Genomic DNA, 72,089 nt, shown 5'->3' on the forward strand with positions numbered 1-72,089 from the left:
CAAGCATCACCCAGAGTTTCTAAACCAACTGTCAGAGACAACACCTAGCACTGAAGTCTGTAGAATCCCAGGGACTATAAAAACTCCTCTGCCTCAGAATAAGTAAAACCCGGGAGAACTCAGACCTAGGTACGTTTATAAACAAGGCTGAGGAGGTGCCAGAAAACTCACCGAGCCCTCCTCACTCGCCACACCGCATCCCCTCGCCAGGTGTTGGACGGACTCCGGGCCGTGGATCTTGGCTGGAAAACAAGCTGGAATCTGCAACCCTGTTCCCCCCACCCCCCAGCCATTCCTTGTAAAGCCAAGGTGCCACGTCCACGTAATTGTGCCAAATGTGAGTGCGGGATGCTGGGCCTCACTCCATGAAACATGACCGTGGTTCTCTCCCACTCCGGTCCTTTGCCTTTGCCTCATGAGAGCTGGTAGGTATATTTTGTAAACCTGAGACACGGTACAGTCCACATTCCCTGGTCTTCCGCTTGCCCTAGGCAGGTTGGTGATTCCTGTAAGGATTCCCAAAGGATACTGCACAGCTGGGAGAGGAAAGTCATGGGTACAGTGTGCTCCCCTCGTGGGACGGTCCAACGCCACTCTTGCCACTCACCTGCCTGCACGGGAACTTTGACAGAGAGAATTCTAAACGGTGGCATAAAAGTTAGGTGGTACTTAACTATATAACCAGTAGAAATCTACCAGTTGGAGACGGCTTTCAGCGACACATGAGATGATTGGAGAAAGACCACCGAAAGCAAGACGGTGTCTTCTCTCCACACCATAACCAGTCTGGAGGCAAGAGACTCCAGGGCAAGGGCAGCAGCTTAGAGCAGTGAGAGTCTCAGGTTCTTTCGATCTTCTCCTCAGTCACCCCAGGAGACCATTCTCTTCTCAGTGTTGACCGGCTCCCATCTGCCCTCAGTCCTAAACTCCGACCCCTTATTTCAGGAAGAAAGGGAGGAAGGGAGACAAAAGGCATATCCCAGCCCTTCCTATCTCTTTGAAGGAGCTTTCCCAAAGCCTCAACCAATTGACATCGGCCACATCTCATGGCCAGAATCATCCTGAGGTCGCCTCTCAGCAAGGCCTGTCGGGAAATGTAGTTTTGTCTAGCAGGGCTCATTGCCCCTCACCATAGGATTGGAGTCCTGTTAAGCAAAGAAGAGAGTTCAGGCAACTGGCACAACGAATGCCAAGTCAACACAAACGTTCACACACAAACACACAGGCATCCGGTACCAATGCAGACTTCCAAACAAGGTTCTGAGGAACCCACAACCGTGCACCTGCCCTTCGAATGGATAGGCACCCTGTCCTTCTGTTCATGATGCCAGACTTCTGTGTGCTCGCTTCAGTTGGTCATGTTGCAAATACAACCCCGCAGTCATTTGGAAGATCAGGGGAAATGACCTCGTGGAGGGTCCACATGTTATTCTCCAGAGCTGTGAGAACAACCCTCAGTGGGGTGCCCGGCTGGCTCAGTCGGTTAAGCGTGCGACTTCGGCTCGGGTCATGATCTCACGGCTTGTGAGTTCGAGCCCCGTGTCGGGTGCTCTGCTGTCAGCACAGAGCCTGCTTGGGTCTTCTGCCCAGCCCCCTCTGCCCCTCCCCCACTGGTTCTCCCGCTTCCTCTCTCTCTCTCTTTATATAAATAAACTTAAAAAAGATGTTTAAAAAAAAGAACCCTCAGAGTAAATGTGAAAAATAAAAGTATCCAATAGGAATTATCCTTTTGTGATTAAGGACCCTTTGAAAGTTCCAAATACTATAAAGCGGAGACATACGATGAGCACGAAGAACGAAGAGCAGTTCCCTGCCGTGGTCTCTGAACTTGTTGCTACCTAGTGAAGGGCAATATGGCGGAGTAACCCGCAGGCTCCAGTCTGGGCAAGGTCGGCCTCAAATCCCACCTCTGCTAATTCCTAACTTGGTAGACATGTCTAAACCTCCGTTTCTGCCTGTAAACCGTGGATAACACATAGAGACAGGGGCTTTGCATATAAAGTAAAGGCCCAGCTAACTTAAATAGTATTTTTTAATGTAATTGAAAAATCGGGTTTCTACACTTAATCAGATTGGGTTAACTAGTTTAACCCACTGACTCTACTGAAAAAATTAAAGCCATAGCACTGTGCCCTGCAGCGGGGGACAAGAGGCATAAAAAGAAGGTTTGGATACAGACTATTTGACCCCGATTCTCACAGTACAGTTGTGGGGGTTGTGTTTTATGTTTAGGAAGTGGAGATGATTATCTCTCAAGGTGAGAATGGTCAGTGTTTCATTTTCCCAGGGACAGCTTTGGAGAAACCATTGGGAAACGAACTCCATTCTGGTTTTCCTCCCCAAGCACAGACAGGCCGACCGGCCTTGGATTCACACCGCTGAGCCTCCGCGCAGGTCTGGCCGCACGGTAAGGCCAAGCTGAACTCCCAGGGCTGCTGTCTGGGACCACGAGCCTGAGGAGCCATCGGAGCTATTTCCTGGCCTGGACGCCGAGCCAAGGAGCAGGAGACGGGGAGGTGAAAACAAAACCTGAATCCAGAGTCTTTGTCACTTTTCAAAGCTGCCTGAAATCTCATTAGTTCTTTCTTGCTTGCTGGCTGTGCTAACGGCGTGCGGTGATTGGGAATTTGACTTATAACCACTGGAACACAGAATCTTCATCTTAAAGAGTCCTCTTCCTTGGCAACATAAATCAATTAGTGAAAAATAAGAATATGTACTCTTCACTTTCAAAAGAGCTAAAAAAAAAAAAAAATAAGGGTGGGTGGTTTTGGACACAATTCCCAGCTTCTAGGAACACGGAGTATCTTACACGGACCAAGTTTCCCTTCCTCACAGGGGACACTGGGACTGAAACTATGTCCTTTCCCATTTCACTAATGCTCTCCTTGCTTCTCAGGGAGTCGTTTCACAGAGCATGCCAAACCCTGCAGTGGGGCTGCGGGCAGCGAGCCTCCTTTCACTGCAATAACACACAGGGACAAAGGACGCCGGACGGAGAAAGGCATTTATTTTTATAGTATCACTTCCTTACTCCCCCAAATGATAACTGTTTGGATTACTTATTATTAAATCAGAAGGGGCAGGAACCTCAAATCTAATTTGGTTTTCACCATTTGCACCACTATTTGTTTATCTTTCATTCATTACTTAGCTCGGGAAATTATAAAAAGGAACTTGGCCATTCATTCCACTTTGTGTCTGAAAGTTTTAATCTGCTGCTTCTCAGCTGCAGTCCTTCTGTCTCAGCTACTTGCACTATGGAAATATAAAGGGGCCAGAAGGCTTATGTTTCTCTACAAACACTCTAAAATGCAGAGGGAAAAGAGCCTCAAGCAAGACACACAAGAAACCATTGCACGCGTATGGCCGCGCCATCTAGCCCGCAGAGCAGGTGGTCTCCAGGGCAATCGGGGCAGGAGCTCCTGCTTAGGGAGGCAACAGTGAGCAGCGACACTGACATGGTCCAAACAGCCATTCACTGTAACATGCTAAGGAGCCTCAAGAGCATCGGCAAGAGGTAGAGTCTGACCCAGCCCAGGCTGGAGAAGGCAGACGGTGTGATCCTCAGACAAGAGGAGAAATTACCAATATCAATCGGTATGGCTTCCGGTAGGACAGCTGAGTTTGGGAGCTAGGAAGTGGAGTACCAGGCCTTTGGGACATACAGAAGGGCAGGCAGGCTCTGTGTGAGCAGCTGGGGACAAGCCCCAGTTCCTGTCCACGCGCGGCAATCTCGTGCCATCCTGTGTGACGTCTCCCACATCTACACGTCCTGCCCTGAGTTGTGGTGGACATACAATCCTGTTCCAACAAGAAAACATGTATATTTGATCTCCACACCCACATGGTCTAAGCATCGCTCAGCACCTTTCTCTAACAACACCAGCCAATGACCCTTCCTAAAAAATATCCTGGCGACATCACTGTGTCACGTCTTTCCTTCACTTTTTATTTCCGGTCCACCCTTTCAGCCCAACCCAAGGCATGGTTTCTTCCTATGAGGTCTGAAATTAGCCAGTCCTCTCCATCTTCACAGCTGATCCACTGGACCAGGGCCTCATCTCCTCATGCTTCGAAGGCAGCAGGAAGACCGTGGGCTCTGGGGTGGCGTGAACCATTGTCCATCACCTGATGGCCGGAGGGACCTTCATCTAGAGGCTTAGCTCTTTGAGCTTGCTTACTCGGCTGAGAAACCCAGCGACAAGTCCTACCTTGCAGCGTTGTAGAGAGTGACACATTTGCAAAAATACCTCGTAGGGCAACGTTAGCAGTCTTCCTAAAGCTGTTGTGTCGAACCAGTTCCAGATTCAACAGCCTTCAGTGGATTCCTTGTCATCAAGCACAGTCTGTTCCTCCTGCTGGAATGCCTCCTCGGTCCTTTCATGGCATCTGTGTGGTCCGTAACCCCCAGAATCTGCGTAGGTGGGGCCAGCAACCCCACTGTGTGCAGACCTCAGGCTCCAGGAGGACTCAACTCCGGCTTCTCTCTATACCACTCCTCCTCCTCATCCAAATCTACTTATTGTTTAATGCTCATCTCAGGTGTAAGCTTCCCTAAGGACACTTTCTTGTCTCCTCTGGATTATACTGATCTCTCCTGTCTCTGTGAATTAAAAAAAAAAAAAAAAAACATACACTTACGTAGCCATTACTATGTGCCAGGTTCTATTCTGCTTTAAAAAAAAAAAAATGTATTGTCATTATCTCCATTTTACAGGCGGAAGCAGAAAGGCACAGAATGTAACTTTCCCAAGGTCCCCCAAGGATCAAGTGGCAGAACCAGGATTTGGCCCCACACAGGCTGGCCACAGGCCCCAGCCCGAACTGCTACACTCCATGCATAGCCCAAATGTTCTTGGAACTTGCCATTTAATTCTTGAGCAATAACTTTAGAGATGAACTCTTTGAAGGAGGAAGTTACTTCTAATAAGATTCTCAGGGGTCAACCCAGATAACAACATACGAGGCTCCCGAACTCCCTTCCCACAAACCTACTAAATTCTCAGCTACACAAGGAACAATTTCCTGCGGAAAAAAAAATTCAGAAACTACCTGAGCAAAAGGCTGGAACACACTTTCTCCATCAATCTCACCCCTAGCACAGTACCATGAAGTCAGAAAAGAACTCCCAACTCCCAGCTTCTCTCTGAGGAGTGAAGGGTTTGGGCCTCACATTTAGCACCCCAACTTTTAAGACTCATCCGAGGGGTGGGCCCCCCAAAACGCTTTGCTGTGAAATCAATGGTGTTGCATTATCAAGACTTTGGCAAACAAAGAAGGGGTTATGAATGGGTGTGGGAGCACTTGTCACAGCTATACCACCAGGACTTAGTGCACGGGGTGCAGACAGAAATATCCACATGTCGGTATTTCCCTTTAAGGAGTACATCTGCATATTTTAAAAGCTGCTGACTGAGTCAAGCTTCTAGTTGTGTGTACATGGGGGGCTGGCTACCACTATCCTCCCCAGAGACCAGGGAAGCTGGGAGACACCTCCCTGCCTTCTCCACCCAGCCTGCTCCAAGATGCTAATGTCTCCCTGGAAGGAGCTTGTATCCATGTCTGACACCCCAGAGTTTGCAGCGACTGCCCCAAAGATGAGTCTGTGGTATCCTGGTTCTGACAGTCAATGGGGCTTTCATTCACGAGTTCCACAAACAGTAACAAGCAAAGAAGCAGTTGTTAATGGGTGCAGGGTGAGCACCCTCCCCTTCCCGCAGCTATGCATCCAGGCCCAATGCCGACAGAGCAGCCCAGAACACCCACCTCCCAGTCACTCCCTACTTCCCTAGCTGCTGCCGGAGAGTCTAATTTCCAAGCAGCTTGCATCTAGGCGCTGAACAGGATGCTCACTTTGGGGACACTTATAGGTTTGCACACTCTCAAATACAGGGAGCCACTTAGAACAAAGAAGACAGCTTGGGCAATCACAAAGGTTTGACTGGAGACACAACCAAGACCTTGGGCTGGGCTGATGGATGAATCATTTCAAGCATCTTTTCTGACCACAGTGATATGAAACTAGAAATCAATTGGAACAACAACAACAAACTGGAACACACACACACACACACGTGTATGGGCTAAACAACATGCTAAGTAATCAATGGGTCAACAAAGAAATCAAAAAGGAAATTTAAAAATACTTTGAGACAAATGAAAATAGAAATAGAGCATCCCAAATCTATGGGACACAGAAAAAGCAGTTCTAAGAGGAAAGTTTATAAGGATACATGCTTACCTGGAGAAGCAAGAAAAATTTCAAATAAACAATCTAACCTTGCATCTCCAAGGGCTAGAAAAAAGAAGAACAAAGAAATCCCAAAGTTAGTAGAAAGAAGGAAATAAAAAAAAAATTAGGGTGGAAATAAATTAAATGGAAGCTAAAAATCATAGGAGAAAATATCGATGAAGCTAAGAACTGATTCTTTGAAAAGATAAACAAAATTGATAAATCTGTAGCCAGACTCATCAAGAAAAATAGAGAGAGCCCAAGTAAATAAAATCAGAACTAAAAGAGAAGTTACGATCAATACCACAGAAATACAAAGGATTATAAGAGACTACTATAAACAATTATACATTAATGCATGAGATAACCTAGAAGAAATGGATAAACTCCCCAAAACATACAACCTCCACAAAATAAACATTCACCAAAAGAAAACTATTAGAACTTATAAATGATTTCAGTGAAGTTTCAGGATAAAAATTAATATACGGAAATCTGTTATATTTCTATACACTAACAACAAACTATCAGGAAGAAAAATTAGGAAAACCATCTCATTTATAATGGCATCAAAAAGAACAAATAATAATCCCATTTATAATTTCAAAAAGAGTATATTTAAAAAGACATATTTTATATATATTTATACCATATATACCATATCCATATATCTGGAAAGATATTGTGCTCATGAATTAAAAGAATTGATATGGTTAAAATGTTCATAATACTTAATCTACACTTCTTAATCGATAATGTGTATGGAATCACAAAAGACCCCAAAGAGCCAAAGCGATCTTGATAAAGAAGACCAGAGTTGGAGGTATCGTGCTCCATGTTTCAAACCATACTACAAAGCTATAATAATCAAAACCATATGGTACTGGCACAAAAGCAGACACACAGATCCATATAGATGGAACAGAATAGAGATCCCAGAAATGAATCCACATTTACCTGGTCAAGTAATCTATTACCAAAAAAGGCCATAACATACAACGTAGAAAAGATAATTTCTTCAGTTAATGGTGTTGGGAAAACTGGACTGTTACAAAAAACAAAAACAAAAACAAAAAACCAAAAAAAAAACCATAAAACAAACAACAAACGACACTCAAAATGGATTAAAGACCTAAATGTAAGACCTAAAATGATAAAACTCAGAAGAAAATGTATGCAGTAAACTTGTGGACATTCATCTCAGCAATATTTTTTTTGATTTCTCTCCTCAGGCAAGGGCAAAAGCAAAAACATATATATAAATGGGACTATACCAAACTAAAAAGCTTTTGCACAACAAAGGAAATCATCAACAAAATGAAAAAGCAATCAACTGAATGGGAGAAGATATTTACAAATCTGAACAGGGGTTAATATCCAAAATATATAAAGAACTCATACAGTATAACACCAAAAAAACAAACAATCCAATTAAAACATGAGCAGAGAATCTGAATAGACACTTTCAGTAAAAGATATACAGGCAACCAACAGGCACATTAAAAGATGCTCAACATCACTAATCATCAGGGAAATGAAAATCAAAATCACAATGAGATATTACACTCACACTTGTCAAAATGTCTATTGTCAAAAAGACAAGAAATAATAAGTGTTGGCAAGGATGTGGAGAAAGGGAATATTTATACACTGTTGATGAAAATGTAAGTTGGTGAAGCCACCATGGAAAATAGTATGAAAATTCCTCAAGAAATTAAAAATAGAACTATCATACAATAGAGGGTATTTATCCAAAGAAAACAAAAAAATGAATTCAAAAAGATATATGCCCTTGAAGAGGGCATTTGTTGGATGAGCACTGGGTGTTGTATGTAAGCCAATTTGACGATAAATTATATTTAAAAAAAACAAACAAACAGGGGCTCCTGGGTGGCTCAGTCGGTTTGGCGTCTGACTTCAGCTCAGGTCATGATCTCACAGTCTGTGAGTTTGAGCCCTGCATCAGGTTCTGTGTTGACAGCTCAGAGCCTGGAGCCTGCTTCAGATTCTGTGTCTCCCTCTCTCTCTGCCCCTTCCCTGCTCATGCTGTCTCTCTCTGTCTCAAAAATAAAAAAAAAACATTTAAAAAATTTTTTAAAAAGATATATGCATTCCTATGTTCATTAAAGCATTATTTACAATAGCCAAGATATAGAAGCAATGTCTTTCCATGGATACATGAATGGATAAGAAGATGTGATATACATATATGTACAAAAGAATATTAGTCACCAAAAAAGAATAAAATCGTTCCATTTGCTGAAATATAATAATCTAGGGTGGACCTAGAGGATATTATGCTGAAATAAGTCAAACAGAGACAAAAAAATAACATATGATTTTACTTATATGTGGAATCTAAAAAATAAAACAAATGAACAAACAGACTCTTAAATACAGAAAACAAACTTGTGATTTCCCATAGGAGATGGGCAAAACAGGTGAAGGGGATTCAGAAACACAAACTTCCAGTTATAAAATAAATAAGCCATGATGATGAAAAGTACAACACAGGGAATATAGTCAATAATATTGTAATAGCTTTGTGTGGTGACTGCACTTATCATGGTAGTCAGTTTCTAATGTGCATCAATATCAAATCACTATGTTTTACACCTAAGACAAATATAATATTGTATGTCAACTTTACTTCAATGATAGATGATAGATAGATAGATAGATAGATAGGTGATAGATATAGATAGATGATAGATAGATAGATAGACACATAGGTACATAGATACATAGATAGATGGATAATAGATAACAAAAACTTCCCACAAGCAAATACCCAGTACCAGATGGCTTCACTGGTGAGTTCTACCAAACACTTAAAGAATTAATTCCAATCTTCTTCAAATCTTTCCAAAAATAGAAGAGGGAAAAGAACTTTCAAACTCACTTTATAAGCCCACCATTACCCTGACACTAAAACCAGATGAGGACACTACAGAAAAGAAAATTACAGGTCATTATTCCTGGTAAACATCAATGCAAAAATCCCCAACAAAATATTAGTAAACCAACCTTAACACATTAAAAGGACCATATTCATGATCAAGTGGGATTTATTTTAGGAATGCAAGGATGGTTCAACATGCATGAATCAATCAGTGTGATAAATCACATTAACATAATACAAGGTAAAACTCATATGATCTCAATCTATGCATAAAAAGCGTTTAACAAAAGTCAACATTCTTTCATAATAAAAACCCTCAACAAACTGGGTATAGAGATAATGTACCTCAGCATAATAGGTACATTATGAGAAGCCCATAGCTAACATCATACTTGAAGGTGATGTGTATAGAAAACTATAAAGAGGCTACCAAAAAAAGCTATTCCTAATAAATTAATCCATTAAAGTTGCATGATACAAGATCAATATACAAGATCAATATACAAGAAGTCAGTTGTATTTTTATACACTAACAATAAATTATCATAAAGAGAAAATAAGAAAATAATCCCATTTACAATAGCATTAAAAAGAATAAACTACTTAAGAATAAATTTAACCAAGGAGGGGAAAGACCTGTACACTGAAAACTATAAGTGATGAAAGAAATTGAAGAAGACACAAATAAATGGAAAGACATTCCATACTCATAGATTGGAAGAATTAATATTGTCAATACATCTATACTACTGAAAAAAAAATCTACAGAATCAGTGAAATCCTTATCAAAATCCCAATGGCATTTTTCACAAACTAGAACAATCCTAAAATTTTTATGGAGCCACAAAAGGTTCTGAGTAGCCAAAACAATCTTAAGAAAAGCTGGAGTTATCGTGTTCCCTGGTTTCAAACTATATTACAAAGCTATAATAGTCCAAACAGCATGATATTGGCATAAAAACAGACATGTAGTTCAGTGAAATAGACACTACAGAAATAAACCCATGTTTACATGATCAACTAACTTGTAACAAAGGAGGCAAGAATATACAACAGGCAAAGGACAATCTCTTCAATAAATGATGTTGGAAAAACTGGATAGCTACATGCAAAACAACGAAACAGGACCCCTATCTGACACCATACACAAAAATCAATTCGAAATTCATTAAAGACTTGAACATAAGACTCGAAGCCATAAAACTCCTAGAAGAAAACAGAGGTGGTAAGCTCCTTAACGTTGGTGGTGGCCGTAATTTTGAATTTGACACCAAAAGCAAGATCAACAAAAGCGAAAACAAAAAACTGGGTATACCTCAGACTAAAAAGCTTCTGCTTAGAAAAAAGAAACCATTAACAAAATGAAAAAACAACCTACAGAATGAGGAAAAATATTGCAAACCACATATCTGATCAGGGGTTGATACTCAAAACATGCAAGAAATGCATACAACTTAATAGCATATAAATAAATAAACAGACAAATAAATAAATAAAACAAATAACCCGAGTGAAAAAAAAAAAAAACGGGCAAATGCCCCAAATAGACATTTTTCCCAAAAAGGCATATAAATGGCCAACAGGTACATGAAAAGGTGTTAAATATCATTAATCATTAGAGAAATATAAATCAAAACTAGAATGAGCTATCACCTCATATGTCAAAATGGCTAATTTCAAAAAGACAAGAGACAACAAGTGTTGGCAAGGATGTGGAGAAAGGGGGGCCCTCTTGCCCTGTTGGTGGGAATGCAAACTGGTGCGGCCGCTCTGGAAAAGAGTATAGATTTTCCTCAAGAAACTAAAAATAGGATGATCCGGCAATCTGACCTCTCTCTGTATATCCAAAGGAAACACACTATTATATTGGAAAGGTATCTGCATTCCCATGATCTTTAAAGCCATAGCCAAGGTATGGAGACAACATCAATGTCCACGGGTGGATGAATGGATGAAGAAATGTGTTATATATATCCAACTGAATATTATTCAGCCATAAACAGGAAGGAAATCTTGCCATTTGAGACAACATGGATGGACCTTAAAGGCATCATGGGAAGTAAAATACTCCAGGCAGAAACATTCAAATACTGCACGACATCACTTCTAAGTGTAGTCTTAAGAAAAAGAAAAAAGAAAAAAAATCAAACTCACAGAAACAGAGACTAGAAAAGTGACGGGAGGTGGGGGTGGAAAATAGGGAGAGGTTGGCAGAAGGATACAAAGCGCCCGTTGCAAGATGAGTGAACTCTGAGGACCTAACGTGTAGCATGGTGACCACAGTTGCCAACATTTTATTGTACAATTGACCGCGGAGAATAGAACTTAAATGTTCTCACCAAGAAGGGGGGGAGGGGAGTGAATAAGTGAAGCGATTGACGTTTTCATTAACTTCCTGTGGGATATTGCCTCACAATACATACGTATAACAGATCACCATGTTGTAGGCTTTACCTGACAGTTTTGTCAATTATATCTCGACAAAGCTAAAATAAAAACACCCTTCTACATTTCTTAGGTAAAGCCTAGAGTTCTAGTGATCATGGCAAATAAAAAGAGGTAAAACATTTATGTCTCACGGGGCAGCAGAGATGGGTCTAAATGTTTCGCATGTGTGAATCAATTGACTTCATCCTCATAAGCCTGAGGATGTCTGGATCATCAATCTATTTATAGAGCAGGACTCAAGGACTTCCTGTCCTTCTCCAGGCGGTGAGATATCGCAACGAAGCAAGTGAGTCTGAGTGCAGACTTCACAAAGGAAGCCCGAGTCCGCTGGAGAGAAGTGGAACATGTTTCCTTCTAAGTCATACTGGACCCTCATTCCAGATGCCCATAATGGGAAACTTGGCATTTCTCCAGTCAATCTTGGAAAACCAGCTTGGGCGCCGTTTTTTGAAAGCAAAATAGAAACAGTGTAATACTCTTTCAGTTGTGGACTGCCGGTGGAATCCAACAACCCAACTTGTGGCTTATACATTACTCTAATTGCAAGAGAGTAGGGATATTTGAGAGGGGGAGGGGGTGGGGAGAGAGACGGTTTTTTCCTGGCAAAGCTTCTTTTTTGTATATGAGGAAGTTACTCATGCTTCAAATACTTAGCATTTAATATTTAATTAAAAGCTACTATTTGGGCAATTCTAGGGATAGAAAATCAAATGCATGCAGAAAGTCTCCAATAATTATATGCGTGATCTTATTTTAAGAACAAAGTGTTGATGCTATTCTTGTCACTTTTCCTGAACGTTCCTTGCGTCTGGCCAACGTGCGGAGCCGAAAGAACTCTGGGCAAAGAACGGGGCTGACTCAGGCATGTCCTGGCCTTCCCCTGGCTGCGCTTTGGGAGGAATCATCTGAACTTCTCGGGACTGTTGCCCTTTGGTCAAGTGGTAGGGTCGGTGAGCCAAAGTAACGTTCTTCTACCTATAGAGCTCTTACCACAGACAAGTGAGAGGTTGGACATCGGAACACTTTATGTCCTGGCTTTATTCTTCCACTTTCAGCTTGCCCTCGTTAAGGGCAAACCGTCTTCCCCCTGGGAAGTACAAGGTTAACAATGGTGCAAGAGAAGAAAGGGAAACCTCGGTGGCCCAGAGACCTCCACCCTCACATCCGCCAAAGTGCTGCAATGTCCCCAAGCCCGGAAGAAGGCCCCCCGAAGATCCAAATAGGATTGCTACCTCTCCAGACGCACATGGCACACCCCTGTCCTATATGGGTCACAGGCATTGGAGGCAGGCCAGGGGCACGTCTACATCTTTCAGGAGAGTGAGAAGGGAGTCTGAAGGCAGAGCCAGGAGCCTCCCTCCACCCTCGGGGCAGAGTGCGAGGCATTCACTGCACGGAAAAGCAGGGAGACAAGTTGGTCTTACCGCAAGCCCCATGTCATCTCCACCCAAAACATGGGACGGTAAAATTGACGTAGACAATGACAACGTGGGGTGGATGGAAACTGATGAATTCTGTCCTGGAAACTTTACCTGACATAGTGTATTTCAAAAAGATTGTCACCCAGAAAGTATTCAAATTTAAATTTAAATGGAAAGCGTTAAAATCTCCACCATCTGACAGAAATCACTTTTCCAGAAGAATTTATTTATGATTCTGGACAACCGGAGTTTTGGGTTATCCAGAACCGGTCATCCAAAACCAGAGTTTTGGGTTATCCAACAACAACTTTGTTGTTTTGTACAATGAGAAATAATTCTGATAAATTCTAACTGCGATTTTTCTGTATACCTCAAAATTTGCTTGGCATTCCTCACATTTTTCAAAGTGGATTTAGGTGCCATTCCCCAAAATAGCCTAGAGTCGGCATTTATTGAATGCCTGCTGCATGCCTGGACTGTGCCAAAAACATATGCAAAAACTATCTTAGCCCTTGGAACTACATCATGGTGGGAGGCTGGGGGGATTGGTATTGCCCCCGGGTGACTCACGAGGAAACTGAGGTTTGCACAGGTTAATTAAGTGATCCCAAACCAAACAAGGACCACGTCAGGATCCAATGCCATGTCCATCTGGCTCCAGAGCCACGTATTCAACTTCTAGAAGGAGGTGTGGAAGAAGGGAAAGCAAAACACAGGGCTTAGATAACTGATTAAAAAAAAAAAAAATGGCTCTGATGAGAAAGTCAAGTTGGCTCCATTTCTGACTCCAAAGCCATTTTTCCTCAAAAGGTATTTAGACATCCATTTAAGGCCGTGTTAACAGTGGTCATTGCAACCTGGGTCTGATTCTAGCAACAGCTTTAGATCCCTTCAGTGAAGAAAAAAAGCCTTTTGAAGAAGAGGAGACTCCTCTCATTTGGTCCAAAAATCAGAAAATAGCAAGAGGAAGCGAGAAGCACTCATTCTTGGGCCTCATCTGGTTGATTTCACGTCGGGTCTCCTGCTAAGTCGAGAGGAGAGCCCACGAATGCCCTAGAAAACTGGAAGCTTCACCAGGCAGAATCCGGGCCCCGAGTTTCCAATGTGAGGAGACTTTGTGGCGACGCTCCTGGCAGACAGAAGTCACCACATCAGTGAGGAATGCTCGAACTCAGCTTGTAGCCAAGAGACGTCAGGTTCGAAAAGTCTCGGTGTTCAGGCTGAGCGTCTGTCAGAGGCCATGGTGGATTTTTGCGAGCTTGAGCATCAACCACTGCGGGTGAGTGCACAGCCTTTCCCAGGGGTGGTACGTTCCCACGAGGGGAGAAAACACAGAGGTCATGGGTGCTGCCGGGAGCACCAAGCATTTTCATCAAACCTCTGCAAACACCACTCCAAGCTGTCCGGAACTCCCCTATGGATGCGCAGCTCTCAGCCGGAGAGGCTGTTCCTGTAGGAATTTAAGTCTGGCTCTCAGCGACTTCTAGTTTTTGTTTGTTTCTGAAAAGGAGGGAGAAAAAGACAGGGAAGGAGTTGAAAGAGAGGCACTGAATGGCCTCTCTTCTATTGTTCCTCATCCTGTGAAACTCATCGTTTCACTGCTAACCTAATGATGGTCCAGCCAGAAAGTCCCTGGGAGGCATCAGAGGGAACCCACAGCACCCTCGGGGGCCCCCAGACCCGGCTCCTCCGTCTGTCTCCAAGGCAGGTGCAGGGACAGCCTCGCCGCCAACCTTTTTGAGGCTTACTTGGACAGAGGGGCCTGAGCAACACCGCTGGAGTTAAACGGAGGTAAAGGCAGAAGCCAGCTGGATGCACCTTGCAGTCTCAGCACCCTCGAGCTGTGAGGCCAAGGATGTCGGAGCACCGTCCAGGAGATAAAGGCCTTGCCTGGACCTCTGTGCTGCAGCCACTAGTATCGGATTGTTCACAACCAAGCTGACATGACTTTCCATCACCCCCTGGCTTCCGGCAGATGAGATCTAAGTGGACACAAGAGTGCCGGCCTCTCTGACTTCTGGTGCAGGGCTATTCCCGTAGCCGCACACTGTGTTTATCGGGGAAGAGTTTCCTTCTGCAACACATGAGTAGTACTTTGCTGTGTGGGGTTGCCCCAGTGCTTGGACAATACTCAGTCATTCTCCCCTCGTCTGGCATCTTTCTTTTTTTTTAATATTTTAACATTTATTTATTATTTTTGAGAGAGAGAGAGAGAGAGAGAGAGAGAGAGAGAGAGAATGAGTGGGGAGGGGCAGACAGAGAGGGAGACACAGAATCCGAAGCAGGCTCCGGGCTTTGAGCCGTCAGCACAGAGCCTGATGTGGGGCTCAAACTCACGAAGCATGAGACCATGACCTGAGCCCAAGTCGGATGCTTAAACGACTAAGCCACCCAGGCTCCCAGTCTGGTCCCTGTCTAATGTTGGGCCACCTACACTGATACATGCTCAGAATCTTCTCCAGCAAAGGGGAGCCAACACCAGAAAGATGTCCATCTTAGAAGAAATGGCTGAGTGTTGTCCTAGGACACAGGATGTCATCCCTTCTCATTATAGATTTATTAATAATTATTCTTATACTCTAATAGTGATCTTTCCCACTGCCAAAAAAAAAAAAAAAATTCAAACTGACCCAACAGATTTTCAACAACTATATTAGTAAAAGTGAGAAGAAGCTTGCTTTTCACTAGCCCAGAAAGAAAAATATTTGAACATTGAATAGACAGACTAGGATTTTGATTTTTTAAGAAGTTCTAACATTGATCATTTTTTAGCCGTCTGAAAAGAGAAACTGGTGTACTGGTAGAGAAAACACATCTCTTCTCCAGAAATAAGCAACGAAAAGCTGGCTTACTTTGCTATGGAGAAAATCAACCCATTAATTCCATTGGCCTCCCTCACCCTCCATTTAGAGAAGAGCTTGGGGTCTGTCACAGCCTGCCCAGCATAAGGACCAGATAAACACAGAGAGAGAGTGATGGTTCCAGCCTCGGGGAGCTCAGGCTCGAGGAGGAGCTGGCAGGATAACTCTTAGATTTCCCTCCATTTAAAACTCCACACTTTGGCAGTTAACGATGCTGATGGGAAACATGGCGGGCTCACTATCTGATTTCCCTCCAACAGGAGCATCGAGTTTCTGATGCCAGCTTCCTTCTACCCTTCCGTTAGCCTGAGCGTCTGCGGTGGGTTTTCCAGTAAAAAGTAACTGAGGTGCCCAAGAGAGTATCTAGATGTAAACTAGAGTCACCTGCCCCCCCAAACCTCCATCAGATTGATGGGCATCTAACTCTGTGTTCTGTGCCTGGCTGACGCCTTCCGTAGGATGCTAGGGGACCCCTCTCTGGAGGCCGTTTGCTTGTATTCTCCTGCCCTCTGGCTCCAGTGAGTGTGAATGAGACAGTGACCGCCTTGCTGCGGGGCTCAGTTCTTTTCTTGAATTCGCTCCTGTCAGACGAAAGCCAAAGGTACGTCCGGGTGAGGACGGGAGGAAGTCGTATCTCATGAGGGTCGACGCCGTGACGCTCTGCCTTGGAGCGTCCTGCTGTTGAAGGCCAGGGGCACCGGGCGCACCCTGGCTGTGGCCCCTGTGCGTGCGTCAGCCCCCTGGGGCATCTTGCTCGTGGCCAGGAGCCAAAAGCGGTCTGATGATCTCATGCCCCCTTTGCTCAACAACGACTCCTTCGTCAGATGTTTGGGGAGCCCCTGCTCCGCGTTCCGGGGATCCTTCCGGAACCACGCGCTCGCCCCTCAGGGCACTTGGCTTGCCTTCCAGCGGCGGGAGGTGAGCAGCGAGCAAGCCCACAGCGCAGCAGATGGTCGTAAAGGCAGAGCAGGGAAGGAGACAGAGGAGGCCCGGCGGGGCTGCCGTTTTGCCTCCGGTGGTCCGGAAGGCTGCTCGGCTAAGAGGACATCTGAGCGGCGACCGGAAAGAGGAGGAAAACCATTGCAGGTGGAAGGAACAGCAGGCGCAAAACACGGGGGCGGGCGCCGCGGCAAGAGGAAAGGACAGTACAGTTGAGCGGAAGGAAGGAGGAAGGCGATGGGAGACGAGGTCGAAGAGGCCGGCTCGAGCCGCTCGCGCGGGTCGGGCGGAGACTCGAAGCGGTGCTCGGCGGGGACAGCGGTTTCTTGGTCCGCTTTCTGCCTTAGGGGCCTACTCCGGGTATGTGCGGAGGGTAACGCAAGGGTGGAGGCCAGGCCGCTGGCGTCTCGTGGGCCCGGGGAGGGACAAGGCCCGCTCAGGCAAGCGGGCAGAGCGGGAAGCCGCCGGAAGGCACCGGTCCCTGGATGGATCTTGAACGTGTTGACCAACTAGGTGTGTGGCGCGAGAGGAACCGATGGCACGAGCGTGGCTTCGGCCCTGGGCGGCCACCGCCTCGCCCTCCTCGCCTGGGGGGTGCTCATCAAGGTCCAAACGAGGACGCTCGTGTCCCCCAGAGGACGGGTCTGGGGGAGAGAGGCTCCTGTGAGGAATGTCCCGCCCACCGTACACATATCCACGGGCTCCCTTCTCCCCTCCCCAAGGAGGCGGAGGGGGCTGAGCCGTCCTCTGGCAGGAAGACAGTCCAAGGGAACTTTTCCTAGAATTGTGAGTAACAGAACGCTGCTAAAAATGAGGCTTGACTTTACAGGGCACATACTGGAAACGAAGACTATTAATAGGTTCCTGCGGAGGGCTGCCATGCTGGAAAAGGCCACGCAAGGCAGCGCTCACAGGAGGTGGAAACGTTCCAGGGCCCCTAAGCAGGGCAGGGGAAGAAAACCATCTCAGAGAGGTGCCTTAGGAACGCACAAAAGGTCAGCAGTCACTTCCCACCACCCCCGTCAATGGCCAGACAGAGCCGAGAGCCAGCGTGTGGCTATTTGAACCGAAAGCTACGGACGAAGCCAAGAGGACAGACTCCACTGTGGTTTACCAGAGATGGTGAAAAGTCATTAACTCTCGAAGGACCAACAGGACACATGCCCCCAACCTCGAATCTAGTACAGTGGTTCACTTATGTTAGTAACGGGTAAGCAGTCAAGCCCACCCTGATGAGGGTCGTGGCCCAGACTCTCCAGGCTCAACTCCTGGACGAGGAGTAGGGGTGCTGGGTTGGATGCCTTCCGGTCCCGTTCCGTGCTAGCACAAATAAAGACAAATAAAGGGTGCCTCGGTCCCCTTCACCAACGCTCGCTGACACCCAGCTTGTGCAAGACACTGGATGAGCCACGCCCACGCAGGACAGCATCTGTGAACCCAGCGTGCTGTGGGGACAAAGAGAAAACCATGCAGCAGGAATGAGAGCGGTTGAAAAACAGCCCATTTCTCTCAAATAGCAAAATGGAAAAAACAAACAAACAAAAAAAAACCCCCTGAACTCTCTTCGTGTGCCTTTTTCCGTAACCAGTGCCCTGGAGAACTATAGATCCCCAATGAAAACCGTTTCAGCATAGAAAAAAGAGCACGGCTTTGTAATCGTAGAGATCCTACTTTGAATCCAAATATACCAGCTGCCGGCTGACCTTTGAGAAGCCGACCTAATGTTTTGGAACCTCAGCTTCCCCATCAGTGAAATGGGCATACGCTGCTCATGCCAGGGAATTGTGAGACTCGAACGGGATAACAACGCGAAGGGGACCGGCCCAGTGAGTTGCTTCAAGTGTGAGTTTGCCTTCCCGGTTGCTAATGGAAGACGAAAACAAAGAAGCTAAGCCAAGGGAACTTACACAGCCTGGGAATCCAGAAGGAAACCGTTGCAGTAGGCATATTTTCCAAATTGTGTCACTGGACACTGATCACATACTGAGTATAGTCGCGAGAAATGGCGCCCCTCTTGTCTGTCCCCTACCAGAGTGCCCTCCGTGCCAGTGCAGGATTGCAATAATTCTCAGAATTTGTCCAATTTGCAAATGAACAGAGATTGCCTTTTGCTTTTTTCCTTAATCTTGTAGATTGGTCACGTTTTCTTCAGAATTTAGCGGACCCCTGGGCTAGCCGGAGGGCATTCTTTGGATGCCAAGACTCAGGAAACCCCATGAGGTGGTTCCTCTCCTTCTTCTGCTTCCCGATTTCACCTGTGTGTCCCACAAAGCCAGAAACTGCTCAACTAGAAACCGTCTGTGACTGAATCAACGTTTTCTTTGTTTTTTAACCTCTTGGAAGAGATTTGGGAGGAATCTAAGTATCATTGTAAAATCCACAGAGTCCCAACCCCACTGAGCAAGCAACAGATGAGGGAAATTGTTCCACATCCTGTTGAGAGGACCGGGAGGAAGAATGTGCCGCGTGGTGCGAAAACTCGGTTTTGATTCCTGATGTTGAACATCTGCCACGCATTTGCAGGCAGCTACCAGCTCAGGCAGACAGCGAGGACCCCAGGTTCAGAAGTCTCTGAGGGCACACTGGAGCCGTCACCCTCGGCAGCTGTGGGAACACGGACAGGAAGCAAGGGACCCTGGAAGAGACAGTGTAGGAGTACATCCTGTGGGGATAGATAAAAAATAACGGCCAGGCTGTGGGAACCTCTTCCGAGCAGACACGTGAGCTCAAGAATTTCCTGAGCCAAAGACCCGACTCCAGCTCTGTGTCGTATCTGTTTATTTGTTTTCCAAGTGATTCTGCCTGATTCTGACAAAGTGAAAGAAGATTTGAATCTCAGACGCGGACGGTCGCGTCTTTTTTAAGCTTTTGCTCACGGAATGCTCGCCTGATACCGGGGCAAGAAGTGCCGGGCTGAGGTCAGGGTTTGCCACCAGGGCCGGTGGAGCGTGGGCGGCGGTGACGGCTGTCCGGCAGGTCCCTCCCGCTGGCAGAGGACGCTGCTCAGCAGGCACCCCCTCGGGTCCGGGATGGCGAGGGGGCCTTTCCCACTGCCTCAGCCTCCTCTGGGCCAGTGAAGACAAGCTGTCTCAGAATCACACAGGCAGGAAGCAGTTTATCACAATCAGGGGCCTTATCAGAGTCTGGCATTCTTCTCAGTTTCCAAGAAAACTGCTCCATAATTTTTACCAAGACTTATAATTCATCCCTCCAGCCTTGCATATTAGCATTCTAAGCAGTAACGTACATGTTGGGCAAAATTACGTTTCCAGGACTTTTTAGAGGCAGAGGCTTACTCTTTAATCCCTTGAAGGTAATACCTGAATGGATCTGTTTGCACACACCTCTTCAGCTGCTGTGACAGATTTGGGGAGGGGGCACCGAGGCACGTGCATCTCACTTACCCCCAGCAGGTGCACGGTCTGGCCCCCACGTGGGATTGGCCGGCCCGTGGTCCACAGGGCCCGTACTTGCCCTGAGTGTCTCCTTGATGCCCCCTTGGGAAACTGTCCCCCGCTGTTAGATCTCACTTTCTGATCGCGTTTCCTGTGACCTCGAAGCCTGCTTTACAGGGTACCTGGCTCCGCGTTTGCACACGGTGAATATTCATGAAACGCTCCGCTGAGTTGAGCCGGGTCGAACTGTCCCTGCACGGGTTCACAGATTCCCTGTTTTCTCCCTCGTCTTTCCCATCCAGCAGCCCTCCACCCTCACGACTTTCTCCCCGAGGTCTCCTCTACATCCAGCTCCTCGGGAGGCCAAGTGTCCGGGAGCACATCACCCTCCCCGAGTGTGCTCTTTACTGACCTAAGTTTTAGTTCCACGTGATCTGTGTATTTCAACTAGTTGGGTTTTTTTTTCATTTTCCTTAAAGAAATGCCCCCTTGCTTCCACCTCTTCGTTGCACCCCTCTTTTCAAACCTTCCCCGCCACACCTCCGTGCCCTGGGAGGACAAGACGGGGCCGGCCGGCCGGGCCGAGGCGCCCATGGGCTCTTGGAAGCCAGCCCTGCACCACTGCGCTGGGGCCCCTTGCACTGTGGCCTTTCTCTCCACTCCTTTCCAGCAGACGCAGCCAGGGTGTCTGTCCCGGCTGGCTCTGCCCGCATCCAACTCTCTCCCGCGTGTTTACACACTCGCCTTCCACCGTGGGCCCTCCTAGGCTAAAGCGGTCCACCTGACAGACCGCCTCGCCCTGGGGTTTTACTGGGCGAACGTGGATATCCACCTGCGTGACGCTGAAGGAGAAGGGACAGGGCAGGAGGAGGTCCCCGCCAACGCCAAATCCTCACGAAGAGGAATTAAACATTCCCCGGGAGTCGGTGCCGACCATCTCTCAAACCATCTTCTGATTTCCCAAAGCTGATGGAAATATTCTGAAGGTATTAATAGAATGCAGATGTTGAAGAATGCCACTTAGAAGTCTGCTGAACAAATGACCCTGTTGGGAGGTCGTTTCCAGTCTCCGGGGACATTCCACAGAGGGCCCAGCTGATTGTCTCATATTGAAACAACATGTCCAACACACATTCCAGCTAGTAGAAAGCGGAACAGGGCTACTCTGACCAAATATAAATCATGAGGCGAAAGGGCAACTTCGCTGCCTCAGTTCTCCCTCCCTCCTTCCCCGATTCACCCTCCCGCCCCCTCCCACCCCCCAAGGAAAACAGAGCGTTGAGTAAGAGCCTGCCAAGCCAAGCGGACTCAGGCGCCAGCCGGAGGCCCAGCGCGGCACAGATGGCGGCCGTTTGGGGAGCTCACAGCTTTCGGCGCTGCGGCCCTGATGTTTTTACTTCGCTGCAATTTGTTTCTGATCTTCAGTCAAATCCTTACAACGCCGGGATCCCCTAGAGAGTTTATACTTTGACCTTATGGCAATTAACACCAGAGGCCAAGGAACAAATAGATAAGAGAGAAATTCTACTGGTGAGAGGTGGATGGTCGGAGGACGAGGTGGGGTCCTATTACCCAAGTAAATGTGTTATTTGTGAAATTGTTTCCCATCCAATAAAAAGAACGCAGTGTCTTTAAAGAGACAAGTTGCCAAGATGGAAAGAAAGTCTTCTTTCAAAAACTGCCAGACCTGGCGATCCTCGGTTACTGCGCGTTCAAAAAAGGACACAAATTAGCTGAGGCTGGGGCCGAAGACCTTCCACGCGGGCCAGACGGGGCCTTTCATAGCTCGGTTTGGCTAGGGAGACGTGGGCGAGCCGGGGAGGGTCCCTGCCCAGCCCCTGCCTGCCCCCAGCCCTGAGGGGCAGACCCCGAGCCCGAGGCCAGAAGCCACGGTCGAATTCCAGGTTCCCCGACCACCAGGGTTGCTGGCGGGTAGCAGGAGGACACCCAGCAGAGCAGGAGCGGCATCCGTTCTCACCTCTCGGATGGGGCACGGGGTCTCGGGGAGGGAGGACGCAGGCAAGGGCCGTGGCTTTGTGGCAGGTACCGGGAAGGAGGGTCGGCAGGCCCCACTGAACGAAGGTGCCTGGGTCCTTGGGATTCGCCCAGAGATACGAGCTCAGGAACAAAGGCACCCAGGAAAGCTCGGTCAACGCCCAGCCCGGGAGCCAGGAGCGTCACAGCGGGGCCGGCAAAAGCAGGAGCCCCTCAGAGCTCGGGGCAGGGCACAGGGCCTCCCGTCCCCAGGCCCCCATTATCCACCCTCCCTCCCTCCTGCCCCATGCACATGCTACACGGAGCTGGTGACCAGAGACAAGGGCTCCCAGATGGGGCGCTTCTTAGTTCAAGTCCTGGCTTCCTTTTAACTCTCTTTATCTTCCTTCCAAAGACGGTCCCTGTTTGGGGCTCAGTCCAGATCTGAAGTAAGGGGCCAGAGTGACATCAGCGTGCACTGATGGAGAGCGGCTGATGTTTGGGGCGCACGTGGTTTGCTGGGAGAACTGGCCTATGTCTCACGGAGACTTCCGTGGAGGAGGGCCCCGGAGGGCTGCGGGCTGTTCACCATAAATCACCCCATCCCGGGGGAAAACAGCATAGGGTATGACAGATACAAAATGCTTCTCACCCACACAGAGGCATGTTAGCAAACACAGGAGCTAGGCCAGCTGAAGAGGCTAGTTTTCAAAAGAAATTCCAAGTTGAAAAGAAACAGCCCAAATTATTTTTTCCCCTGAGAATTTATCAGAAAGCAAGATTATTATTACCCTGCGCAGCTGAATGTTTGGGCTTCCTCCGAAAATAAAACATTCCTTTGATAGAGGACGCCTACTGACTGCCCCCCACCGGGAGTCCTGCTTTGAAGCACCAAGGCGTGGGGGGTGGGGGGTGGGGGGTAGTCCCTGCTTCCCTCCCAGGTGAGTGGAGCCGAGGGGCCGGTCTGCACAGTGCTCAGGGAGGCGAGGGTAGTAAAAGAACTGAGGAGAGAAATCTACTCAAGCTTGAGGGTCAAGGCGAGCTGGGCAGTGGAAACACCATCTAGACTGGGATCTGAACGCATTACCCAGGTGACGGGGAACCAGAACTGGTTTAGGCCAAGGGACCCGCCAGTCCTTTGCGGGGGGGGGGGGGGGGGTCTCTCCTGGGGGAGTGGGAACTGGAGGGTGCCGTGAAGGGAGGTCTGCAGGAGCAAGCGGCAACCAGACCACAAAGTGTTACCCAGACCGTCAAACCATGTTAAGGCGTAGACGTTTGTTGCAATTTTTTGCAGCGGTAAAATACACATAGAATTTACCGTTTTGACCGTGCTAAGCGTACCGTTCATTCGTGTTAAGTACGTTCATATTGTTGCACTTCCAGGAATCTTTTCACCTTGCGAAACTGAAATTCCATTGCCGTGAAACAGCATCACCCCGTTCCCTGCTCCCCAAACCCTGGCCACCGCTAGTCTACTTTCCGTCTCTGTGGTTTCGGCTACTCGGAGCACCTCCCGTAAGTGGACCCATACGGTATTTGACTCTTTGTATCTGCTTGTTTCACTTTGCCAGGGGCTCATCCATGTGGTGGCATATGTCAGAATCTCCTTCCTTTTAAAAAAAATTTTTCTTATCATGTTTATTTATTTTTGAGAGACACAGCACGAGTGGGGAAGAGGCACAGAGAGAGGGAGACACAGAACACGAAGAAGACCCCAGGCTCCGAGCTGTCAGCACATAGCCCGACGCGGGGCTCGAACTCATGAACTACAAGATCACGACCTGAGCCCAATTCGGCGCTTAACTGACTGAGCCACCCAGGCGCCCCTCCTTCCTTTTCAAGGCTGAATAATATTCCATTGTACGCATGTGCCACATTTTGTTTCTGTCTGTGGACACTTGAGTTGCTTCAGTGTTTTAGCTGTCATGAATATGCTGCTATGACCATGAATATACAAATATCTCTTCTAGACTCTTCAATTCTCTGGGCTAAATACCCAGAAGTAGAATTGCCAGATCACATGGTAATTCCATTTTTAACTTCTCGAGGAACCTCCATACTTTTTCCACGGCAGCTGCATCATTTTACACTCTCACCAACAGTGCACAAGGGTTCCAATTTCTCCACATCCTCGCCAACACCTGTTATAAGGATTAGACTTCTCAAGAGAAAAGCCTCAAAGGATTTTTTTTAAGCATCCAGTGCAGAGGGTTGAGTTAATCATGTTCCTCAGTTCCTGGCACATTATCATCATTAGCCCATACAAGTCCCCTGTCGCTATAATTATTAAATTTCACCATTTCCCATTCCCCACCCTGTCTCTTTCCCCTTCAAAGGCAATCCCTCTTGCAGTGTGCTTCTTCATATTTGATGTGCTCTTACAAAGTGCATTTTGTATTTTTATGCACGGGTATTCTCTATTTATGTAAATGGATGGTGTGATTTGTCTCCTTAAAATGTCCTGGGTTTTTTTTTTTATCCAAGTGCTCTGTTTTTCAGACAGTCCACACCACTGTGCACACAGGGGCCCATTGCTTCTAAGTGCACACATGTTCTGTGGCCCACGTGCCCTGCTGCAGGTTGCCCCAAACTCCCGCTGCACACGCGACGCTGGAGTGAACATCTGTAGACCCATCACCACGAGTGGATTCCCACAGAGCTATTTCTGGCCACAGAGTAGTCCCTTACTTGATTTGGTTCAAGGGAGTCAGTTGTGTCCAAAACGACCGTCCCATTTGCACGCCCACCAGCAGGGCATGAGGGGTCCCAAGAGGAGGGAGCTATGGCGGGAAATCATGCTTACAAGCCAGATTAGAATTCAGACTTCAGTGTCTAAAGAGTGGAGCCATGGAGGCATGTTAGCAACCTCCTTAAAGGAAGCAAATAGCCCCAGCTTTTATATTCTAAATACTTCTTAGGCAATGTGTTCCCAGCCACGGCTGATAACTGGGCTTGACCACAGAAGGTCAACTTCAGAGATGAAGTTCTCTGCCCCATGCTCCCTACACCCTTCACTCACACTTGGAAGCTTGTGCAACCTTTTAAAAACGCATGTCAAAAGCAATTCACTAATAAGAAACCATAGACCAGCCAAGGATTGGGGGATTTCGGTCTCGCTCATGTGACATCCTAGTCTGTTACTGTAACCTGCACTCGTGTACACGGGCGCCTGCCTAAAGGTGTAGGATGCGTGGAGAACTGAACAGACGGTGGAAAGTGGAGTCTCTGAAGAGTGGCAGGGAGCTCTGGAAGGGGATAAGTAGGTGCTGCGGTCGAAGCCACTACAAAACAGGAGGTCTGACGGCCATCCTCCTGGGCTGCCCTCCATCTATCTCCAACATCACAAAAAAGGCACCTGTCAGTGCAGAGGACACAGTCATGCAGGGAGATGCCCAAGAGAGCGGACCCTCAGGGGCCATATAGCGGAAGGCTTGAGAATAAATAGATTATATGTAAACTAGAGATGAAAAGTCTGGATCACACACTTGGGTCTCTAGACCTCAGTTTCCTGATCTATAAAATGGTGATAATAAAAAATGTGTCCCTCCTTGTTCTCAGGACTCGCTCATTCTTTGTGCCAGGCACTGTTCTAAGTGAAAGGAGGTACAGCCATGAGCAAGTCAGACAGGATTTCTCTCAGGAGGCTTACGCCTTGGGAAGGAGAGATGGCAATAAATATATTTTATTCCCCAACCACCACCCCAAATCTCAGCTCTGGTAATCCAGATGTTCACTGGGGACTCCCAGCTCCTCAAGATCCAGATAATATCATATTCTACCTCTACCCTAAACCCTGGAGGGATGGAGGAAAGTGTCATCTCCCAAAATTTTCTGCAAACAAGGTTCCATGGAATTTACTTCTCAAAGTCATCTCTGTCTCCTATTTCCTGCCTGCCCTGAATTCTTGTTCTATACATATTACATATTACAACAACCAAATCTTTCCTTGATTTACACACACACACACACACACACACACACACACACACACGCACAGTGACACGGTTTTACTAAGGCTCATGGAGATGGGCGGGGGCTTACAGAGAATCGATGCAGAACTTTAATATTTACTTTTGGTAATTCGTGTTTGTTTTGCCCTTCTGCCATTCTGTCGCTTAGTCCCCCACTGACCCCCAGCACTGGGCCCAGTGGATGGTGGTCCTGTCCTCATCTCCCTCTGACCTCCCCAAAGCTCTGACACTCATGACCACGCCTTCTTCTTCAAATGCCCTCTTCTCTTGGCTTTGGGCGCCCCCCTCCCTCTCTGCCACCCCCTAGGACGCTGACGCCCTTCCCCTTGCACATTAAATGTGGGATCTCTTCAAGGATTGGCCCTACACCCACATTTTCCTCACTCTATGTACCAAGAGTCAGCACGCCTTTTCTTCTAGGGATCGGAGAGTTAATGCTACAGGCTTCGTGGCCATCGGGTCTCTGTTGCAACTGCTCAGCTGTGTCGGTGCAGCACAGAAGGAGCAGCAGGTGGTGTATACACGCACGAGCACCACCGTGTTCCGAGAAAACTTTACTTACAGAGCAGGCGGCCAGCTGCTTTGGCAGCCAGGGGGTTTCGCTCTCTCCTGAGTGGACAGACCCCTTCTCAAGTCTTCAACTGCTACCCGGATATATGGTTTCCACCCGGCTTTCTCCTCTGAGGTCCAGCTCCACTCTTGCCTCCTTGGATACACAAAATGCACCCCAGCCCACCGACCCCACGTGGCCCCCTCCCCTGGTCTTCTCAGAAACACAGCCATCCGATAAGACAATCCAGACCCCTGGGAGTCATTCTGGGCTCCACCTACGCCCTCAGATCTGAACCCAGAATGAAGTTTGCTGCTTTCCTCGCTGAGAATTGCTTCGGGTTACACTTTCCTCCCGATCCACGGTGCTCCTCTTGCCCTCATTCCTGCCACCTTTGCCGGGACAGCCGCACCAGCCTCCCGCCCGGGCTGCCCACGGCCGCCCCTTTCCTCTTCAACCCACTCTCTTCGGCGCAGTCGACAGCATGTGGCTTAGGAGAGCGCTGAGCCTGGCCAGACGGCCCAGCAGCGTCCACCTCCCTCCTTCACCAGCTCCACCTCAGTCCCTAACCACCCCCGCATCTGCCTAAACTGTTCTTTTCGCCCCACTCTATCTGATTTCTTCTCATCATCCAAAGCGTCTGAATGAATGAGGTGAACATGCATTTGTTTGACCGGGACTGGCGAACTCTGGCCCACGGCTGAAGTCCATTCTCCGTCCATCTTTGTAATTAAAGTGATACCCGCCACACGACCGTGCAGTTGTGCACGCTGGCTGCAACAGCACGCCTGGGCAGTCACACCAGGCCACGCGGCCCGTGAAGCCTCAAGTGTTTACTCTCTGGCCCTTTACGGAAAAAGTGTGCGCCCCTGATTCCGCTCGTCTGGGAAGTCTGTCTTCCACACTGCACAGCAACCCCATAAGGGTAGAGACTGTGTCTGTTTTTCTTCACTATAACAGCCCCGTACTCCACACACAGTGCCTGGCAGCAGAAAGACGGTCAGTATTGGTTGAATGAATGAATGAATGAATGAACAATCAGAGTAAACAATCATGTGGCCAGGCCCGCTTTCCATGGTAAGGCATTTCCTGTCATGAGGCTGGCAGCGAAGGGGACAACTGTCCTTGCTTCTTTATGAACTCACTGCACTCCAGGGCCGTCGTAGTTGAGGCTCACGGATGACCTCTCATTCTTCTAAGAGGGAATAGGCATAAGAATAAATAGTCTGAATAGAGGAGGCCTGTTCCTCCAACCATGGGCAAAGCCATCAAGCACGAACCAAGACTTACGTTCACGGAACGGGCCCTCGAGCCCACGCCCCGCACCCGTCGTCACGGCCTGCACAGCACAGAGAACCTGGCTTGAGGGCCAAGTCACTTGAGGAAGCTCAGTCTTCTGGCCGCAGAGTCCCTTCTTGTCAACACACCAGCATTTCCAAATACGTATGGTATGGAAACGATTAGGATGGAAAAGGGGAGTCCCTGCTCAAATGTGATTGGGAAAGCCTCAGTGGAGGTGCTGCAGGAAAGAGCCCTGTTCAACGTTCTTGGAAAGCATTTGATCTCAGCAAAATACCTAGAAATCCTCTGCGGAGACTTGGAGAACACACGTTTTGAATAGTCTGACGACCTGCCGTTTGTGACAACGCCAGAGCGGGTGCAGCATCCCTCCGTTGTCTGCCCAATGCCTACCACACGCCTGCCATTGCTGACGTGGAGCTGAGAGGCTCTGGGGAGTCGGGGCCAGAGTCCCAGGCCTTCCTTCCTCTAGCATGCCTGCGGCGACTAAATCTCCCCTGCTCCGTTCCTCAGAGGAAATGATTTCAACTGCCTTAAGAGAAAACCGATCTCACTCACTGCCTGGGCGAAGGAACCCACCCAGAATAGAAAGGACGGAGGGAATCTTCTTGAGCGATCCGTGAGTCTGAAAGAGGAGCATACACACGTACTTACGCGTGCGTCCCTTGAATATCAGAAAACGACTCACTCTAGGTTACGCCCCTGTGAGCCCCCCGCCCACACTCTGTGCTCATAAATAACGATTGGTAAAGCAGCAACCTTCTGAGATGCCGCCAGTGGTCTCCTGTATGTGACTGGAGCCACCCTACGTGTCATACACCGTGCCGCTTCCTCAGCGACGGGCCCCTCCTTCAGCGTTATATCACTCCCGCAGCCTGGCTTGGCGCTCAAAACGTGTTCGTTGAGTGGAATTGAAAGCCTTTCCACTTTCATCCTGCAGATGCCTAGCCAATAAATACTTCTTGGGCACCTCCTATGTGCTAAACACCATTGTAGGCCAGCCCGGGAGCTCACGGTCTAGGTGGGGAGATGGGCAGAGAGGCTCTTGGCACGCCGTGTCATCGTGAATGACAGTGGTGAGTTTCCAGAAATTTGCGGAGGTCTTACAGAGTACAGGGTCATTGGAGCCCCTCACTAGGGTGGTACAGCCTAGAGCCAGGCTGGTGGAGCAGGGCACTAGGGCACAGGGGCACTAGGGGGCCGTGCAAGCCTAAAGCCACGGGGTGGCAGGCCGGAGGGCCTATCCAGGATGTGGACTGTGGGTGGCTGGTGGGCCGGCCTGCCACGACTGCACTTTGTGCCGTGGGTAACGGAAGCCACGGAAGATTTTTAAAAAGACTTTACTTCCGAATTTATTAAGTCTGTGTTTAACACGAAAGCTTAGTCTACGGGAAAGACTGTAAGGGAGAAAGCCTCCTCCTTACTTGAAAAGGCCCTGGAGCAAGGCTGCAGTGTTCCTAAACTAATTTGGGGTAGTATCCTATTGGGCCTCCCCCTAAAGTACAGATGCAGCCCACCCCCTGGCAGGTGACACACGCAGTGTCCTGAGATCCTCCAACCTGCTGTCACGGGGACAACCCAGAAAGCCGAGGACCAAGAGGAACCCGTTCCTTCGGACCTTCTGGCTTCCTCCTGCCCCGGGCATGGGAGAGCACGCAGCTGTGGTGAGGCCTGGCCAGGGTACAACCGTGCCCCAAGACTGCAGGAGGACGCCAGTGCCAGTCCGCACCGTCCGCTGGTGTGGCCGGGGACAGGGCCCCGCAGGATGCTGGACAATACTGGGAAGGAAAAGGAGGGAATCCTCGACCTTGGGCCGGAGCCGGCCACAGACCACTGAACCCTGGGTGTCTCGACTAGTCTCAAGAAGAAAAAAATTCTTGGAAGCTGACAAGGCAGCAAGTGAAAACAAAAGATTCTATCTGGTAGGAAATAGAACAAAATGGAGAGAAATTTGTTTTGTTTGGGGAGATAAAATAAGCAACAGACCACTGAACTCAGGTCAGCAGAGCGTTGCAGCCTCCCCCAACCCCCCCCCCCCGCCCAAGAACAGACAGCAGACGAAGAAGGAAGTGTGTTGGAGGCATGTATAAAAAGAAGCTATTTTGAGGAAAATTGCCTTAAGTCTAATATGGCTCCTTTCTGCATAGAAGGCAGCATCCGCGAGAACAGACTAACCAAACGCAGCGTGATGGAAAACATCCAAGGAAACGCCGGGTCATGTAACCCCAAAGTCAAGCCTGTGGTGGACAGCCCTCTAGTTTCTTCGTGCAGATCCCTGCTGGAAGGAGGGGCTCCTGAACAATGCACACTGGCCATCTTCCCTAAGGGGATTCCCTCCCCGAGTCAGTGCGACGACCAAGCTTTCGTTTGGCTTTGTGTGTGCAGACCCAGCTCCGGAGGCCAAAACCACCAATCGGTGTAACCTCAACTAGACGAGCAGCTGGACTCAAAAGACCTCAGTCATTCCCCCCCGCCGGCCTCGGGTCGGCCCAACGGCTGTAGGGATATTGTATTTGAAAGAATAAAATAATTTGGGCCAGTAGTGTTTTCCATATGCTTTAGACTCACTGTTCATACAAAAGCATTTTTGCCAGCAATAATTCATTGAATGCTTCTCACATGCGCTGACCAATTACCAAGGGGGCTTAGGAACATAATTGCCAGGAGGGCTTTTGTGCCCCTCCGTCTGGTTTGTGTCTAGATAATTTCAGAAGCGGAGTGACCTCCTCTTTGGGAAAATTCTTTTCTATTTCATCTCATATGACCTTCTCCTATAGGATGGCCAGAAGGGCTTTCCCAACAGAGCCACTGCATCAGAAAATGCTTAGGAACTGAAAACTTCATTATCTGCTTCCTTGGAAGATTTCGTTTCCCAAATAGGCAGACATCTTCATTCCAACAGGGGAGTCTAGCCATAATATCAGCCACTTTGAATATGAAGTCCTATAGAGCATGCATCATCTGACCTGTCTTATAGGGATAGACCAACGAAGCTGTCACATAAGCAAGTAATTTAGAGGAGCAATGCAGTTATTCAGAGCAGTCCTGGAAAAAGACACAGGTATTGGGACAAAGGGTCATTTGAGACTCATAGTGATAGGTCATTATTATCATGGAACTGAAGGGCTCCCCTGCCACTAATTAGCTGTGAATGGCCCCAGGCAATTGACTGATAGATAGATAGATAGATAGATAGATGATAGATAGATGATAGATCAGCTCTATGGAGATATAATTCACATACTATGTAGTGTGTACAATTCAATGATTTTTAGTATATTCATAGAGTTGTACAACCACAACCACAATCAATTTTAGAATATTTTTATCATCCCAAAAGAAAACTCCCTCCCATTAGCAGCCTCTCCCTATTTACAACCAACCACTCCAGCCCTACGCAACCACTAATCTACCTTTTATTTCTATGGATTCCAGGCAAATTTTTAATATGCCTGAGCCTTGTTTTACCTGTAAAATGAAAGAAACTGGAATGTGTGGATGCTAGAAAAGTTTTCAAAAGTTTCTATCTCGTTAAGATACCTCAGACTCATGGGGCATCTGGGTGGCTCAGTCGGTTAAGTGTCCGACTTTTGCTCAGGTCATGACCTCATGCTTCGTGGGTTCCAGCCCCTCATCGGTCTCTGTGCTGACAGCTCGGAGCCTGGAGCCTGCTTTGGATTCTGTGTCTCCTTCTCTCTCTGCCCCTCCCCTGCTCACACTCTGTCTCTGTCTCTCAAAAATATTAAACATTGAAAAAAATTTTAAAAAGATACCTAAGACTCATAATTAGGTGATGAATGATTTTTCATGGGACCTTGCAAAGAGGAGTCATGGCATTGGTCCTGGATTAAGTTCTTCCTTTAGGTAAGAGTGCAAAAGTCACTTGAGAGGTCAAGAGTACATTGCATCCCATTTCCTTGGTGCTCGAAGGCTCCACTCTGTTGCACACTCCTCTTTGGAGAGAAGAGGCGTGGAGCCTCAACATAAGTCACAGAGCACACATAGTAACAGGGTATCTCACTAAGGTCCTGAGGATGAAAGCACTAGTCACATTCTAGAGAAAACTGATGGACATTCCAAGAGACAGTCCAGCATCTGTTCTGGGACACTTAATCTCCACCCACTTCCAGCCTCTTCCTTCAGGAGAGGCTCTAGATGGATGGAGTAGATTGAGAGGAGATTTCATTAAACTATTCATTTTAAAGTAAACAAGTCAGTGGCATTTTGTACGTTCACAATGCTGCACAACTATCGCCTCTATCTAATTCCAAAACATTTTCATCACGCCAAAGTAAAACCTCTTCCCCATTCAGTAGTTTATCCCCATTTCCTCCTCCCCTCAGCTCCTGAAAACCACCAAATTGAGTTCTGTCTCTATGGATTTATCTATTCTGCACATCTCTTATAAATTAAATCATACAATATATGACCTGTTGTGTCTGAATTCTTTCACGTAGTATTTTTTCAAAGTTAATCTGCATTATAGTATGTATCAGCATTTCATTCCTTTCTATAGCTGCAGATATACCACTTTTGTCTATCCATCCATCCACTGATGGGCAGTAGGACTGTTTCCATCTTTCCGCTGTTGCCAATAGTGCTACCATCAGTGCGTGTGTTCACGTTCTTGTTTGAGTACCCGTTTGGGGTATATTTCGCCAAATGGAATTTCGGGGTCATATGATAATTCTATGCTTAACTTTTTAAAGAAATGCCACACTGTCTTCCATAGAGGTTGTACCATCTTCTACTCCCAGCAGCAACATACAAGGGTTTCCATTGACTAATGATGTTGAGCACCTTTCTTTTTATGTATTTGTCAGTCATTTATGTATCTCCTTTGGAGAATATCTTCTACACACTTTTTTTTCAATTTGGTTGTTTGTCTTTGTTTTTGCATTGAATGAATTCTTTTTTTTTTTTTTTCAACGTTTATTTATTTTTGGGACAGAGAGAGAGAGAGAGCATGAACGGGGGAGGGGCAGAGAGAGAGGGAGACACAGAATCGGAAACAGGCTCCAGGCTCTGAGCCATCAGCCCAGAGCCTGACGCGGGGCTCGAACTCACGGACCACGAGATCGTGACCTGGCTGAAGTCGGACGCTTAACCGACTGTGCCACCCAGCGCCCCGAATGAATTCTTTATATATTCTGGATTCTATACTCTTATCAAATATATAATTTCCAAATATTTTCTTTCGTTCTATAGGTTGCCATTGCACTCTATCGATACTGTCTTTAGATGTACAAAATTTTTAATTTTTATGAAGTCCAATTTGTCAACTTTTTTTCGTGTTGCTCATATCTTGTGAATCCATTATTATCAAACCCATGTTTCTGAATATTTACCCCTATGTATACATCTAAGATTTTATGAGTTCAGTTCTTATATTTATTCTTGTATATGATATCAGACCGGGGTCTTTTTCTTTGCATATAGGTAACCGGTTGTCTCAGCACCATTGTTGAAGAGACTGTTTCTCCCCATTGAATGGGACACTTGTAAAAAACCAGTTGACCACCAATGTATAGGTCCATTTCTGGAATATCAGTTCTTTTGCATTGATCTATATGTCTATATGTATATCAGCACCACACTCTTTTCATCACTGTAGTTTGTAGTAACTTTTGAAATAAGGACATATGTGTTATCCAATTTTGTTTTCCTTTTTCAAGATTGTTTTGGCTATTCAAAATCGTCTATAATTCAATATTAATTTGAGGATTGGCTTTTCCTTTTGTGCAAAAAAAGTCATTGGAATTTTAATAAAGAAAACATTGAATTTATAGATTGTTTTGGGTAGAATTAACATCTTAACAATATTAAGTCTTTTAATCCATGCACTTAGGATATCTTTCCATTTATTTGTCTTCTTTAATTTCTTTCAGCAATGTTTTGTAGTTTTCACTGGATGAGTCTTTCACCTATTTGGTTCAATTGATTCCTAAGTATTTTATTCTTCTGGATGATATTTTAAATGAACTTATCTTGTTCCCTTTTTTGGCTTGCTCATTACTGGTGTATAAAAACACAATTGATTTTTGTGTGTTGATATTATACCCTATAACTTTGTTGAATGTGTTTATTAGCTCTAGCAGTTTTCCTGTGGGTTCTTTAGTATTATATATATATATATATATATATATATATATATATATATATAGGATCACATGATCTGAAAATAAAGATTGCTTTACTTTTTACTTTCCACTGTGGTGGATGTCTTTTCCTATCTTCTTGCCTAATATCCATGGCTATTTCTAATACAATGTCGAATGGCAGTGGTAAAAGCAGATATCCTTATGGGGAAAGATTGCAACCTTTCACCACTCTAAATGGGATGTCAGGTGTGGGTTTTTCATAAATGGCTTTTATATTGTTGAAGAAGTCTCCTTCTAGTCCTATTTTGATGAGAATTTTTATCATGAAAGGATACTGGATTGTGTATTTTATTCACTTGTTAATATCTGTATTTTGAAATGAAGAGTTTGCATTTAATATAATATATCTGCATTTAATGTAATTAAATGTAGGAAAAGAAGGACTAATGGATAAGTAAGGATCTCCTTCTGATATTTTCACGTTTGTTTTCTGTACGTCTTGTCCCATTTTTATCCCTCATTTCCTCCATTGCTGTCTTCTTTTGTATTTTGTAAGGTTTTTTTTTCTAGTAAACCATTTAGATTCCTTTCTCATTTTCTTTCATATATTTTTTTAGTTTTGTTGTGTTGCTATAACGGAGATTACAGTCAACATCCCAAATTTATAACAATTTTGCTATCATTGATACCTACTCAACTTCAGTAGAATACAAAAACTTTGCTCCTATACAGTTCTTTCCCCTTTCATTTGTGTTGTCACAAATTACATTTGTATAAGTTGTGTGTCCAATAACAGATTTTTAATTGTTTTTATACATATGTCTTTAAATAATGTAGAGAATAAAAAGTAGCATTACAAACCAAAAATGCAATTGTATTGGCTTTCATACTTACCTACAGGGCTATCTTTCCTGGAGATCTTTGTTGGTTCATCTGGCTTCAAAGTTATTGTCTAGTGTCCTTTCACTTTGTTCCCTTTGTATTTCTTGTAAGGAAAGCCTACTGATAACAAAGTCCCCCAGCTTTTATCAGGAATGTCTTAATTTGTCTTTCATTTTTGAGGGTGGTCTTCCCAGATACAGAATTCTTGGTTGATAGGGTTTTTTTTCCTTCCATATTTTAAATGTGTCATCTTTCCTCCATGTTCCTGAGGAGAAATCAGCTGTTAATATAATTGAGGATCTCATCATCCCTTGTGATGAGTCACTTCTCTCCTGCTGTTTTCAAGATTTTCTCATTGCCTTTGGCTTTCAACAATTATGTAATGTGTCTCAATGTGAATTTCTTTCCATCTAACTTACTTGGAGTTTGTTGAGCTTCTTGATTTTATAAATTCATTCCTCCTCCTGTTTGGGAAAACTTCAGCCATTATTTCTTCAAATATTCCTTCTGCCTTTTTGTCTAGCTCTCCTCTCCTTCTGGGAATCCCATAATGCATATGTTGATTTTTTTAATATCTCACAAGCCCCATGGGCACTACTTTTTTTTCTTCATTTTTTTTCTTTCTATGCCACAGATTATATAATTTCAATTGTTCTATTTTCAATTTTTCTGACTCTTTGTTCGGTCTGGTTGAATCTGATGTGGAAATTCTCCAGTGAATTTTTCAGTTCAGTTATTGTACTTTTTAGCTCCAGAATTTCTATTTAGTTCTTTTTAATAATTTCCATCTGGCTTCCTTTAGCTCTTTGTCCATAATTTCCATTAGTTCTATGAACATATTTAAGACAGGTGACTTAAATCTTTGTGTAGTAACTTGAATGTCTGAGTTTTCTCAGGGATGATTTGTAGCCGTTTATTTTGTCTCTTTCAATGAGCCACACTTTCTGATTTCTTTGTATGTGTGATTTCTTACTGAAAATTGGATATTTAAATATTATAGGGTGGTTACTCTGGAAATCAGATTCTTCTCCTTCCCGACAGTTTGGTGTTTTTGTTTTGAAGGCTGTAGTCATCTATTTGTGTAATGACCTAACCAAACTTTTTTTTTTCCAAATACCGTATTCCAAGTCATGTGTGGTGACTGAAAACTGTTCCTTTAGCTTGCTTTCAACGGGTGTCCTGACAGATTTCTTTGAATGCCACAACAGCTAAAAAACAAAACAAATCTCTAGTAATCTTAGAAGATTGACCCTGTGCTGGGGCACTCCTTCAACACTTAGCCAATCTGTTAGCAGTGTTGCTTTAGCCTTCATTTCCTGCTTGCACGGAGTCTGTAGATTAGTCAGTGGTAAAACTCTCAGAACTTTCCAGTTAATGAGTTTTTCCCTGGGCACGCATGCATGTTACTTTCTAAATGTCATGCTATATGCAGGTGCTTTGGAATGCCCTGATTTAATACACACACGTACACACACACACAAAGCTCTCTTCAGGTTTCCCTCCCAGGATTTAGGTGATCTAGTATGTGTTTCAACTATAGTCTTTTGCTCAGGAGGCTGTGAATTGTTTGTTTGCCTCACAATGTTTTCAACAAATGCCCACTACTTTTTCTGCCCAGTTAGGTGAAACAGAGACAAACACCTTGCGTCAGTCCTCCAAGTAGTTCCCAGAAAGGTAAGAAGAAGACAAACACAGTAATTTTCAAATAAGGTCTGGAGTCGGAGAACAGGGTCCCACTTGGGAAATTTAGTCTGCCTTCTTCAAAGACTGACATCAACTATAAGGGGTGTGTGGTAAGGCTACTAAAAATGCCACAAAGGGGCACCTGGGTGGCTCAGGTGGCTAAGCATCTGACTTCTGTTCAGGTCATGGTCTCACAGTTCATGGGTTCGAGCCCTGCGTCGGGCTCTGTGCTGACAGCTCAGCGCCTGGAGCCTGCTTCAGATTCTGTGTCTCCCTCTCTCTCTGCCCCTCCCCGGCTTGCACTCTCTCTCTCTCTCTCTCTCTCTCTCAAAAATAAATAAACATTAAAAAAAATTTTTTTAATAAAATAAAAATGCCACAAAGATGCTACACCACTTTAAACACTTGTTTTCCTTGATTCGCCATTCTCTTGGTCGCTATAAACTTTTGACCACTTTTTAGAGTTCTTAAGTTCATTCTGATGGTTTCTGCTCATTTTTTCACATTTTTGTGGAAGGGAGGGGGCTGCCTACTTTGTCATTTTGTTGACCCACCCTCCCAAAAAGGGATCTTTTTGTGATAAAAGTGTTTAGCCTAGTGGGAGGGGAAGTGCTATGGTATCCTCATCCCCCAAGACATGTACCGCAAACCAGATGAGGGTACTTCATGGACAGAGACCTGCTGGTCCAGTCAGAGAGATCTTCAGGAGTTGGATGAGTGCTCTTGCTGCTTGTTGGAACGTCCTAACCATGAGAAGCTGCACGAGCTCCTGTGACGGACAGCAGAACAAGGACGACAAGTTGCAACAGGGGCTGCATTTCTTCCTGTGACACAGGACATGGTCTGCATCACCATGAGCCAGATTGCATGGTGCAGCAGTGGCTGTGCTTACGCTTTCTTGAAATGATGCTGCCCTGAGAGGGCTCCAGAGTGATGCAACCCAGCAGAAAGAGTCCAGGTGGGGGGTGCTGTGGGAACAGAAGTCAAGAGCGAATCAAAGTAGTCAGCTGGACCGAGCAAGTGTGGCAGAAAACAGCTCAGCATTTGAGATCCTCTTTCAAAATGAGTGTTTTCCAAAGAATCCACTGGAGCATCTATGCGAAGGCAAAGCCAGGATCTGGGCAGCCAGAGAGGGCACCGAAGTTAGGTAACAGCTATATTAGAAAAAAGGACCTTCCTGTCGGAAACTTCCCTCCTTCCCCAGCCCTAATTCCAGAGGAGGCAGACAGGATGGAGAAAATTTCCCTTTCCCCAATGCCAGGTCCCAGGCAGAGATCAGGAATTGAGATCTAGGACCAGGGTGAGGGGCAGTCCAATTAGATGAGAGATGAACGTTTTTATTTAATTCAGGCTGAACTTTTAATACCTGAAAGCAAACAAGAGAGCTGTGAGTTCTGGCCAAGATCCCACCCCAGGACGGTGAGAGAATCTTCAACTAGATTAAGTAAAAATAGTATTGTTTCCTGCTTTGCACGTTCCCAAACCGAGTCCATCCCGTGTACGACAGACACACATCAACAGAAGATGAGCGGAGGAAGGTGAGGGGCAGGAGAAAGCAGGAAGTCAGGGTGGCCCAGATTTAGCCCACTGCTCCATCTCATAAGTCAGAAAAACTTGAGGCAAGAATTAAATGAACACTCCAATACTACACCCAAATGCATCATAAACCTTAGGCCCGAAACGTGTTCTCACTGTGCTATTGCTCCAACTTCCGTGCTGTGTTAAACAAGGTACAAAGGAAGGGGCGAGCATAAGCCTAGAGCACCCCAGCCTCCTCCCTGGAGGGAGTTCCTCCTCACCCTCAGGGCTGCAAAGTGGCCAAGGCAGAGAGGACTCCCGAAGGCCAGCGGCTGGGATCCTGGTGGGGGGAGGGGGGTGTGGGGGGGAGGTGTCATAGCCCCAGCTGTGTGTGGAAGACCATGTGTTCTTTGAAGGTTTCTTTAAACTTGGTGCCAGGGACGCTCCAGCAAGTTGAGTGTCTGAGCTGTGCTGAGTATGTGAGACATTCCAGTTCCAGTGTTCCCCACAAGATTAAGGAAGGAGAGATGAGGAAAACAAGCCTGGAGTCCATGGGAGCGAGATGAGGTTTGCACCAATTGAGCATTAGCCCTCCCAGTACCATCTGCAGATGGGGGAAACGAGGGAGCCATTCCTGTCCGCACAGCTCAGGACTCCGGCCCAGTGGGCAGCCGGGACACCGGCCGTGTTGGCTCATCTTTTTCCCAAGCAGATCCTGTTTAACCTGCTTAAACAGTGCACTTCGGTTCAGGTCTTCCCGGTAATAGAGTTGAAATAATTTATTTTCTTGGCTGCTCCAGAAAATGTTCTATGAATTTATTCTAAAGGAGAAAAGGAAGAAGGAGGAATAAATGTGGCATTGGCTTTTCGATTGTGGTTTTCATTTCCATAAACCTTAGATCACAAGAATGCATGAGATATTTACACAAATCTTTCCACAATTCCTGTGGCCTTTGGGGGCATAGCATTTGCATGACTTCACCACCGTGGCTGGCGTGTGCTTTCTCAGCAGCTTTGCTTGCAACAGGGAGCGGTCCCCACCAATGCTTGTAGCTGTGTGTGTGTGTGTGTGTGTGTCCATATGTGTGCAGAGGAAGACAGTGAGAGATCGAGAGGGAGAGGCGAAAAAGAAAAATTGTCGTTTCTTTTTTCTCGCTTTTTCCGAAGCAAATACAACTTTGAAAAGGGATTCCAATTTCTCTACATCACAATATGGTGCGTTTTCTTTTTGTAACTGTACACTTCTTCTAGATTATTCCTGTGGGGATGGCAAAGTGAGAGGACTCTAACTGAGAAGGGTGAGGTCTCATTTTTGCAGTGAGGAGGCGTGATTGCTGATCTGGCCCAGATGAGAAGAATGCGGCTTACTTAGCTGTGAGGCAAGTGGAACCCAGGTTCCAGCTTCTCAAGCAAGTCAGGTTTCTGTGGCTGCAGCAGGTTCTCCAAACGCGGGGGCATAAAACATCTGGGGGTGCCCTTCGGCCAAGCGAGATCTTGGCACCAGCCCGGGAATCGAGGGCTGCCCACACACAAGGCCGGAGTACACAGGAGGCCCGGGGAGGGCGGTGCCTAGGCCTGCTTACACACGTGTCCCACGGAGACACCCCTGCCCAAGAAGACGACAACGGCCAGCCGTGCGCACCAGGCAGAGGTAGCCTGTGCGAGTCACTACAGCGAGCCACCTGACGTCCTGATGGAACACAAATGAGTCATCGAGGCACCAGACACCACACTGGCTTTTCTCACGTTAGTCATCTTCTTTCTTACTCCTCTGATTTTGCATCATGGCACTCTAAGAATGTTGACGTCACACCTTCCGCGTAAATGGCAGCGGATCCCGGGGGATGGCATGGAGGCTAGGAAAACACGGACCTTACACAGCAGGAGACACTTTCCCATTTGGGCCCCCCTTCTCCACCGTCCCCATACCAGCCGGGGAAGACAGCGCACTTTGGGAGAAAAAGCACAGAGTTCAGCCAAGTAGACCTGCATCTAAATCCCACCCACACCTCTCCCTCGCTATGAAATTTTGGCCAGGTTCTCTAGCCTCTGTGTGTGTGTGTGTGTGTGTGTGTGTGTGTGTGTGTGACTCAGTTGCCTTTTTTATAAAGTAGAGAAAATGGTCTAGACCTTACCGAAGTGTTGTGAGGACGAGACACAGTGTTTTATGCGACGTACCAGTCGACGCCCGGGGCACAGGACACAGCTCGGGAAATTCAGGAAACTCAAAAATGCACCAGCTGCATCTGGTGACACAAGTGTCCTCCGAGGCAGGTTTAAAATTCTTCTCCTGACACCTGCAGTGGGCAGGGGCCCCAGAGGACAAGGATCCCCACACCCAAGTGGCACAGGAGGACTGCGTTCGAAGTAGGGAAACACAAGGCACCCACCGGGATTTGCCTAGTGATTCACAGTCGGCATGGGGGTGGCTTCGGTGCCACAGGAGTGAGGCGTGGGTGCCCTGAACAAGGGCCCAGAGTCGCTGTAAGAGCAGACACACGTTCTGATTCCCAGCAGGAGCGCGTGTACACGGCAAGTCCGTGGATGCGTGTCCACGCAAGTGCTCCCAGCCTACCACAGAGTCTTTCCCTACATCCATCTTTTATGGGTTTCCTGGGACATTTAGTGTATTTCCACGCAGATTTGACAAGAAGCAACATAGCTTTCACTGCATGCAAATTAAATAGCCTGATGGAGAAGCATCCATACATTTTGATACTTTAATGTGACATTAAGTCTCTGTTCCATCCTGGAACTTGGAGTTTGACTCCGAGTCAAGGGCCCTGAGCTCCAAGCTCCTCAGAAGCTGTCAGGTCACAGTGTCCTCGGGGGATCGGTCCCACTTCTCCCACTGACCGGGTGCAGCTCATCAGGCTCCTGAATGAATATGAAAATCACTGGCTGTGACACGCGGGTACTTTCAGCATTTTCGTTCCACGCCATTTAGCTCTTGGAGACCAAAGCTACTAAAGTAAAAATCTCGAGAAGCCTCAGAATTCTGCATCGTGGTTCTTAGCTTAAGCAGGGGGCAGGGAAGATGAGAAAGTTCCCCCACGGAGGGGAAAAAAACAAACCCATTATTCTTTTAAAAGTCAAAGCATCTTAAATCTCCGGATGAGAACATAACACCCCATGCAGATCTCTGCGAGAAAGCCCTTCTCCGTGGTGCTCAAAATATTATCTAAGAATGGGTTGTTGTTTTTTTTTCTGTGCCAGAAAGCACTAATTCCTTATATGTTCCAGACAGATCAGACAGCCCCTCATGGACTGTGAGTCTCACAGTGTTTGAAGTCAATCTAGAAAATGATTTAAACAACATCATCTCACAAACCAAGTAAAAACACAAATTGGAGCATGCAGAAACCCCCTGAGAGTTTCCTTCCAATAGGATCCTAGGAACTAAGACATGGGACGGCCTTCAGTGTAGAGGAAGCTGTTTGAGGCAGAAGTGAAGGGACGGAGGAGGCTCCCGACTTGTCCTTGCCAGGAGAGGTGAGCTGAAGAAAGCCCAGAGAGAGCACGGCACGTCTCCACTAGCCACGTGGCAGTTTGGGGACAACCTGCGACCACTTCCAGAAGAGTGACTTGTTTTCCTCTCTTTATCCATAGTTTCACAACACTGGCAGTACACATAAAGGCAGGTTTGGCTGGCATGGTTCTGGATTTGGTTTCCTTTCTCACAACGACTGAATCGGTGACCGTGAATGTCAACTGTCATTTACTCCCTAAAAACTTGATTCTGGCATTGAATTAAGACCAATGAATGAGGAGAACCTTTCATTCAAACCAAGAATGTACAAAACAATACCGAGAAATGCAAAGCCTGTAACTATAGGGAGAAAAAAAAAAACCCAAGTTCATGGAAACACTCCATTAACTGCAAACCTCCAAACTTCTCATGGTTCTACTTCTAATCCTACAAGCCTATAAATCCAGCTCAATGCGTAATCAAGTTACATTTCTTCTTCCGTAACCTCCTGCAGTCTGTTTATGTTCAGATAAGTGCAATGATGTACTTCCAACTGATCAAAGCCTCGAACAGTTGTTTATTCCCAAGCAGAGTGACAATGATAAGACCTCTGGGGACAACGCGTGATAGGGTCCAGCTCGACATCATCAGGGCACCAGGGGACACAGCCATCAGTAAGTGCATCTTTCGTTTTGGCCAACTTGCCTTTCTTCAACTCTGTCTGTTTCTTGTGGGGTGTTCTGTGTCCACCTGGCCCAGTGAATCTCAAACCAAGGACAGCGAGGCTAACACACAAGATGCGCTCCCCTGACCCTGGCAGAAGGCACCACCACTGGGGGACGCTTCACCTCAGTTTCACTCCTCTGGACTTCAGGGTCTCCACCTACTAAGAGAGGGAAGGCTGCTGATCCCTGAAGGCCTTGCCCACCAAGGTCTTAGAACTCTTTTCTGCTTTACTAACAGAGCCACCATGCCTACTGACCCTTCCTTTGGCCTGCTGGAGGATTAAAGTCTTAGTGTTGACCCCCTGGTTGTTGTAATGCACAAGAAACCTTTCGATAGAGGGAGGAGGGGGATTCCAATGTCTATAGATACCCTCTAGAGACCCAAATATATTTTTCCTCTAAATTCCATCCCTGACCCTCATTCGAAAACCAGTACCTCTACTTTTGTTTTTCCCTTCATCTTTATCTGTAGCTGCAGCTCGGTCCAGGAATCTGAGGTTCAGAGGTCGTGCAGCGTAGGCAAGTAGGCGTATTTCACAGAGTCAGATGGAAGCTGGGGGCATAGATACCGGTAAGAAGGTTAAGAAGCTGCCAACAGATAGGCTGGACCTATTATCACGGTCTGTTTCCACGAGGCCCTCTCTCAAGGCAAATGATTTAAACAATGTATTCCTGAAGTGGCTTCTTCACAGACACAGGCTGGGATGCCAGCCTGGCATTATTTGTCTGAGATGATCGAGTAGCAAATCGTATTTCTGTGCTTTCTAAACCACCACCTACCTGCTGTCTCATCGTGGTTTCAGTTAGTTCTCTTTGATTGCAAGAAACGGAAACATGTTTGGCCAACTTAAAGCAAACAGCGATTCGTTGAAAGGTATGGAGTAGCTCAGAGAATCCAGGGAGGATGTGAAGAACAGGGCTCAGTGCCTCTTGGTTAATAACCCCACGGTGCTAATTTTAACCTAAGTCAGGAAGCCAGTGATTTTTTTCCCTGGGATACTTTGTCATGATGAGAGTCCCAGACGCCAGATCATTCTTCACACACCTGGGCCTGTTGTCTTTTTAGAAGCACTGCCACCAGCCTGTGCAGTATGTATGGGCACAGCGTAGGCAATGTCGACGTGGCAAGAGTCACGGCAGGATGCGAACAGGTAAAGCGAACGTCCAACCAAGGCCAGCCTCAACTGTCTCCTTCCTGCTTTGCTCGTCAACCACGAAGGCTGTGGCACCACGAGGTCCCTCCATGACAGCGCAGGACGCCCAGTCCCGAAGAAGCTAGCCTCCGGACAATCGGTCTATGGTATCTCGACCCACATGTAAACATGTGTTAGAGGCACAGATAGCCCCTGATCTCTACCAGTGAGGACCGTTCCACTGTACAGAGTGCAGCGTTCCCAGGCAGACCACATTAAATGTAAAAGAGGGGAGTCGTCGGAAAACAGCAAGGCCTCTTTGCTGGGTTGTAGATGCTGACCTTTGCTAGGCCACCATGCCGGTGACCAAAAACTAGGCAATACAAAATCTCTCTCAATGAGATAGACTTTGGCAGGACATTGTAAAGATAAGAGCATAGGGGTTGAATCCAGAACCCCAACAATTTATATGATTTTAGTCAAGTGTCTCAACAGCCCCGTCACAGAGCTCTTGCTGGACTCCAATGAGATAACGTCCGGTCCAGGGGTTTGCTCAATACAGAGTAGTCAGCACTAACAAGATTAGAACGGAAAAGGATTTTTGTGGTTTTTTGTGTTTTTTTTTACTTTTTTAATGTTTATTTTGGAGACAGAGACAGACAGAGTATGAGGTGGGGGAGGGGCAGAGAGAGAGAGGGAGACACCGAATCCGAAGCGGGCTCCAGGCTCTGAGCCCTCAGCACAGAGCCCGACGCGGGGCTCGAACTCACGAGCCGTGAGATCATGACCTGAGCCGAAGTCGGATGCCCAACTGACTGAGCCACCCGGGGGCCCCAGGAATGGAAAAGGCTTTAATGCACCTCCCCGCCAATTTCCTAAATATTTGCTTCAACTCAGAATGTAAATGTCACTTCAGTGTGTATACCAGGCACGTGCATCCATGGAAGAAAGAGAGAAGACTGATGGGGAAAAGACAGAGAACGGAAGACAGAGCGTGCAGAGAGAGCCAGCCGGTAACTGAGGTGGGAGGGACTGGAGGAAAGGCAGGACGCATGCAGACCTGGGTGGGTGAAACGTGACCAGAGCTGCACGGCCGGCCCAGTCCCAGATTGCCAGGCCGGGATCGTGCTCTAAGAGGCCAGATGTGGTTTTTAAAAAGTAACATATCTGTCCTCTAGGCACTCAAAACTCAACCAACATTCTCTGTAAGTTGTTGGATGCTGTGTAGGCTCCCGAGCATGATGCGTGTGAAGAACTGCCCTCCATTTTCCAGGCCATTCTCTGGTGCTTCCCAAGCATCCCTCCCTCTTACCCCTTTTGGAAGAAGCCGCCTAGATAGCTCACAGAGCTCAGGGAAATCTGACCGCATGTCCAGCTCCGTGAGTGAGCCCTGAGTCATCTAAGTCAAGCTGACATCCCGTTACCCTTGTGAGAGAAGGTTCTGGAACTCTCCCTGCAGCCAGTGAGCCTCAGTACCGAGGCAGATGACAGGTTCCACCAAGAAAGGGTCGCCCCTGGAGCCTGCCTTCCCTGTGGCTTTTCAGAGAGACGAGAAATAACTTTCTTTGCTTTTGAAAGCCACTTTGAGATGCTCTTTTCAATGACTTGCAACCGAAAGCATCCTCAAAAACTCCACCTTGTAAATGCAACAGAAAGGACCATATCCCCACTCTGCCACTAATGACCTACTGAAAACCTGCTTCCCTCAACCACAATGTAAGGAGGTCATCTGTGTTTCTGTGATCCCTACAGTCCTTCGTCCTTTTGAAGGTCAGTCTCCGTGGTTCTTCCATAGAAAATGGGCCCCCTGGGAGCAGGCAGAAAAGTCAGGGTGCAAATTATGTACAGCAGAGATTAGAAAAGAACAAAGTGCGTCACTCAGTTAACTGGTTAAAAGAATTCGCTAATTTGTGAAAGCTTCTAGTCATTACTTCTCTTTAGTCTCTGGGGCTACTGTTCTTCTGGGCTGGGCTACTCTAATTTCACCCTGAGACCAGGGTTGAAGCATTCCCTTTAGCTCGTGTAAAATCAGGTCTTTTTCCTCTGGGGGTCTCTGACACAATCATATTTAAATTCTAATTGAAAATACTCTTGGTTAAAGATACGAGCCTCTCCAACTCAGGTCCCTGTTCCATCCATATGCTGCTGTCTTCTCTCTGTCTGTGGGTTCTATCCAATACCTTATACGTGTATAACCTCCTCTCTTCTCAGAAAGGATCCTTCATCCTTCATATCAGTAACCTGGAATATGTCCCCCCTCGTAAGCCCCCAAAGAAGTCTACTTCCTCTGTGAACCCCTCAAGTAGCTATTCACTCAAAAAAATTCATTCCGGGTTCACATCTGCAGGTTGATATGCTACGGTGTGACTGTAGAGTATAAAAAGATAGGGCGTCTGCGCTCAGGGAACTTACGGGATAGCAGGGGGTACAAGGGTGCAGGTAACCCCAATATTTGGCAGGGTCTGATGATGTCATGGAACGGACCCAAACAGAATGCAAAAAAAAAAAAAAAAAAAAAAAAAACCTTGGGAGAGGGGCTAAGACTTTCAGTTGGAAAAACATGGGACTTTACTTGGAAAACATGGATGGGACTTCAGCTCGGTTCTAGAGGATAGATTGAATTTGAAGTGACAGTGATGGTAAGGCGAGGGCATTGCAGGCAAACAGCAACGGCAGAGGCAAAACAGAATGGCAGGAAAGGTGGGGCACGCTCCGGAAGAGGCACTTAGCACAGTGTGGCCATGAGGACAGGAAGCAGATTAAAGGAAGCTGGGACACTAGGTTAGGCCCAGGTGGTGGCAAGCTTTGGATCCATGGTGAAAAAAATAAATAAATAAATAAAAATTAAAAAACACGGAAATTTAATCTAGTGGATGATAGAGAATCATAGTTCTAGCTTATTATCGCGCTGTATTTTAATTAGGCTTTCAGTCCAGGTCTCTGTGAGGTAGATGGTGAGATGTCTCTTTCTTTCCATGTAAACTCAGCCCTTAGCCTTGTATCCGGCATATAGTACATTCTTAATATACTTGTTTAATGAACAGTTGAATTGATCAGATCTGTACTTTTGGAATAACCTAGCTGCAAGGGGAGAAAAGATCACAGCTACATGGCGGGGAGGAGGTCTGAAGAATCTAGAAGCAAAGAATTCAGAAGGAAGAAGAAAAAGAGAACAAAAAGGAGAGAACGAAAAGAGAAGAATGGATTGGAAGGATATTGTGAATGAAGAACCAATAGGCCTTGATGGAATGTAAGAAATAAATGATAGGAAAATTAAACAGACTCCAATGTCTGATCCCAGGAGATGAGAAGCATAACGGGTCCTGGGTCCCGGGGAGCTTCCTACCAGTCGATTCTCACCTCTATCACTGCAGGAACTTGATGTTTCATTTTTTCACTACTGTGTCCCCAACACCAAGAAGAGAGACCACTAGGCTATCAGCATCATTTGAACAAACAAATGAATGAACATGTTACATTCCAGATGATGGCGAGCGATTCAACCACTCATAAATGTCTGATTTAGTTAGAAACGTGGACCTGGTGTTTAGGACTAAGCATTTCGATTTTAGAGTCATCTGCAAGAAGACAAGTGTTGAAAATGCAGCCTGCACCCATCCAGTCAGGGGACAGGAGTAGAAAAAGGAAGGAGGGAGTCGGTTTGTGGCTACAAGATCAGAGGAGTTTCCAGACAGAGTCTGATTGGTCAGTCTTGTCAAATAATCTTGAGAACTTAATGGGAACGAGGATTAAGTCTTGACCATTCAATACGACACACTGGAGGCCACTGGTGACCTTCAGAAACATAGTTTTAGCACTCTGGCTATGGAAGATGGATTTCATTATCCCTGGTCAGCTATCACAATACACAGACACGGGCTCAAAGCATGCATTCACACTTCCCTCTAGAAACAGGCACTTCTGTCTCTTCAGGGTGTGGGGTCAATCCCAAACACACTCATTTTAACGGAGGAATTAGGGTTTTTGCCAAATGGTAGTTGACTACGTGGGTACCTTATGGTGGAACATTCAATCTGAACGGTCAGAGAAAGTGGAAGGTTAAGAGTCAAACAGAAAGAAGTGAGGTTAAATGCCCACCCCGCCGCTACACAAAAGGTAATTGCACCATTTACAGTCTGTCTTAGAAACCTTCCCTGAGACCTGGAGGGGCCCAGGTTCCAGCCACCCGAAATGGAACGAAGAAGGCGGGATATGCAGAAATTTCAGCCCAAGGAGGGCAATCCCTGCTCTCAGCTACTCTGGAGTGATGGCAAAGCGGATTGCAACCCGCAACGTACGCTAATATTCGCGTAGGCTTACTGGGTCTGTTAGGCCAGGAAAGACGGGTCCCTGCCAGCTCACGCCTGACCCCTCTTTCTAAGCCCTGACTAGCAGCTCACAGAGCCCCTTCTCTGTGCCAGAACATTCGCTGCAAACATGACTAGAGTTCTCCCCATAAGTGAAAGACCACATATTAATAGTGTTCTGGAGCATCCATATTAAAAAATCTAAGCAAGGGAAAAATGGGTTCTTTAAAAGAAGAGCCGGGATTTAGAAAACTCTGGTGAGTATCCAAGGCCTCCTCCCTGTAAGTCCCAGGAGGCGCCATTTCACTCTCCTTGCTGCAAAATACCAAACTTCGGAAGAAAACTTAGGAAGGGATTACAAGCCAAACGCGGGTTTCACGACATCAAGGCAGTTTTAGCAAAAGGCACCACCCCGGAGAAGACCGAGAGGAATTAGAGCTGAGGGACGAAGGGGGTGTCGCAGGGAGCCGAAAGGAATCCGAAAGGTTCTGTGCGCGTGTCCACATTTGATGCAACTACTGGGGGCCCCAGGAGGGGGCGGGGCGGGGAGTGCGCCGAGCCGGTGACTACGGCGGCCAGCCTTCAGCTAGGACCCCAAGCGCACAGCGTGTGACCCCAGGCCCCCGGCGCACGCGGGCGTCCGGGAAAGCGCCGCCGCCGAGCGCGCAGGCCCGGCCCCGTAAATCTCCGCTAGATCAGACAGCGCGGCGGCTGCAGGGGCGGGGTGGCCAGAAATAGCTCTTTTCCTGCAAACGCCTCTGGACCGCAGCTGCGACGTGGCGCGATCAGAGGGGGCGCCCGGCGGAGGTTGGAGGGCGAGAGGAGCGGGGTCTGTGCGCCCAGGCCGAGGCCACCGACGCCAGAGACGGCCCGGGAGTCGCTTCCAAAGGTCTCATAAAAGTGCCATTTGTTGGGAGCCCGCAGGAAGTGGAGGCAGCTTTGGCACACGTGGCCACGGTGCTAAATTAACTGTTAACACAAATAATCAAAGTGCAAGACCCATCCAGCGGCTGGCGCCAGCGAAGCGCGGGGGGAGGCGGGCAGCCGGGCGGGCGGCAGGTGGAGGCTGGGCGGGAGCGGGGGCAGCGCCGCGGGACTTGGGACCCAGGGCGGGGGCGAGGGCGGGGGGTGGGGGGGGTCGCGCCCGGGCCTGGGACCCAAGGCAAAAGGGAAGCTAGAGCTGCGGAATGCGCCCCCCACCGGACGAGGCCGGCGTAGCGCCCAGGTCCAGGCGGGGTGCGGGCGCACTGAGGTCACCGCGCGGGTGAGCAGAAGGCGCACAGCCCTCCCCTGAGTAAGGTGTGGGGCCTCGCTGGCGGTGAGGGTCGCGGAGGCAGCAAAACCCGTCAAATGCAAAGGGGGAGGGGAGGGGCGGGGCGGTAGCTGGACAGGCCGGGGGCCTGGCCCGGCCTCCACGTGTCCGAGCTGATTACGGGGAGCAGAGACCTTCTGAGGCGGCTCCCCAGGGAGAGTCCCAGCAAGTAAAGCATGGAACCCGCTTCGTGGGTCCACAATCCTTGTTTCCACCAGCAGAAACGTAGGAATCTTTTTCCCACAGACTGTTTTCACGAGCCACCTCTGCAGCCTTGCTCTGTGGGCTGCGTGCGAGAAGCCGTCACCTTCAATTTGCAGGGACAGAAATTCAGTGGGCGTGGCCGGGGTGGACTGACCAGTTGGGGCCTGGGCCTCCTCGCCCTCATGCTCCATAATGGCCTTGGGTGCCCGGTGCCAGGTCACCATCTACATTGCCGTGAGGTGGGAGGCAGTGAGAGAGGAGGCCCAAGTCATGGCATCCTTCCTGGGATCCCGGAATTAGGAGAGGGTACTTCCTGGAAAGAACTATCTTTGGAGGAGATTCTCAAAGACCAACTGATACCTATTCTTGGGTAAGCTGCTCTCATCGAGGTGTATCTCTAAGGATCAAAGCGAGGTATTGCTTTGATATTTGCTAGAATCAGGATTAGTCTAGCAGATAGATTACAAAGAAAAACATTAAAAAGCAAGAGACACAAACTGGAGAGCCACCCTAAGATGCCTCAGTGAGAACACTATCCCGTTTTTAGCAAATCCAAGTAGTCAGCTCCTAAAGGCTGAAATACAAGCTCAAATTGGTAATCTGGCATAATTTAGTTTTTATGAGTTTTCAGAAATTGGATTTAACTTTAGTGCATTTATGTCCAGCACATCTGTTTATACAGACAAAACTAATGAAAAACGGGAGAATTCCTCTCTTTGGAAAAGGTATTAAAAGTCCGATGCAGTGATTAAGAGAACTACATACAACGTGCCATTTCTGTTCCCAGGAGATGTCTTCGTAAGAAAGGGTCATTGCCGAGGTGACACTCCCCTGCTTCCCCAGACGTTCAGAAGGACTCTGGCGGACGGGCGTGGTCACCAGTTCCATACCGCACGCCCGAGGGCCCCAGGCACGAGGGTCAGCAGCACCACCAAGGACAGTCCTCCAGATGCATAGGAGTGGAACCCAGGCTACATCTGGAGCTTGTGTTCTTTCAACCGTCCCAGAAGGAGATGGTCCAGAGAGGTAACAAAAATGTGTTATCCCTCTGTATTCATCTGTTCGGCAAATGTTTATTGAGCACCTACTATGTGCCTGGGTCAGGAGCCAGGACCCAAGAAGGAAAAGCAAACAGATGGGATTCCTGCCTCACAGAGCCAGCCAGCTCCCTGTGGAGCAGGGACACGGGCAGGGACGCAAGCTCCTCACAAGTGACCGTCTAATTACAGGTTGTGACTCTGTGGAGTTTGTGGAAGCAGAGTGCTGAGGTTCTCTCCCAGCGCTCGGATGGAAGAGGACGGTGACCTCAGTTTCCTGCCAGCGCCCCTCATAATGATGATAAGGATGCTACCAGAAATATCAGTAACTCCATGTGGGGGGTCTGGCTACGTGCCAGCCGCTGTGCAAAGCACCCTCATCGAGTGTTCACTCCTACCAGTCACCCCACGATGGCGGCTCGATTGCCATTCCCATTTTATACCTGAGGAAACCAAGGTTTCGAGAAATCAAGGGCATCGCACGGGTTTCACAGGAACAGGGTAGAGCCTTCCTTGAAAGTCATGTCAGGTCTTGTGTTTTCTTAAAGCTTGTTTCCTTCCTCTGTGTCCCAGGAGCATGTCTACCTAGGACACGGAACGAACATGGGAAAGAATGCCGCTCGCGCCCTTGGTTTGCTTTCATTGCAACACTGAGGGGGTGGCTGTGAGCAGTGCCACATACAAATACGGGGCACACGGTGTAGAATGACGAGACTCAGAGCTGAGGGCCACTTTGGGCCTGCACCTGTCTTTCTAAGCACACACGGGGCCTTTAATGACGATAATACCGACAGCAGAGATCACAGCACCCTGCCCTCCTCACGTAATCCTTGCAGCAATCTGAGGGTAAGTGCTGCGATTCCTTTTCTAGAAAGGAAGAAACTCAGACACCAAAACCTTGTCTACCTCACACGGTTAAGACCTGAGAATCAGGACCCAGATCCTCAGGCCTCCAAAGCCTGTGCTCTGGCCACCGTGGGCACACTGCAACTCTGCAAAATGAAGCAATTAAGAACCAGAAGTTTCCCTTCCAGCTCTCATGTGCAATAATTATAGGGTGAAAATAGCTACAAATTCAGTTCCTTGTTTTAAGAAGAAAAACAATCCATTTAACTAGGTCAGGTAAACAGAATGATATTTGTACTAGCTTGGCCCAACTCTAAAGACTCCTAATGGAACATCTGAATTAGGCTGGAAGAGGACAGAGTTACCCATTAATTGTGTCCCAGTTCGCGGTGCCGATTGGCTCTGGGCACACAGGCCGCCTACGCGGCCCCTCCTGATCTGCCCAGAGTCTCCCCGCAGCAGCAGAAACGGGCCACACTCCCAGGCCGTCTCCAGTGTGCCCACTTCACAGGGCACCCTGAGCTGAGGGGAAGGGGTCGTATTATAGGGTACGGTGGTCAGGCCATCCTGCAGGGAAGGCGAGGCTGTCCCACCCCGGCTTCTCTCCACTTTGTACCGAGTTCTCATTATGGGTGACAAGGAGAACCCCACTGGAATCATCCAAAAAGTCCACAACCTAAGGCCTGGATCACAAGGAAAGAAAGCAGGCAGCCCTCCCTCATTGCCACTGTCACATTGACAACCAAAGTTCCGGCAAATTTCGATGGCCAATCCGAGAAGCGGTTCGAGCATGTCCCGAGCAGAAGCATGTGGTGGGTAACATGGTTCTCAATTCCTTTTCGTTGCTCCTGCGGCTCTGTCCTCCCTCACCTGCCCAGTGACAGCTGGGCAACACCCACCCTGAGAGCCCCCCTCCCCCGTAACATCCCGCTCTGATAAGAGCCTCTGATATTCTCTGCATACACAACTGATAAGGCTTGCTGGAGTGTTCCCTTTTCACAACTATTCACAGGAGGAAGAAATCCCTAGAGACGGAATTTCAGATGCCAGGAATGTTCAGATGCCTGTAAAGCAGTTTATTATTCTCCATAACCATAAGACTGCCCTTGTCTTAAAAAAGCCAATTTCTAATAACTCAGACTGATGTCATACAGTGGACAGAGGGTCCCGAGAGCTGGGCTGCACCCCCGTCGGCTCTGTGCCCTTGGGCAGACCCCTAGGGCAAGACTGAGACCGCCCAGTGCCTGTCAGGCTGTGCCTGGCACGCTACAGGACTTTATATGGGACTTGGTCAGTCTTGATGCAGATGTGGTGACATGTGCTGAAGTCAGCAGAGAGATTCTTCAAGAATTGTTTTCCCCTCTGAGCGCAGAGGGCAGGCTGTTACACCATCCGGGACTCCAAGGACAGTTCCCCTAGAATCTCAGAGTATCTGCAAGTGAATGGCCGTTAGCACCACTGGATTCGTTTAGACAGAAGGCATGTGTGTTGGAGCTTCGTAGTTATTTCTTGAGACTGGGTTTGGTGAAGAACACACATCCTGCGTCATCTCCTGGGTGAGCTTTCACAGACTACCTACACCCCTTCTCCGAAGTCCTAGCGGCTACCGCCCCCCCCCCCCATCGTGGCACCTGGTATGAACCTCTGTCGCGGAACTTGTCATATGGTAGGTGTTTGCTGCGTTTGCCCCCACTGTGCCGAGAGTTCCTGCGGCAGGGACGGTTTCCTGTGCTCATGTGCAGTCTTGTACGTGACTGCACAGACTCTGAGGAAGAACAAGCGTGTCGTCTACACCTCTGGTATCACCAGCAAGTGCCAGGTCCTGTACTAGAAATAGCAAAGGGTCTTTTGAGCAAACCCCGAAGACCAGCGAGAGTTCTCTGAGCAAAAGTCCCTCAGAATCAGCTTGTGTTTACCGTAGAATACCAAGGTGTATTTGTAGGATGCACTCAAGACATGCCATGCAAATAACATCTGATCATTTCATTGGAATCAAAAATCAGAAACATAGTGTTTCAATTTTAAAATTACGAACTTGACACGAAATTCCTTGCAGGTAGGATCAGTGTCTTGTTTATGTTTCTATTCCCCGTGGAAACGTGACGAGCACTCATTAAGAACTGAATCTACGAGGGGCGCCTGGGAGGCTCAGTCAGTTAAGCCACCGACTTTGGCTCAGGTCATGATCTCAAGGCTCGTGAGTTCGAGCTCCACGTCAGGCTGTGAGCCTGCTTTGGGTTCTCTGTCTCTCTCTCTCTCCGTCCCTCCCCTGCTCACACTCTGTCTCTCTCTCTCTCAAAAATAAACATTAAAAAGAAAAAAAAAAAAGAATTGGATCAGTGAATGAATAGCAACTGATAACAAAAGAGGTGAAGAAAAGAAAAAAAGTAACATTGGTAAAAGCATTGAACTAGTGAATGAAAATTCATTTCGGGTATGATTTGTTGTTGCTGTTGTTGTTGTTGTTGTTGTTGTTAGAGGAGATAGCCACAGCAAATCTGAGCAAAGTTCTATACACCCCACTCAACAGAGGTGAATGAAACAGAACGCTGAGGAGCCATAATGCTCTTAACAAGATCATTTAAAATATTCTATTGTAGTTCTTTTTATGGGTCATATATCCTTAGCACACAGCATGGCTTTTCCCCTCTAGGCTTCTATTTCTGTTCAAGTGAAAAGTTTGGGGTCAGCTAAATTTGACACCTCTTGTGAAATTCCAGAGGCTCAGAAACTAATGGAATTTAAGACAAAAGGATCTTTTTTTTTTTTTTTCCGTAAATATACCCAGGAGGTCAGCATGGGTATCCTTTTAATAAGACCAAAAGAAATGTGGAGGGAGATGGAAGGAAAAATGCAACCCATCAGACTAAGTTAGTTACAACAAATAGGGTTTCTTGGCTGGTAACATGTTCAACACCTTAGCTCCCCGACTGCAATACTGAAGAAAATATATAACTTTTTTTATTAAAGAAAGTTTTCTGAACTATAAAAATGGTTTCATACCAAACAAACACACACACAGAAACTCAGCAGAGCAGCCAGAAGATTATCTGGTTTTGTTTTTTTTTTAAAGAGATATTTTGCCAACTCAAAATCATCGCAGGAACCCTCCCTGAAATGGAGCTGTTTCTAGATGCAGCTGGGTTTTGCCGCCTGCCCCAGTCTGTCTCCAAAGTCTTTTCCAGAACATCCAAGTTTTATCCCAACGTTGAGCTTCCAAGACTTGGTCACTCAGCTACTAGGGACTGCTTTGAAGCTTACACAGTTTGGGAGAAGTTGGGGAGGAAGGAGGGGGAGGAGGAGGGGGAGGAGGGGAGGAGGGTTGTGGAGACCCAAGCGGGCCCTCCCTCCAGGAGCCTGCAGGCAGGAATGTACAGGCTGCTTTCACCGTGAGGGTCAAATGGCATTTCAGCCTTATGCGGAGCTCTGTTTCTTCCTGTCTAGAAACAGGGTTTTCCATCTTATTCTCCAAAGCAGCCGAAAGTATTGCACATATGCCGTATCAAGCCCAAGGAAAATAGTATTACAAACCAAATAAAATCGGAAAATAAAACAAAATTTTAAAATGTAAAAGAAGGCAGTTGGTCACGAAACTTCTGCAACTGAAAAGAAATATGTCTTTTATCCTTCGCGCTCTCTATGTGTGTTTTTCATTCTGACTTCACTGCCGGCCACACAGTTACCTTTACCAGGAAACTGGTCTGAACATTATAACGAAATCTCCCAGATCTTTCAGGCCGGTGCTCCTTTAAAAAGAGATGCCTAAAAATTCCGTCGTAGTTGAGATTTCTCCACTCTGAGCTATGGTTTGTATGGGTTTTTGCCTTTGTTGGTATTAGAGAGCATCAGAATTCTACTACTAAAATCACCCAAGACTCCAGACAGTTCAGGGAACAAATTTACTTGAAATCGATGTAACTTATTTCCACTTTGAACTACACAATTGATAAGAATCAAAATGCTTCAAACTTCAGACTTAAACTCCACCTCTGTTACCCCTGGTTCCAGGGGCAACAAACCCACTTCTCTCCACTTGTCAAACTTAAAGGAGAACACGGGGGAGTTTCTGGAAGACTGTCTATCTTCCAAGAGATTTCAACTCGAGTTGTTTGGCACTTTTTTTTTTTCTTCAAATTTTGTACTTCTGTAGATTGGGCAAACACAAACGACCAAAGAGGGACGAAATACAGCGTTCAAAACCAATGACTCTTTCTCTTACAAATTCTTTCTCTCACTTAAGAAAAGGCATCGCGTAAACCTGGCTGACTGTGTCTACGGATAAAGGAAGCATACGTTCCATTTTGGTGATGGTCTCCTGACCAGGCCGGGTGTGTCTCCTGGCCCCGCTGTCACAGATTTCACCAGGGCCGTCCTGCAGGCTGTCACAGCCAGACAAGAATGAGCGGTGGGGATTTCAGTCCTAAATGCGTTGCTAACGGCACACAGACTCCTCCAGGGCTTTCTTGCATATCACACCCTATTGTTGTTACAGTTTTATGTTGTTATTCTCTCTTCTACCTATTATTTGGTGGTAGGAAGTGAATGTTGAGAGTGTGGACAAAAAATAGATCTGATGCTTGGAGATTACAATCTGACCTTTGTTCTGGTCAGCCTGTTGCCCTTCACAGTTTATGTCATCCCTTACCACATATGGAAGTCCAGTTAATGAGAAAAGCAGACATTCTGCGGTGGAGACAGTGAGACTGGGTTTTAATCTCCTAGGGAGAGAAGTGATTTCATTCTGCGGCTCTAGATAGAGGAGAATCAAAGGCTGATATTTACCCTATCACTTCTTCATCCCCTCCCTATACATTTTTGGGCCAGAGCTATTTTGACTCATCTTTATCTGCTGCTTTCCGCTTAAAATTTTTTAACATTTATTCATTTTGGAGACACAGAATGCGCGTGGGGAAGGGGCAGAGAGAGAGGGAGACACAGAGTCCAAAGCAGGCTCCAGGCTCTGAATTGTCAGCACAGAGCCCCACGCGAGGCTCGAACTCACAGACCACAAGATCATGACCCGAGCTGAAGTCAGACACTTAACCAACTGAGCCACCGAGGTGCCCCTCTTGTTTTCTATTTAAAACACTGGGTTTCTGGAGCACGTGGGTGGCTCAATCCGTTAAGCGTCCGACTTTGGCTAGGTCGTGATCTCACCTGGTGAGTTTGGAGCCTGCTTCAGATTCTGTGTCTCCCTCTCTCTCTGCCCCTCCCTTGCTAGTTTTCCCTCTCTCTCTCTCTCTCTCAAAAATAAATAAACATTATGGGGTGCCTGGGTGGATAAGTCGGTTAAGCATCCGACTTCGGCTCAGGTCATGATCTCTCAGTCTGTGGGTTCAAGCCCCACGTCGGGCTCATGCTGGAAGCTCAGAGCCTGGAGCCTGCTTTGGGAGGGAGCCTGTCTCCCTCTCTCTCTGCCCCTCCCTCGCTCTCTCTCTTTCTCTCTCTCTCAAAAATAAATAAACATTAAAAAATTTTTTTAAATAAATAAACATTAAAAAATAATAATAAAATAAAACATTGGGTTCCTCTCTGTCCACTACCCCCCTCTCCTCTAGCCAATCCTTGTATGCTAATCTTACAAGCTGGGTCATCTCCTGCTTTCCTGGGCTGGGGGTGGGGACAGGGGCGAGGCAAAGCGGGGGGTGGGGGGGTGAGGTGGGGGAGGGGCTGATAAATAGCTGGGGACCATTTGCTTTCTCTCTTTCCTATCCTGCCCCACACTGCAGTTCATGGGAACATAGGGAATAGCAAAGGTAAGACACAGTCAGATTTGCTCTTGTGATGATCAGTCAGTAAACCCTACTTGTCACCTATTGGAAACACTTTCTCTTAGTCAATAGAGATAAATATTTTGAAAAACAGGTGAAAATTGAAGTGGCAGGGAAGAGCACCTACTGTTACCTCCCTTGAAAGGCATTTCCTACATTGCGTGCAGCCACATGCCTTAGTTTCTCCTTGCCCAAATATTCATACCAAGGATTTCTGGAACTTTGAACTCCCATGCTTCATATCTACAAATAAAGCTGAATTAAATTTGTGGTTTCTTTCTGTGTGTGTGTGTGTGTGTGTGTGTGTGTGTGTTTTAATTTATTGTGGGGGAGGAGGGAGAACCTTATCTATATCTTGGCCCATTCAGCAATTTTCACTCACATCTGTAAAACTGAATGCACAAACATTTTTTTTTATTTTTTTTTTAACGTTTATTTATTTTTGGGACAGAGAGAGACAGAGCATGAACAAGGGAGGGGCAGAGAGAGAGGGAGACACAGAATCTGAAACAGGCTCCAGGCTCTGAGCTGTCAGCACAGAGCCCGACGCGGGGCTCGAACTCATGGACCTGAGCCTTAGTTGGACGCTTAACCGACCCAGCCACCCAGGTGCCCCACAAACAGATTTTTTATATGACCTCGCTTTGAGACCTTGACCAATCCCTCAATCTCCTTGAATCTCAGTTTCTTAACTAATGAAGTATAGCATTTGGACTATTTATTGCTTGGTTCATTCCAGTTCTAAAATACCATTCTCACTAAATTTCAAATCGATCTCACCATAAGTGTCAAAGCACTGGAAAAGACTAGAAAATGCTTAAGTCTCAAGGGTGGAGAGAACCCCATCTCTGAAGTATGCTTGGAAGAGATTTCCCCTTGGGAAGGAACAGCCATTTGGGACTTAGATGAATGAATGTCCTGAGAAATAGACCTTCGCCATTTTTAAAACCTTTTACATGTGGGGGTTTATTTGTTACAGCAGCTTCTCTTAACTAATATGATTCTGGGCTTTACTTTTGTCCTTTAAAATAATGATATGGGGCGCCTGGGTGGCTCAGACAGTTAAGCATCTGACTGTGGCTCAAGTCATGTCTTCTGGTTCATGAGTTCAAGCCCCACGTTGGCTGTCTGCTGTCAGTGCAGAGCCTGCTTCAGATCCTCTGTCCCCCTCTCTCTCTGCCCCTCCTCCACCTCGTGAGCACATGCACTCTCTCTCTCTCTCTCACTCTCTCTCTCAAAAGTAAGTAAGCATTAAAAAAAATGTTCTTCCCAACCTGGATGATAAAAAAAAATACTGGGGTGCCTGGGTAGCTCATTCGGTTGGGCGTCTGATTTCGGCTTTGTTCCTGGGTTCAAGCCCCGCGTCAGGCTCTGTGCTGACAGCTCAGAGCCTAGAGCTGCTTCAGATTCTGTGTCTCCCTCTCTCTCTGACCCTCCCCCCGCCCCGCACTCTGTCTCTGTCTCTCAAGAAGTGAATAAACATTAAATATATACAAAATACTTAAAAAATAAAAAATAAAATAATGGGAATAATAATTAGCACCTAGGAAGTTTTTGTGAGGCTTAAATCAAATGATGTGTGTTGGAGGGCCCACGGCATACCTGCAAGGGTGTATGTTATGTCTCTGCTCCCTCCTTCCATCCAGCTGCAGACAGAGGACACAGAGACCCCCCCCTTCGGCCACGTGAGCGTGAGTGAGGCAAGGCTCACGCCCACGAGGTCCGCCAACGGGTGCTGTCCTTCTGAAGAGTGCCTCGCCAGCCCACGCTCCCCTGCGGGCTGCATCGGCCTTCCTCGAGTGATGACACAAGCCTGGGCACAAGGGCATGTGGATAGTTCATCTCTCTGAGGGCTAGGGAAGCTGGACAGCCACTTGGATTGTCCTTCTGTGCCTCATCTGCCTCTCTGCCTCCACAGTGCTTTTCCTCACCCTGAAGTTCAGCAAGTGTCCTAACCTTGAAGACCATGCCGTGCCTTGGAGACAAGAGTCATCCCAGGAAGACCGGTGTCACAGGATCCCAGTTTTCTGTCTGCCAGGGAAGCATGGGGTAGACCTCCCATGGCCTTTGGGGGGATAGCACACACTGAAAGTCGGGACAACTCCTTCTAGAATGCCATGCTGTCACGTGGCATTTTTGAGAGACAGAACGCGAGGGCAAGGCCCTTCTCCCTCTGACAAAACCACAAGAAGGCGACACAGAGTTGATGAGGAAGAAACCACAACCCGCAACTACAAAAATGCGCCAAACACAGGATGCCAGGTAGGACTTCAGAGAGGCGGGAAGAAATAGGATGACCATTAGGAGAGCAACGCCACACTTGTCACAGAAGTGCCACCTCTCGGCAGCAGTAAATATCCTGCCACAAAAGACATTATGAACGCATTGCTGTGAACGTAGAAAAGAAGTGACCCTCCCAATTCGGTTCGCACTAGGCGGTGTGCTCAGTAAACCAGAAAACTAAGAACGTCTTCGTCCATGAGGGTGCCAACAGTAGCTCACGCTCAGGGAGACCTCCCCTGTTTTCCTTACATATTAGCCTTGGTGGCCTCCGAATTTCCCTTGATTCACCCCCTGTCACTGTTATTCGCACAGCGTTCCTAATTCGGAGAGTTTCTATCACCCAGAAGGCACCTGCTGTACACCCCCCCCCAACCTGGAAGCCCGTACCTTGTGAAATGACCCCAGTGCACTTGTTCCAATCAAGAACAGGTCCCTGCCTCTAGCTCAGTCTCAGAGGTCACACTAGCCTTCCCCTCCGGGCTTTGCCTGGACAGTGTGAAGCCAGTGTGAACCGAGGAGCCGCGGGCCACACCACCAGCACGGCTTGCCCTGCCCGCGTAGCCAGCCCCGTCTCCCGCCCGCCCCACCTAGCCCCCCTGTGCTCTCGGCTTCTCCCCTCTAACAATTCTGTGCGCTTATTATAGGCCAGTGTTCATCTCGCATGACTCATCGGGCTGCTTTGCGTGCTACATCCTCTCTACCCCAGCCAGGCTTCCTGCCCTCAACTGCTCAGTGAGACACTTCCCACTGGTGAGGTCAGATGGAGAATGCGGTGCCCCCTCCCCTCGCTGTCATTTGGATACCGGCTGTCTACCAGCCTTCAGGCTTCAGCGGCCTCGGCCACTCTTCCCATCCCTCCTTCCGTCAGTCCTTAAAATCATCTTCTCTCCCGGGAGAATCCCTGTGTTCTCATACTTCTGTTTTCTCTATTAGTGCTTCTTAATTTTTGCAAGATTCCTTGAGACTCTGATAAAAGACACCGATCCTGCCCAGAGAAGTGACCGGTACACTTTGATCCTGGCCAGCCTCAGGGCATGGCCACTCCTGGGCTTGGGGGGGGGGGGGGGGGGGCGCCTTTGTTGTTGATGTTTCTGGGGCACTGGCACCAATGGACGGCGGATGCCCAGAGATGAGGGCTCCCGGAGGGTGCCTTTGTGCCTGCCGAGACCTGGGGGAGCCTGGCCACCCCTCAGGTTAACCTTTCTCCTCCCGGCCAGAAGCTGTGGACAAACCTCCAGAAGAAATAAGACACATGGCTGCGGGAGAGGGGAGAGATTAGAAACTGTAATTCAATCTAATATTTGAGGCTTGGCAAGTGTACCTAGGGGATTTCATGCAAACCCCCGAATCTTTTTCATTTCAGAGCAATTAAGCAGACCCCAGCGTCCTGGCTCCACTAAGCCGCTCAGCTCTCGGTTTTATTGCCTGCTTCCTTTCGCTTTGCCAGGACAAGCTCCCATCCTTGCACTGTTTCGGTGCCACGGAGAGGCCCCCGCGAGCGAGCGTGGGGCCGGGCGCCGGGGGCCAGGCCGGCAAGGCACATGTGGCTCCCAGGACCGCGGAGCTCAGGCACTGATGTGTGGTATAATCAAAAACATCCAGTGGTAATTTAATAGTTCCCACCAAGCACAGACACAAAGTCTAGCAATTCTTTCCTCCACATACTTAACCCTTAGAGGAGGAGAGAAGGGCCAAAAGGAAGGGGAAATTAATCCTGGATAGTTACTGCCCTGGGATTTTTTGCTTTTTGTGTTTTGCTCTGATGTAAGAGAGAAAGATGTGAACTTTGGAAGCTTGCAGGGAGCAGGAATTCATATTAAAATGTCTTTCTTCGGGCGCTGGTGGAAAGGAAGCAGTCGGGAAGGGCAGTGAGACAGCCGCTCACCCGCTGGGGAGGCCAGTCCTGCTGAGAGAGTGTTCATCTTCTGAACCAAACAAAACGTCCCTCGGTGGACACAGGGCCATGAACAAGGTGCTATACTTTTAAAAAGGTGTTTGGATCTGGCTTCGGAACACAGCGAGACAACTAAATGCAATTTGAGGCCACATCTCCACCGAGAGTGACCGGCTCCTTTGTCCCAGCTCCGCGGCTGGCTCGCCCTCGTCCTTCTGGAGAGTAGACATTAGCGTCACCCAAGAGCATGGCCGGGCACACTCTGACCTGGTGGACGCCGTAGTTACTGAGTGACCAAGCTGGGAGCTCACGCTTTGGGAGGAATCTGCCTTCCCATCAGAAGTGTTGATTTTAAATGACAATAAATTTCCCTAAAATTAGTCGCCCACCATTGTCAAAATTTCCTATATCTGATAGGATCAGTGACAGCTCTCCCGTGTCTGTGGCTTGTCATCTGATCTACAGACTCACATACATCTGAGAACTCTGATGTTGAGTTTTCTGCTAGGCAACACACACACACACACACACACACACACGCATTTTACACCTACTGTGCCTTTAGGATCCTGCTGCAGGAAAGAAGGTCCCCAAACTTGGCTTCGCCCTCAAAGCACTGAAGGAATGTTGCAGACATTCCCTGATTCACTGAATCGCAGACTCTGAGTGGGAAGCCCAGGAACTTTTAATTTGTAAAGACTCCCCAGATCACTCTGATATGCAGCCAGGAACCACTGGCAGGGTGTGTTCTCATATCCATGCCTCCCCAGGAGAGTAGTCATGCCCATGGAAAGGGGCTGGACCCGATGCCCACAAGCACGGCTTTGCCTCACAGCTCTGACAAGTGGTGGGACCTGAAGAAATCGGGTAAACATTCAGGCCTTCACTTTCTTCGCCTGCACACAGAGGATAATGATGGCATCTGTCTTGTAGTTTTAGGCACGTGGAATGAGTTAACATTTGAAAAGCACTTGGAACAGTAAGCGGCACGTTGTGAGTGCTAAACAGGAATTAATTACTATTTTGCTTTGAGATGTAAGTTAGATGCTGTAGCTCTGATTCGATGGCTAAGGAAAGTCACATTTCGGGAGAGTCCATCAGGGAAGTTTTCACGAAGAGAGCCTTGACCGAGGCCTGGTGGGGCAGGGTCGCATTCCTTGTGGGAAGAAAGACCCTCAGTGACCATCTGGGAGCGGAACTGATCAGATGCGCAAAGATGACAGGAAGGACACCATTCTGTGCTTATTTATGAATTTACAACAGATCCAACGATCCTAACTCATAGCTAAATCAAAAGGTAATTCATTTCAAGCAATATCTTCAACCTTCCCAGCAAGTCTAACTAGCTCTGTGAATAGGTAAAAGTGCATTTATCCTTGGGGTGGGAATGGGGGCTTCTTCGAGAACACGTGTCCCCCCACCCCCACCCCGGGGTCTGATATCCTAAATCTCTGCACGTCCCAACTACTCAAGGACCGCATGGAAGAAACATGGATGAGATGAGTCTCAGGGCTCCTGTGACCGCAGGGCATTTATTTCCACTTCCTCTGCTGACTGAGACAGGGAGTCAGGAAGAGGTGGGCCAACTGCCTACAGTTTGGATTGGGGCCAGGAATGGAATTCACTCCAGACAGAAGGTTATGTGCGTGGACCAACCTCCACCCCCTTTCTGATGGAGAAAATTTCTCTATCAGCTATAAAACATTTTTTATATATTTTATAATACAAGAAATGGCTATGGTATTTGTTAATTTACATATTTGATAAACAAGTACAACTTTATGAGAAACACATGTTATTCTCCATGGTGGGAGAAAGTGGGTAAGATGACTCCGAGAATTTAAGATTTTCAGAGAGGCCAGTGTTTTTCCTTGACATCAAGAACAGTGTTTCCTTGTGAAATGCGTCTTAAATGACAAGAGTTAGATCCCTGTCCCAAGTAAGAGCAACCTCCCAAGTGAGATCCAAGAAGTCGAAACAATCATGACAAGAGAATGTGCTACATCAGACTACTCTGGGTTCTAATCTTTTTCTTCTACTTCCTTTGACCTTAAATATTATCCGATAAAAAATATGATTCAGAGCAAGCCATGTGTCTTTCGTTTCTTTTCAGGTACATTGCCTCCGTCAGTAAGGAGTGTTAGCTCGAAATCAGTAATTCTGTTGTACTGATAGGACCCTGGTTAGAGGAACGTGAATCGGGAGCCTCTTTGTTTGCCTCCCTGGGCTCCTTAGAAATTTGTAGTTTGGCCCGCATCTCTCCTGTTTTCCTCGCACGTTCCGTGCAGGTTGTGTGGGGCGCCCTGGCTGGGGTGCAGGCTTTGCCCCGGCCCCAGCGGGATGGGGACCGTGTGTCCACAGCCAGATACAGGGAACGCAGTGTCTGCTCTTGTCCTGGGCTCCTTCCTGCGTTCCCCCAATCCTTCCACGGAAGCCTTCCCTACAAAGCCGTGCATTGCCACCCACCAGATCCTCTTGCCGGACGGAGCCGCCCCCACTCACTCCCAGCCCACCGGCCACCCAACCCCCCACACTTCAGGCCACCCTTTTCTCAGCAAGAATCATTCTACTTGGGTGGCTTCAAGGCATTCAACCTTTGGCCTTATGCCTGTAACTCCACCCAGAGCGCCAATTGCCCTGAAATGTAGTGCCTGACGCGTTCGCTTCCCCGCGATTCCCTCGCTTTATTAATGTGAGTCATCTGTTTCTACCAAGAGCCACTCCTTCTAGCAGGGAAGCCACACTGGTCCGTGACCTGAGGAGTGCAGGTAGCCCAATGTCACGTAACCCGTAACCCACGACTCCCACTGGCCTAGAACAGATCTAGAAAAGCAGAGGCCTGAGGCCCAATCGGGCACTGAATTCAGGAGCCAATCACATTTTCCTCCTTCCCTCCTGAAAGGCATGTCCGTCCTGCCCTCTTTTGTCTCCCGGGGCTCTGGCTTCCTAACCCCTTTCTGAATTAAAGCAGCGTGTTTATCCTGGAACCAACCCTTTCAAGCCAGAGGGGCAATTCTCCCAGCATTTGCATTTCAGATTGTCATCTCCAGTCATTAAAGGGCAGCTTTGTGTCTTGTTGAAGGAATGTCTGGTTGGGGGGGGGGGGGGGGGGTGTAGGATTTGGGATAAATCCTCCTTATACGTCCAATCACATCAAGAGCTCCTGGAGCCCGGATATGACGGGCGGGGATACTCACCACTGTGCTAAGGAGGACGGCAGAGGGGAGCCTGGATACGAAAGAGGCGCAGGCTCAGGGACTGCGCTCCTCTCTGCCTGCCCTCACCATCCAGCCCTCACCCTAGCTCGCGGCCACCCTCCCATCCCCGCGCCCAGGGCTGTCCAGGGGATGTGGATTTGCCATCTCGCTCCTCCCCGACTTGGTTTCTCCCGCTGGGAGACGGACCCCACGCCCTGCAGATCCCAGTCTCTTCCTACAGCACTGGTCTCAGGACAGGGGCAAAGGCGTCTGGAGGGAGGAGGGGGAGAGCGTGGGTCTCAGGACTGGGGCAAAGGTACCTGGAGGGAGGAGGGGGAGAACGTGGGAATCCTGGTGAACGTAAGCAGGTGCGGAAGGGACCTGGAGCAGGGCCATGGGCGCAGGAAGGCCCCGCGGATGGAACGCACTGGATGAAGAGCTCTGTCCCCCACACACGCTACCGGGAAAGCTAGAGCGACGCCAGAGCTGAGTGCTAGAGGCCTAATAAAATAAAACACGTGTCTGTGTAAAAGTCGTGCTGATCACAGTTACTTTGGTTCCCTGCTGACCATTTATGCCTGATTATCATACAGCACAGGGATGACTACGGGCGTCCTGACATGCGTGCCCGATTAACCGTGTTTCGTCTGCCAGCGTAGGACCACTTGGGCCTTATAATTCGCTTCTTCTGTGGCACTACCTGCCCTGGCAGCACGGCCTTCCGCATTTGTCCTAAACTAAATGAAGTGAAATGAAATGAAGTACATTAAGTAAGAGTAAAAGAAGACCAAGTAAGGATAAACAACAGCAGGGCTGTCCAAAAGCCTCAGGTAACCGGGCCCCTGCACGTCCTGCCTCCTGGGAAGGAGACCGAGCGCTGGCAATCGGCTTGCAGCTTTGTTCTGCTCCTCTCCTTACCTCCAGCACCCGCAGGCCCCACACCCTGTAGGTATTAACAAATATTTAATGCGCAAATGCTAAATGGGTGACTGAAAGGAAAGGCTTCATGGGCCTCTGCGAGGTTTTGACAGCTCTGCTCCGACTCCCCTGAGAACAGGTAGAATAGAGAATAACTTAGCGCAGGTGACAGGGGTGCGACTGGTCACCTGAGCGGGCACCGTGGTTCCGTCACAAGTTCTCAGGAATTCGCCCGCATCGTTCACTCGTTAGAGCCTCTGTTCCTCTCTCAGGGCCATGGAGCGCACAACGGGGCCATGAATTTCAGAGGGAACTCTCTGCGTTTTCAGAATTTTGCTTTTCAAGTTGCCAAACACCTACAGAGGAGAAGCACTACATGCCTGGCCTTCTCCAGGAAGCTTTCGGGCTCAGCCCAGACAGACGGGATGCAGCCCTCACCGTGCCCGTCCTCCGAAAAGAGCCCAGCATCTGGGCCTCGGCATCCTCACCAAGAGAGTGCATCTGAATCCTGCCAGCCGGCACTCCAGAGTCTACGAGCCGCTTCTTTTTTGGTTGCTTCACCTCTGTGGCCTCAGTTTCCTCTTCCGCAACTATTTCATTATCTTAAACACACTCTACCTTGAGTCAAAGTGGGTGCTATGAACTGAATCGTGTCCTCCAAAATTCATATGTTGAAGCCCTAACTCCCAAAGTGACTGTTTGGAGAAAGGACTTTTAGAGATACTGAGGTTAAATGAAGTCATAAAGGTGGTGTTCCAATCCGGTAGGATTGTTGGCTTCGAAGAAAAGGAAGAGAGAGGATGTCTGCTTCCCTGTGAACCAAGGAGAGGCTGCGTGAGGACACAGGGAGAAGGTGGCTGTGTGCAAGCCAGAAGTGGGCCCTCACTGCAAATGCAGTTAGCCAGAACCTTGATCTTGGACTTCCGGCCTCCAGAACTGAAACATAAATATTTGTTGTGTAAGCCACCCAGTCTGTGGTATTTGTTAGAGCAGCCCAAGCCGACTAAGAGAATGAGGTTTAACAGAAGTTTAGACAAGTTCCCACTTCAAAGTAGGTGCTCAGCAGAAGCTAGCTGTCTCTCCCCAAGCTCTCACTGAGGACAATCTCCCTTTGATAACATAAGATCATATAATCCCTGAAATGTTGTTCTGAGTCAGAAACCTCCACATCCAGTAATATGAAAGAAACTATAGAAGGTGTTGAAGACACTGGTGACTGGACATCTCTCAGAAAGCAAATTTCTCTTTCTTTTGCCAGCCAAGTCCCATTCTGCTTTTGTGCTTTAGAGAGAGGTTGTGACCCGACTGAGTCGGGATATGTTTCAATTAGAATAAAAACTACATTCTTTGAAAACAAGGATCCCATGGGCACATCTACGTCCTCCCAGTGAATGTCCTGAGCATCATGTAGTCCTTTTATAAAATTATTGCTGGCCCCTAGTCTTCTGAAAAGGACATGATGAACCAACCACAATTAAGCATTTAAATCACTGGTAACTTCTTAAGGAGTTTTGCATTTCCCTCTGGGAAGGTTCCGTTTCCACAAGGAATGCATCCATAAGAAAAAAAAAAGGAGGGGCGCCTGGGTGGCGCAGTCGGTTAAGCGTCCGACTTCAGCCAGGTCACCATCTCGCGGTCCGTGAGTTCGAGCCCCGCGTCAGGCTCTGGGCTGATGGCTCAGAGCCTGGAGCCTGTTTCCGATTCTGTGTCTCCCTCTCTCTCTGCCCCTCCCCCGTTCATGCTCTGTCTCTCTCTGTCCCAAAAATAAATAAACGTTGAAAAAAAAAAAAGGAGGAAACAATCAGAAAAACTAAAAGGCAGCCAACAGAATGGAAGAAAATAATTGCAAATGACATATCAGATAAAGGGTTAGTATCCAAAATCTATAAAGAACTTATCAAACTCAACACCCAAAAAACAATCCAGTACAGAAATGGGCAAAAGACATGAATAGACACTTCTCCAAAGAAGACATTCAGATGGCCAACCGACACATGAAAAAATGCTCCACATCACTCATCATCAGGGAAATACAAATCAAAACCACAATGAGATGCCACCTCCCACTTGTCAGAATGGCTAACATTAACTATTCAGGCAACAGCAGATGTTGGCGAGGATGTGGAGAAAGAGGACCTCTTTTGCATTGTTGGTGGCAATGCAAGCTGGTGCAGCCACTCTGGAAAACAGTATGGAGGGTCCTCAAAAAATTAAAAATAGAACTACCCTACAACCCAGCAATTGCACTACTAGGCATTTATCCATGGGATACAGGTGTGCTGTTTTGAAGGGATACATGCACCCCCCTGTTTAGAACAGCACTATCAACAGTAGTCAAAGTATGGAAAGAGCCCAAATGTCCATCGATGGATGAATGGATAAAGAAGATGTGGTCTATATATATACAATGGAGTATTAACTTGGCAATCAAAAAGAATGAAATCTTGCCATTTGCAACTACGTGGATGGAACTGGAGGGTATTAGGCTAAGTGAAATTAGTCAGTGAGAGAAAGACAAAAATCACATGACTTCCCTCAGATGAGGACTTTAAGAGACAAAACAGATGAACACAAGGGAAAGGAAACAAAAATAATATAAAAACAGGGAGGGGGACAAAACAGAAGAGACTCATAAATATGGAGAACAAACTGAGGGTTGCTGGAGGGGGTGTGGGAGGGGGGATGGGCTAAATGGGTAAGGGGCGCTAAGGAATCTACTCCTGAAATCATTGTTGCACTAGATGCTAATTTGGATGTAAATTTTTAAAAACAAAAAATTAAATTAAAAAAAATAAAACTTTTGAAATGTAAAAAGAAAGAAAAGAAAAGAAAAGAAAAGAAAAGAAAAGAAAAGAAAAGAAAAGAAAAGAAAAACAAAGGAGCCTCCAATCATAAATTTCAATCACCAACTCCCGGGAAGAGCACGGTGACTCTGAACGGGATGGGATCACGCACCACCTACCCCGGCGACCCTGGTCCTGCTCTGCCATTGTCTCTGCCCTCCCACCCACACCACGCATAGTCCCTCGGCTTTATGAAGAGTGATAACAAAGGGATTCAGCAGAATGCTTTTAAACGCCTCTCCCACAGATGGGGTTGGGTCCCATTCCCCAAAATAGAAGAGCGGACAGACTCCAGAGTCAGTGGTAGGCCCAGGGGAGAAATGCAAGCCCCTTGTTTCCAGGACTAAGCTGTGTTTTGACCCCATGTGACTGACAGCTCCACAAATGAGGCAAAGGGGACAACTGTACTGACTTCATGCCAAACTTCAGGTAGGCCTTGTGAGCGACAGAGGTCAGCAGTTGCCCTGAGGACCCTGACTCTCCCACTGCCCTGCTTGTTCCCAGAAATTCTACCATCCCAAGATTACCCGAGGAGACAAGAGCTCTCGATTAACAATGCAGCTGCATTTGAAGCAGAGTGCCCATCAGGTCTTTGGCCCTGCGATACTCTGATTTATAAGAAATATATGTTTGATCATTCAGATATATATGAGAAAATATATTTGGGCTTCATCCACAGTTCCTGGCTCCCAGCTCCCAAAATGCTGAGAATTGCCTAAGTGTTGAGAGTGATAAAGGTGTTTTTGTTACGTTAATGAGGCGGCTTCTGGAAAGCATCTAAGGATGTGGGCTGGTTTCAGGTAAAGCCAATTACGTGATTAGCAGGTTGGGACCCTCAGTCCTACACCCCCACCCCCACCTCCTCCCCCACCTCCAGGGGGAGGAGAGGGGCTGGACATTGGAATCAGATGCCAGCAGCTAATGATCTAATCAATTCTGCCTACTTAATGAAGCCTCCGTAAAGCCTAAGAGCCTGGATTCAGAGCGCTCTGGGGCTGGTGAACACGTGGAGGTGAGAGGGAGCGCCACACCCCTTCCCCATACCTTGTCCCCCTCCATCGGGCTCTTCCTGAGTTGTATCTTTTCGTAATAAACAAATGATCTAGTAAGATGTTTCTCGGAGTTCTGTGAGCCGCTCCAGCACATTACTCAAATCTAGGCAGGATGACCTGGAAACCTCTGACTTACAGCCTGTTGGTCAATCGTAGCCCAGGTAACAACGTGGGGCTTGTGGCTGGCATCTGAAGTAGTGGGTAGGGGGCAGTCTTGAAGGACTGAGTCCTTAACCTGTGGAATCTGATGCTGTCCCCAGGTAGAAAGTGTCAGAATTAAGCTGAATTCCTGAGAACTGCTTGTTGGTACAGGGAAACACCCCTCCCCCACTGGAACTGGTCTCAAGGTAAAAGAGACCCCTGACTCTGGTTTCATTTCTTTGCCATGGTGGCTCCGATGGCAGGAGATACCAGCCACTGTTTTGATTCGGGTAGGGAGGCATGGGTCCTGGTAGTGTTCCATACCCCCGAGGGTAGGCCGGGGCAGAGGGGACACAGCAGAGGCCGCAGAACACAGAGCTACAAAGTGGCCAGAACCGTAGACAAAAGGCTGCAGTACCACATGAGGCAGAGGGCAGGGGAGGCCAGAAAGTGGACAAGAGCCAGCTGTAGTCAGCATGTTCCGTGAGACATGGCCCCGGTGCCCGTGCAGTTGGAAAAGTATCCATTCGTGGGCAAGGAAGCAAGCAGCCGACCGAGTAGCTAACTTTCAAAGAAGCGGATTTCTTTATCACTTTGATATATCGACAGATGCCGCCACAAAGACATCTAAAACCAGACTTGCCATTTGTTTTCAGAAACCCAAGCCAGGGTGATGCCTCTGTAAATAACGTAAAGAAACATTGCTTAACGTGTGGCATTAACAACTACCTGGGTGCAGGGTTTGTCATTGCAAAAGTAAACATTTGCTTATGAGGAAAATAGTGGGATTGGTTAAACCAGTTTTTCAGGCCCAGTGCAGGAAAGTAAAAATCTGATTTATTTCTTCCTCTGTTCTGTTCTGTCACAATGACATTGTGCAGAAAGCCACTTTTCTGCATGTTGCATGTTTTACAAAGGTGAGAGCGACTGTAAGCGAACAACTATCAAAATATGATGCCCGCTGCAGGTATTCGGCGTGTGTGGCATAGAAGCTAAGGTCTCCTTAGTGGGTCTCTGAAGGTCTCTTCCATCAGTGGGTTGTTGCAGTCTGCCAGCCCCAGCTCGAGAGAGCCTGTTAAGCACACGTTTTCAGAACAACTCATTGAGTGACATCACACTGGTACTTGAAATCAGCCATGGTGGGGGCGTTTCCACCACAACACCCAGCAAACTCTATAAACCTGGTCTCCAGGCTTCTGGTCTCCAGAGATCTAACTGTGAAACATTTACCAGCATACCACTGGGAAAAGTTATGCAGCAGAAAGAGACAAACGCAGGCCTTCTGCCTATTTTCTGATGGCTCAAGCTAAGAATGTTTTTGTGTGTCTGTGGTTTCAAATGGTTGGAAGAACCATCCCCGACCACTATAATCAAGCGCTAACTAGCTCTGGAAATTGGCACGCGCTACAGATTTGAGAATATTTCTTAATAAATTCAAGCGAAACTTGTAGGACAGAAACAGTGCTTATACACAATATTTACAATGTGGTCAAGTCCTTTCATGAGCAGCTAAGATTGTCTGCATCACAAGTAATGTCAGGATTCTTCATACACTTTCTGTGCTGTTAAAATTTAAAACAGCAGACGAGAGATTCCACCCCCACCGAAGGCGGAGCAGGTGTGTATTTTTGAGCTCAGACTATAGTTGTAGCTGCAGTTCTTGCACTTCGTCACAAGCACAAAGGAAACGTCCACATTTCGAACTCCACTTAAGCCTCCTGGGTCTGGAACAAGCTGGTGTATACCCACTTTTCTCTGCTTAGCTCCTCTGAGTACAGCTAAATAACTCTGGACATGACAAACAATGAATGAAAACAATCTCAAAAGCCTGGAAAGAAGGAGATGAGCTGACTAGAGACTTCAAGACCCGAGGCAAAGCAGCATGGTTTGCTGGGTTTCTGTCTGTGTAGACCTCAGACTAAGGGGTCTGAGGAGCCTGCCAATCAGAACTGCCAGCAGCCCTAAACAACAACAAACCTTTTCTAACCTTTACTTTCTAGCCAAAGGGATGGGAAAGAGGAAACCCAGCAGAGTCCTGGAGGGAAGCCCCAACTTCCTTTCTGTGACCTGGGCACTAGCAGCCAGGCCAGTCTACCTGCAGGCCCCGCTGAGCAGAGCCCTCCGTTGCCCTGCCCTCCGACAACTGCGTAGGACACCTGGTCTCCTGGCTTCTCAGCTCCTGCCCCCCAGTGACAGAATGTGGGCCAGCAACACGAGGCAACCCGAGACGTTCTGTCCATTCCCGTAAGCAACACCCACTGAGATGGAAAGGAAGCCTCAGAAGTGTCGGGAGAATTCATCAGACCAGAACAGCACTGCAAAAGTCTGAAAACCAAATTAATATTGGAACTAGAGTCAACAAAAGAGCATCTATGGGCTAAATTGAAATAGGATAATGGGTGGCTCAGTCAGTCAAGCGTCCGACTTCAACTCACATCATGATCTCTCGGTTCATGGGTTTAAGCCCCACGTCGGGCTCTGTGCTGACAGCTCAGAGCCTGGAACTGCTTCAGATTCTGTGTCTCCCTCTCTCTCTGCCCCTCCCCTGCTCATACTCTATCTCTCTCCCTCAAAAATAAACATTAAATAAATAAAGTAATTATCTGCTAAAGCAGAAGATTTAAATAGGTTAAGAGTCTCTTAATATAATAAAAAAAAAATGTCCAGGATACAATAAAAAATTACTCATCATCATAAGAGCTGATAGAACTAAAATTTCAATGAAAAAGATAATTAGCTGACACAAAAACAGAGCTGAATTAAAAGTTGGAATTGTTA

This window comes from Puma concolor, chromosome F2, assembly GCF_028749965.1.
Source record: "Puma concolor isolate L17-30 chromosome F2, mPumCon1.1.hap2, whole genome shotgun sequence".
NCBI classification, from domain to species: Eukaryota; Metazoa; Chordata; class Mammalia; order Carnivora; family Felidae; genus Puma; species Puma concolor.